Source organism: Macaca nemestrina, chromosome 6, assembly GCF_043159975.1.
Source record: "Macaca nemestrina isolate mMacNem1 chromosome 6, mMacNem.hap1, whole genome shotgun sequence".
In the NCBI taxonomy this organism is placed as follows: Eukaryota; Metazoa; Chordata; class Mammalia; order Primates; family Cercopithecidae; genus Macaca; species Macaca nemestrina.
In genome coordinates this window covers 38448140-38518363 of record NC_092130.1, presented here as the reverse complement: position 1 = coordinate 38518363, position 70224 = coordinate 38448140, and the positions used below count along the sequence as shown (strand labels likewise).

Here is a 70224-nt window from a genome sequence, read left to right as displayed (position 1 = left end):
GAGCTAGCTCAGGTCTTCTGCAGACCTGTCAGAGAAGAAACACCTTTACAAAGCTTACACCTGGAGATGTGTGTGTGCTGGGATGACTTGATTAGGGGAATGGGAGTTGGTGGAGGGAGGGGTTGTGCAAGACTGGAAAGAGAACCTAATGAGGAACTCTGACCTGTTGCTATATTTGCAACTAGGTGCCAACCTACCCCATTATCTTTTTGCCTGCCTAGTCTTTGCTTATTTAGTCACTTGATCAAGCATTTATTCAGTTTGTACTTATTAGGTCCGTACTATATTTTAGCACTGTGCTATACTTTTGCACCAGAGATACATTGGTGAGTGAAACATACATGGCCCCTGCCCATGTTGTGCTTATAGACTAACAGGAGAGACAGACCTTAGATAAATAACTGTGGAGATGATTGTTTAAATGCCGGTGTGGTCAGGGCTCCAGAGAAGTTAGGGTGTTGGGAAAGTTTGTAGTCGGGGAGCTGCGCCACCTGGATTTCCTGAGGAAGTGATGTTTCTGTGTAAGGCCGGGTCTGATGGAGTTGACTGGTGAAGGACCGTGTCCTTAATGTGCTGTCTTTCCCAGGGCACTTTGGCCGTGCTGGCCCTGCAGCTGGCAAGGCAGATCCACTTCCGGGCATCCCTGCCAGCAGGACCTCCGCGGGTAGAACACTGCTCCTGGCACAGTCCCCTGGACCGTTTCCTCTCATCTCCCTTGTGGCACCCCTGCTCCTGTGAGTTCTCAGTCCTGGGGACAGGAGGGCTGGGCTGGGAGTTTCTCTGGGCCAGGAAGCGTCTCTGGACACACCTCAGGAAAAGAGCCATCAGCAGCTCCTTGCTTTTCCTATCTGAAGTCAGAGGAAGAGGAATGTGGGGAAGTTCTATCCACCCAGGGTGTGGGCCACACCTACCCCTCAGTATCTTTCCATTTCCTCCCATCACCTCCAACCAAGGGAGCCCCGCAGGGTCCAGACTACTTTAGATTCTGGGTGTGGCTTCCTGGCCCACATTCAACCAGTTAAATTATTCTCTGGTCAGTCACTCAGTCATTCATCAATAAATGAATCTTTATTGAGCACCTATTATGTGCCATGGTGCAGAGGCAACATAGCCTAGTGTCTGAACACTGAACATAGCCTAGAATATGAACCTCTAGAGTCAGATTCTAGAGGTTCAAATCCCAAAACTGCTGCATACTAGTCTTATGTCCCTAAACAAGTCACTTTTAACTTCCTTCTGCCTCAGTTTCTTCATCTATAAATTGGGGTAATAATAAAACCCACCCCATAGGTTTCTTGGGAGGACTAAATGAGTTAGTACATGTCAAGGACTTAGGGCAGTGCCTGGCACATAGTAAGTGTGTAGTAATTATTAGTTTAAGCATTAGTTCTTATCCTTATTATGATGATAATCATTGGCAATATTGATATCAAAGAAAGTGCTAGGTACTGGGGCTACAACAGTGAGTAAGGTAGGTGCCTCCCTGCCACTGAAGAATTTAGGCAGAGGATTGATTGATGCTTAGGGTGGGAGATCAGCACAAATACAGGCCCCTCTAGACTCCTTTGGAGGGAAGCCAAGGAAACAGAGGAGGAGGAATGTGAAGGAAGTATCACAGGAGTTTCAAAATTCTTCCTATGGCCTCTAAAACCTCAGGGAGGACTCAGTCAAGCCCGAGCAGCCTGCACTGATCCTCTTCTGACCTGATCACTCTTTTTTTTTTCTTTTGAGACAGAGTTTTGCTCTCACTCAGGCTGGAGTAGTGGCGTGATCTTGGCTCACTGCACCCTCCGCCTCCTGAGTTCAAGCAATTTTCCTGCCTCAGCCTCCTGAGTAGCTGGGATTACAGGTGTGTGCTACTGCAACCCGCTAATTTTTGTATTTTTAGTACAGATGGGGTTTCACCATGTTGGCTAGGCTGGTCTTGAGCTGCTGACCTCAGGTGATCCACCCGCCTAGGCCTCCCAAAGTGCTGGGATTATAGGTGTGAGCCACTGTGCCTGGCCCAGACCTGACTACTCTTGCTGTCTCTTTCCAGCACTGCGACAACACGTCCTCCCCAGCCCTGATTGCCCAGCTCCCAGGCACACTGGCCTCAGGGAGCCCAGGCTTGGCCAGGAAGAAGCCTCAGCTCAGCCCCAGAACTTCTCACACAACTCCTTGAGAGCAGCTCGTCCTCAGGACCCCTCTGAGGAAGGTATGTCCCTGCCTCATGGAATCAGCAGAAGGCAGGGGGTGGTGGTGGCAAACTGGGCAGAGGGATGTTGGTTGCTGTGAAGGGAATTGGCATTCCTGTGAGGTCCCATGCCTTGTGAGGTGATTCAGGGTTATTTCGGTTCCTGGTGAGGGTGCTGGATGGAAAGCCTGGGTAGATTGGAAGAGTCGGAGAAAAGAAGTACAACTTTCTCCTTTGCCCTGGCCAGGTGTCGGCCTTTCCCTTGCAGGTCCCAGTGATTTTGGCTTCCTGCATGCCAGTGGCAGCATCGAGTCCAAGGCAAAACCAGCCCAGCCTCAGCCCACTGGTGAAAAGGTATTATCCAGATTTGGCCACCTGGCTCCTCATAACATTCTCTTGGGCAGGTGGCAATCCCAGTAAACCATCCCTTGGTAAGTCTTTATATTTCTTTTCCAGGAACAAGATAAATCAAAAACTCTTTCCCTTGAGGAGGCTGTGACTTCCTTTCAGCAGATCTTCCAGCTCAGTGTTTCCATCGCTTTCAACTTCCTGGGTAACCAAATGGACCCTGCCTCAAGGCAGGAGGGTGGGAAAATGGAAAGGGTATGGGGTAGGTCAGATATAGTCAGGATAGGGAGTGGCTTAAATGAGAGATTTTATTTTCTCCCAGGTAGGGAGATTTTATTTGGTCCCAGGCAGGTAGACTAAATCTGGCGTGGCAGGGACCCATTCTTACGCAGATGTGTCCTGCCATTTTAAAACTGGCTCCCAACTTGAGGCGCAGTTTGGTAGTTTCAGCTCCTGTCCTCCTGTCCGTATTCTAGCCAGCTGGAAGGGGCAAGGTCGGGACGCTAAAGGATCACTCCTTCCCTTTAATCTAGACGTTGCACAAATCCTTATCCAGAATGTAGGCACATGGCCACACCTCGCCACCGAGGAGAGTAGTTACTGTGTATGAAGGAGAAAATACATCTTGGAGGGCACACAGCATTCTCTGCCACACTTAGGAAAGAACAGGCTCCTGGGGTTTGGAGCAGACCCTCAGTGTGTGAACAGGAACCTCTTACCCTCATGTGGGGACTCCAAACACCCTTCCACCGTTTGTCCTGGTCTCTGCAATAGCTAGGCTCCTTTTAGGCCTTCTAATGTGGAGACTCAGACTCCCCACAGCATCTGCTGGGGTCTAGTGAGCAGATAGGCAAGAGGCTGCGATTCACTCACAACAAATTTATTGAGCATTTACCCTTTGCCAGTTCCTATTTTAGATAGTGGGGATACAGTGATTTACAAGACAAAGTCCTTATTCTCAGGGAGCAGAAAAACAATAATTGAAAAACAAATAAAAAGAGAATTTCAGATGTTGATAGATGTTATGAAGAAAATAAAACAAAGGAATGTGTTAGTGACTTGAACAAGGAGTAGTTTTGATTTAGAAGTCCTCACTGAGCAGAAGACCTTTGATCTAAGACCTGTCACAAGAACAGCCTTTTTTGTTTCAATCTGGAGAAGGAGCTTTCCAAGTGGTGGGAAAAGTAAGCGCAAAAATCCTGAGGCAGGATTGGATTTTGATTGCTAAGGGAACAAAAGAAAGGTGAGTGTGGCTGGAGCTTAGAGATCTTGAGAAGGGCCGAAGGAGATAAAGCCAGAAAAGCAGGCAGGGGTCAGATCAGGTGAGGTCTTCTGAGCTACAGCAAAGAGTGTGGATTTTCTAAGTGAGACAGGAAGTCTTTGGAGGGCTTTAAGCCGGAGCTGGAAAGGGGGCAGTCACATGATCTGATGTACTTTTCCAAAGATCTCTCTGGCTGCCATGTAGACAGACATGGATTGTAGGATTGCCAGAGGGGAAAAAGGAGACCAGGTAGGCGCTGTTGGTGACAGCTAAACAAAACGTGTCGGTGGCATGGTCTAGAAGAGAGAAAGGAGAGAGCAAGGAGAGTAGATGGATCTGGGTATATTAATGAGCCAGGCGGGAAACAGGAGGATGGTGGGATCCTTTGCGCTCCTGAGTCTTTTCCCCAATGGCAGAGGGCTCTGTGAACCCTGGACAGTGAGTTTGCAGGCAGCAGGGAGGCAACTTTGTTTAATTCACTGCTGGCTGAATGGAACCTGGTTTCTCCCTCATTAGTTTTATGTGATTTTGATGGGCAAAGAGTCTCTTCTCAGAATTTTCTTGCCCATCCCTTCATTCATATATTCATGTATTCAGCAAGCACTTGGAACGGTGGCAGAACACAAAAGGAGCATAAGCCATAATCATGTTTTGCATTTGTATGGTGCCTTCACTCTCGGCGAAGTTATTTCTTCTACATTCTTTTTCTGCTTCTGCCTCCAGGATTTTACAGTCTAATTGAGGAGACAGGACTTGTTCTTTTGAAATGATTTAGTTTGTAGAAAAGGCTTGGTATATTAAGTAAGTGCCAAAAAAGTGTTTAAAGCCTGAGTGTGGTCTGAAGGTTCTAGAGCAGACACAGGATGGGAGCTTTGATGGTGGAGGTGGAAAGAGAGATCCCAGGCAGGAGAGATAGTTGGAGCCAAGGCTTTGAGTTGAAAATTGGCCATGCCCTGATCCTTTCCTGTTTCCTCTTTGTTTGGGCAATAAAAAGAGCATGGGCTTTGGAGTTGGACGTGCCTGCATTCAGGTCTTGACACTGCTGTATTACCGCTCCCAATTTCTTCATAAAACAAGATTAACGGTATCACTTGTATCAGTTAGGGTTTGTTGGTTATGAGCAACCTAAACCCACGCTGGCTAACTTAAGCACAAAAGGAATCTATTGGGATCTATTGACCTGCCAAGCCTCAGAAAGGACAGGAATCAGGGAAGCTCCAGAGACCCAAGAGGCAGCAGCTGATAGACAGTATCTTCAGAGTGCTGCTGTCAGAATAAACCTACAAGGGCTGTTTTCTCTCCTTGTCCCAACCAGATCAAGGTTCAGATTCCTGAGAAGGAACCTCCGTGGTTAGGAAGAACACAAGCACATTGATTGACAGCACTAGGGGACAGGTTGTTCCCAATGGGAAATCTAGATGCTATTACCAAGAGAAGGAGGAGTGGTTTATAGCAGGGCAGAACCCACTGCTGTCTATGGCAAACCAGTGAAATATTCAGAGGATAGAAATATATGCAAAGAGCTGGACGCAGTGGCTCACGCCTGTAATCCCAACGCTGTGGGAGGCCAAGGCAGGTGGATCGCCTGAGGTCAAGAGTTTGAGACGAGCCTTGCCAACATGGTGAAATCCAATCTCTACTAGAAATACAAAAGTTAGCCAGGCATGGGGGCAGGCATCTGTAATTCCAGCTACTTGGGAGGCTGAGGCAGGAGAATCGTTTGAACCTAGAAGGTGGAGGTTGTAGTGAGTCAAGATTGTGTCACTGCATTCCAGCCTGGGCAACAGAGCAAGACTCCATCTCAAAAAAAAAAAAAAAAAAAATATATATATATATGTATGTAAAGTGTCTGGCACAAAAAAAGAAAGGGAGGAGAATCAGATGTGGAGTCTGTAGGTACCTGGCTGAGGGTGTGGGGAAGTTCACTGAGGAAGCTGTGAGTGTTTGTGCCCTGTGCCTTCTTACAGGGACGGAGAACATGAAGAGTGGCGACTACACGGCAGCCTTTTCTTACTTCCAGAAAGCTGCAGCGCGCGGCTACAGCAAAGCGCAGTACAATGCGGGCTTGTGTCATGAGCACGGCAGAGGCACCCCCAGAGACATTAGCAAGGTATTCCCCTTCCAAGCCCGCCCGCTGTGCTGGGCTGCTGAGATTGATGTCTAGAAATGAGCAGTGGGCAGGGATGGGGGAAAGTTTGGCTTCTTTTCTCCACTTGGTTCTAGCCAAGCTGCGAAGGAAAAATAAGAAAGAAGCTCCTAACTTCCAGGAATTTAGACTCAAAATTCAGGGAGGGCAGGGATTTTGCCTTTCTTCTTTGCAGCTATATCCTCAGCCTAGAATAGCATCTTGATGAATGGATGAATGAATTTTTAAAAAGTGGGATAAGAACACAAAGAGGTTATATATAAGAATGTATTTCTTAGAGTTGTATGTGAAGGCAGAAAAACCCAAAAAACCCTGAAAGTTTCTTCAATAGAAAACTGGTTAATTACATCTATTTGGGCCTTAAAATGATGTGCTAGATATGTATGTCAGGGAAAGACATTCATGGTGTACCATTAAAGTTAAAAAAAATAGGTTATAAAGTAGTATAGTATGTATGGTATGATCTAAGTCTCTCTCTCTTTGCCCCCCCGCACATACACATATGTGCGTGCAAATGCATAGATGTCTAAAATGTATATGTGTATGTCTAACACATACATGTGAGAAGATATTTACAAGGCTGTATACACTAAAATGTTAAGCAAGAATGATCTTTAGGAGGCTGAATTTCTTGGGATTTTATGTTTCTATTTTTGGTTTATATTTTAAAATTTTGGCTTATCTGAATTTTCTGACTAGTCTATATTATGTATTATTTAATTAAAATAATTTTTAAAAATTTCACTGAAAGAAAAAGATGTACAGAGTTACCAGCTGACTGACTGTTTCTCCCTTTGCCCCAGGCAGTCCTTTATTATCAATTGGCTGCCAGCCAGGGCCACAGCCTGGCTCAGTACCGCTATGCCAGGTGCCTACTACGAGACCCAGCCTCTTTGTGGAACCCTGAGCAGCAGAGGGCAGTGTCCATGGTGAAGCAGGCTGCAGACTCAGGCTTGAGAGAGGTGAGTGCCATTGGCAGGGTCTGTCCAAGGTCTCTGGGGCTTGTGGAGCCCGAAAGTGACCAAGGTGCCTTTTTTTCCTTCCTCCTTGACCACAGGCCCAAGCTTTCCTCGGGGTGCTTTTCACCAAGGAGCCCTACCTGGATGAGAAAAGAGCTGTGAAATATCTTTGGCTTGCAGCCAACAATGGGGTATGAGCTCTCTAGTGGGCAAGCATGTTGGGGATGAAGCCTGATAAGAGAAGGGATTTTGGAACTGGTACTGAGTTCTTCTGTGCTGAGGAGATTGTTTGATAGGAGCCTTGGCCTGGCTTCAAGCCTTAGCTGTCACTGACTTACTGTGTGACCCTTGGGCAGCTGCAGTAGAACGCCGGAGCTGGCTTGCACCAGGCTGTGAGAGCTGTTGGCGGCTTAAAATCTGCTATGGTGGGAATATTTTCACCACAGGAATTGCTAAATGCCACAAAGCAGAACTTTTTCCCTCCCCGAGAGCCAGTTGTTCAACATTTACCAGCACACTACTGGGCCTGCTCACTTCTTGATTCAAACCTGTTTCCTCCTCTGTAAAATCAGCATAATAATGCTTGCCTTACGTGTCCACTACTTCACAGGGTGGTTGTGAGGATCAAAATCTAACCGAGATAACTAACAGGTGTGACAGTGCTGTGTGACCTGTACACATGAAAAACGCATCATTACAAGTGATGGTAACCCAGGGAAATCAGAAGACGCATCAGGTGGAGACAGTAAACAGGGAACACTGCTCAGTTTGGGGTGGGTGGGGATGTCTGGTTGTTTGTGAACTGGGGTCATTGGCATTCAGACAATTCAGATGTGTTCCATGAAGCATTAGTTCTCTGGGATGTTTATAAGTCGTAAGAGGAAAAAAAAATGGTTAGATGGGTTTGGGAAGTACTGAGTTAAACAGTTCATGCAGGAAGTCTCAAAGCTTTATGTCACTGTAGATCACTGAAAAGGCCATCTGTAATTCGCTGTATTCCTCAAGTGTATTTGACTAGTGTATCTTTTGAGTTGCATCTTGAAGGACCAGGAGTCTTAGATTAAATCAAGCAATATATGCGTGAACTGTAATCTCCCTACATAGGGGACTGCTGCTTCCTTTGTTTTCTGGCCAACACACTGATAGCTTCATTGAACTCCTGGGCATCAGAATGCTTTTCCTTGTCTACTCTGTGTTGCCCAAAGTATCTGTAGTAGCTGTCCAAAGGGGACCAATGCCACCAAGTATCCACCAGATAATCAGACCAGCATGCTAGCAGGAGAAATGCACAAAAGGATATCTGTCACCTGCTATGTGACACTGTATTGGGACTCAGACCTGACACTCTTCCACCCCACAGGGAATTGTATCTTTCTGGGTTGGTACTGAGCAGCGATGCAGGGGTGGTGTTTTGGCCTCACATGTGTCCACTGCTATGTTGTAACCTGGTCTGTAGGCATGAGTCTGCCGTGTGTTATAGAAGTAGGGGGAGAATGTGTAGACAACTCTTCCCAGAAATTTGACTGCGGAGGGTAGAAGAGAAATGGGACCATGGTTGGGAGTCAATAATGTTTTGTTTTGTTTCGGTTTTTTTTCTTTTTTCTTTTTTCTTTTTTTTTTTTGAGACAGAGTCTCACTCCGTCGCCCAGGCTGGAGTGTAGTGGTGCGGGCTCGGCTCACTGGAAGCTCTGCCTCCTGGGTTCAGGCCATTCTCCTGTCTCAGCCTCCCAAGTAGCTGGGACTACAGGTGCCCGCCACCATGCCTGGCTAATTTTTTTGTATTTTTAGTAGAGACAAGGTTTCACCGTGTTAGCCAGGATGTTCTCGATCTCCTGACCTCGTGATCCGCCCTCCTTGGCCTCCCAAAGTGCTGGGATTACAGGCATGAGCCACCACACCTGGCCTGTTTTGTTTTTTTAATTGGGAGAGTGAATATGATTCGTATAGTGAATGTAAGCACTTTTTATATAGTGTATTTAATCCTTGCAACAACCTAATAAAGTAGGTGCTACTAGTATCCCACTTTATAGGTGAGGAAACTGAGGCACCATGAGTTAGAGTCACATGCCTGAGTTAACACAGCTGGTAAATGGTAGAGCTGTGATGGGAGCACAGACAGTCTGGCTGTGCAGCTGGACACCCAGCCTCTACCTCTACCTACCTGAGCCTATTCCTACCAGGAGCATAGTTCTCAGTGAGAGGAGAGAGAATCGAGGATCCAGAGCTGGGGCAAAGAGCATGGCTTTATTTTTTTTTATTTTTTATTTTTTGACATGGAGTCTTGCACTGTTGCCCTGGCTGGAGTGCAGTGGCGTGATCTTGGCGCACTGCAACCACCGCCTCCTGGGTTCACACGATTCTCCTGCCTCAGCCTCCTGAGTAGTTAGGATTACAGGTACATACCACCACACCTGCCTAATTTTTTTTGTATTTTTAATAGAGACGGGGTTTCACTATGTTGGGCAGCCTGGTCTCCAAATCCTGACCTCGTGATCTGACCACCTTGGCCTCCCAAAGTGCTGGGATTACAGGTGTGAGCCACTGCGCCCAGGCCGAGCATAGCTTTTTAGAGAAGAATTGCTTTTTCTGTCAGCCCTCCCAGGCAGAGATTCAGGAAGGCACAGGGCCTTTGGGAAGACAACCCTCCACCCTTGCCTCCTTGCTGTTTCAGGGCAACGTAGGAGCCCGACTCCCAGGTTTCCTGTAACTGGGCTGTTTCCTATAGTCTTCCTTGTGCATGCTTTCAGCCACCCTGTGCAAGAGAAGCCTCCACACTGCCCTGGCTGGAATCTCCCTGGGTGGAGGGATCCCCCTCTCCTTTGTGTTGGGTGAGCTCTGAGCCTCTGGCGTTTCATAGTTGAGATCCCTTGTTATGGGACGGGCCAAGGCTGGGTCTTGTTCCTGCATGGATGAAGTCCCAGCATGCCTGACTTCACTTTCCTCCTGCCTTAGCGTTTCAGTTCCTCATTCTTGCATGTGTGTATCTGTTTGTCCATTTTCTCCTTAGGACTCACAGAGCAGGTACCACCTTGGAATTTGCTATGAGAAAGGCCTTGGTGTGCAGAGGAATCTGCGAGAGGCCTTGAGATGTTACCGGCAGTCAGCAGCTCTGGGAAATGAGGCCGCCCAGGAGAGGCTGCAAGCCCTCTTTTCCATGGAGGCTGCAGGTACAGACCCAAGTCCAAGCCAACAGGTTCATTCCCTGAGCTCAGTACTCTGTGACAGAGTAGTAGATAGCAGTAGTCTCTGGTCTCCTAGTCATTTCCAACCCCAGTGGTGTCTAAGAACACAGCTTTTGGGGACGGGCACGGTGGCTCACGCCTGTAATCCCAGCACTTTGCAAGGCCAAGACTGGCGGATCACGAGGTCAGGAGATCGAGACCCTCCTGGCTAACATAGTGAAACCCCGTCTCTATTAAAAATAAAAAAAAAAATTAGTCGGGCGTGGTTAGCGGTGCCTGTGGTCCCAGCTACTCAGGAGGCTGAGGCAGGAGAATGGCGTGAACCCGGGAGGCGGACCTTGCGGTGAGCCGAGGTTGCGCCACTGCACTCCGGCCTGGGCAACAGAGCGAGACCCCGTCTCAAAAAAAAACAAACCAGGCTGGGCGCAGTGGCTCAAGCCTGTAATCCCAGCACTCTGGGAGGCCGAGACGGGAGGATCACGAGGTCAAGAGATCGAGACCATCCTGGCTAACACGGTGAAACCCCATCTCTACTAAAAAAATACAAAAAACTAGCCGGGCGAGGTGGCGGGCGCCTGTAGTCCTAGCTACTTAGGAGGCTGAGGCAGGAGAATGGCGTAAACCCGGGAGGCGGAGCTTGCAGTGAGCCGAGGTCGCGCCACTGCACTCTAGCCTGGGCGGCAGAGTGAGACTCCATCTCAAAAAAAAAAAAAAAAAAAGAATGCGGCTTTTGGAGTCAGACAAACGACAAACCTGAGTTGTTTTGTTTTTTTTTTTTAATTTTTATTCGAGATGGTGTTTCACTCTTGTTGCCCAGGCTGGAGTGCAATGGCATGATCTCAGCTCACTGCAACCTCTGCCTCCCAGGTTCAAGTGATTCTCCTGCCTCAGTATCCCGAGTAGCTGGGATTACAGGCACCCACCACAATACCCGGCTAATTTTTTGTATTTTTAGTAGAGACGGGATTTCACCATGTTGGCCAGGCTGGTTTCAAACTCCTGACCTCAGGCGATCCACTCGTCTCGGCCTCCCAAAGTGCTGGGATTACAGGTGTGAGCCACTGCGCCCAGTCAAACCTGAGTTTTAACCCCCACTGTCACTGAACTTGGACTCCATGGCTTTGTGCCTCAGTTTCTTCACCTCTAAAAATGAAGGTAATGGTAGCACCTAACTCATTAGATTGTCATAGGGTTAAATGAGATGACTCTAAGGGACTTAGCACAGCCTGACAGCACAGTAGGTATTGAACAAGTGGTAGCTGCTCTGATGATTTTGTAGGAGAGACAATATCCCAAGATTGCCTGAATTACCCTTCTAGGGCTCTGAGAGCCCTGCTCACTCATGAGTCACTGGGGTTGGGAGTTAACAATGCCTGGGGAACCAAGCCCTTGAAGAAGTGCTGGCTCCAAAGTCGGAGTCCAAGAATGTACAGCATGAGTAAGAGTTGCTCTCACCTCTTCTTGTAGCCCCAGGGCCCAGCGACCTGACAGTTACAGGACTGAAGTCTTTCTCCAGCCCCTCCCTCTGCAGCTTGAACACCCTGCTAGCAGGAACCTCACGCCTACCACATGCCTCGAGCACAGGGAACCTTGGCCTCCTCTGCAGAAGTGGGCATCTCGGAGCCAGCCTGGAATCCTCCAGCAGGGCTATCCTCCCACCCCCCTACCCACTGGAAGGGAGTGTTGTAAGACTAGGTTTTGGCTAAGGTGAGATAAAACATAGTCCGTGGTGCCTCTTAGGGGCCAGAGGGAGCAGGAGGTTGGATAACAAAAATAAAGCATCAGTAACCCTTTCCAGGTAGAAATTACAGCAGGAGTTTAGGTTCCCAAGCAATTTCACGTACATGGCTAGTAAGTGACTGATCTTCCCCCGCACTTGGTAGCCTCACAGATGAGCCTTGGATGCATCCACAGTCATTTCTGGTCTGTGCACCAAAGGATGCATTCAGTGACCTATGAAAAGCCCTACTGAAGGGTCCAGAGACCCTTGTGCGCACCTTAGCCTTTGTCTTTGAGCAAATAACTTACCTTCTCCCTTCCTATGCCTTGGTTTTCTCACACTTAATCCTGTACTGCTGTTTGCCAATGTCTGATGTGTGTATCCCTGGTTCACAAGAAGATTTTAGGTGGTATTCAAATTAATATTTTCTATTTCAGTAGTTACATATTTAATGTATAATATAAAAATATGACTAGCATATTGAGCTGTGTAGTTTGGCAGATGTTCTGTCTAGGATAAAGCTAACTGTAAAAAAAAAAGTGAATCAGTTTAAAGAAAAACAACGTAAAAGGGGGCACAGGTCCAGAGAGGGAGCAAAAATCATAGGGGCGGTTCTGTGAATGGCTGGCACTTAAAAATACTGAATTAGGCCATCCTCAAGACTAGCTCCACCATTCACCTCTATTCATCCCCCATGGGCTCGTAATCATTTTCATTTCACCTTTGATTTGGAAGGAAGACGTTTCTTGCCCAAATGCCTGGATGTGTCTGCTTGACTTTCAGAACTTCTCACCTCAGCCCTAAAGATGGAGCCTGTGGGTTCTCAGAGAGAGATCACAACTTGAGTCCCGAAGAAGAGGCCGGTTCCCCACCCACCTTCCCCCAAACCCTAAGCACCTGCGCCAGTACAATCAAGAAGAGGAAAGTATGTGAAGACCCAGGTCTGGCTCTGCCACTTGCCTGGCCATGTCACCTTGAAGCAGTGACCTGACTCTATATTGCTTCCTCAGTTGTATACCAAAGGCAATGGTGTCTGCCTTCCTACCTTACAAGACAAATGCAAGGGCATTTCACCACAGAGAGGACCTTTGTGCTCACTTTGGCCCGGGAGGCAGTGATGCTCATGGTTGCATGACTTTATGAGTTGCTGGGCCAGGATGAGGACCTGGGCCTCCTGACTCCTGGCCCAGGGTTCTTGTCCATCAGTTCAGACTGCAATTTTATGTGAAAGCATTATGACTGTCCTAGTCATGGGAGAGTAAATGTAGATTGAATGCTAGGAGTCCTAGAGCTGGAGAGTGTGATTTTGAGGTCCCCGTTTGGGAAACGTGTGCCAGAAATGTCTAGGTGTTTAATAAAACAGATACTGGATTATATCATCACTCTTGCCCTTGAGTATGTTGGGAAGAGCCAGGTAGACGGGCAGGGGGAGCTGAAAGCCGAGGCTCCGTCCTCATCTCTAAACTCTCCATTAACCAATTTAAAGGATCTTAAAAGCTTCTCTAAGAGAGAGACTTAGGGAAAAAAAAGATTTCTGAGTCAACGCTAATGAGTCCAATTACTGAGTTTGTGAATAGCTATTCCCTGGCTTCTGGATGTTCGCCCAAGTTGAATAGCATAGATGTGGTTGAGGGTGGGGGCTGGGAGGGATAGAGGGCCCACTCCTCACAATCCCGTGACTGTTTGAGTGGAGACCAACCAGCTTGGCCAATTCAAAGGCAAGAAGATTTGAGGGGGGAGAGTTGTCCACATTTCCCTCTCTGCTTCCCACCCCACCTCTCCCAACTTCTAAGTGGTCCTGCCACACTTTCCTAGCACCTCCCTTTCACCTGGGGAGCCCAAGTGTCCTCTAGCTCCAGCTCCTCACCTGCTCCCTGCCTCCTTTTCAGGGCTTCCCTGCACACTGGCTCACCGCTATTGGACCCTGCACATGGCCACCTTCCACAGATGGCACTCCTTGGGAGCAGGGATCTTATCTTTGTATTCCAGTGTCCCCAGCACTGAGTGCAAGGCCCCCCGTGCAGGGTAGGAAACCTGAGGTTTCAAACTCAGGGTTTTAAGCTGTGCGTGCACTAAGCTCTCTGCCAAAAAACAAACAAAAAAAGGTTTCTGTGGTTAAATAAGTTTGGGAAACGCTGTACCAGACGTCCCCTTTTTATAGATTCACAATATACATCAGCATATTTGAGGTTCCAAGAAGTCCTCCAGTAAAGAACTCGGTTAACCCAATGTTTTCCCTCACTGAGTTGAGCCCAGAGCCTGTTTCCCTACAGATTGCTTTTGAGCCTTCCTGGGGCACCCTCTGCATGAAGTGTCACTGTGTGCCCTCCCTGTGGAGCCACTCCCCAGCCTCCTCCCCTCTGTGGTCATTTTGGATTTTCTGACTACTGCCTTGTAGCCATAGCCGGGGCCAAGGGCTGGTTCACAGTCTGGACACTCGGGGTCCTGTGGTGAAGGCCACATGCAGCCCTCCCTGAATGGCTTTCCCTCCCACTCAGTCACTACTGAGCTAAATACTGATTCAATTTGGGGTACCAAAGGTTAGGGGTAGGATATTTTTAAGCTCTCCAATTTAAAAAGGAAGGGCCTCTCCTGTGGAAAGAGAAGGATGGCAGAGTTGTGAGAAAGGTGTTGTCAAGGGACCAAAAATCCTTGGCTGTTAGTCACTGCGGTCTTGATCCAACACCAGGGGGATGGGCTTCATTGGCAGAGCTGAGGACTGCTGTGCTTTTGCCATTAAAATTCTGTTATTAATGACTCATCATCAGTGCCCCAGAGGAAGTGTGAGAGGACGAGAGGGAGGTGGCTCCCATCAGCAGGGCCAGCCTGGGTCAGGATGCTGGGTTAAAGCCTGGCGTCCTCACCAATGAGACCTCTGTGGGAAGCTCTACTGCCTCAGTTTCCCTATCCGGAGATGCTGTTTTCAGGGAGTCCTGACACTACGATGAGAACAAGGCTATTTGGTTCACTATATCTTTAGTGCTAATATAGTGTGGGACACTCAGATGTTCAGTAAATATACATTCAACAACCCCCCGCCCCACCCAGTGCCCAGTACCAAGCCTACCCAGCACATAGTAGGCACTTTAAGTAATTTGAATAATTTTAAATAACTTGAATGAATAATTCTGTATTGCCCCCCGCTCGCCACCTACACACACACACACACGAACACACACACACGGTTCCCTGTGCTACTTCTGGCACTCAGTAATTGTTCAATAAATACAAAATGTTTGTTGCATGAGTGTTTCCGATCATGTCCTACTACTTCTCCGCCATCGTACCCAAAATGTAGTAGGAGCTAGAAAATGCTTATCTATTCTCTAGGTACACACTATGTACCAGGCCAGGCCTCTCCCTCCTCCTGTCCTCTCTTTTGCGGGATTTGGTTCTCTCCAGAGTTTCAAGGGTAGTGGTTGCCACATCACTCTTATTTCAGCCAGAGAAGAGGCAGGGTCAGTGAGTTGCCAAACTGAAGTTGGGTGACAGACAAGGCAGCTGCCTGTCAATCTCTGAGCTGCCCCCAGGCTCTGAGTGAGTACTGCATTGCACTCCTGGTGCTGGAGAACGGCTGACTATTGATTTAAAAAAAAAAAAAAAAAAAAGAAAGTCCCTCTATGCCTCTATGCTTTCCAAATTAAGACAACATTTAACTGAGTGCTTGTTGGCTCGCCTGCTCCCTCAGTCTCCCAGGGGACAGAGCCCATCTTGGTGGAAACTGTTTTGAGCATGTCCAAAGTCTCAGCTTTGACATCTTGGCTGATGTCAAGAAGTTTCTCTAACCTTCCTGTTCAGCACACCCGGTTCTGTCACCATAGACACGGTCTCACTCTGAGCCTGTTATCAGGCAAAGTGCCGGTATCAGCTCATCAGGAGGGGATACATGGTGCAGGAGAGAACACTGTCCCTCACGTACGTACACCCCCATTCTGATCAAAGTTCAGAACAGGAGCAGCTCTACCCATGAGTTCTCCAGGTTCTGCAGGGAAGGCAGGGCTGAGGGCTGACCTAGAGGATTGTAGTGCTTCCTAATCTTAATTGGACCCTAAATCTCTTTGAGAATCTGATCTAAGCACCTACTTCTTTCCATAGAAAAAATGCATATCCTTCCAATTTTGCATGCAGTTCAGCAGGTTCATAGATCCTGAAGTCCAACCAAGGACGTCAGATTAAGAATCTTTGACGTATTAAAAAGACCACCATACTAAATCCCAGATCCAAATCCTGATTTGAGCAACCACTCAGTTAAATGTCACCTTAATTTGGAAAGCTCTCCTCCACAAACCTGCCAGGTGGCCTTAGGCAAGTCATCTGCCGTTTCTTTCTATATTCTTGGCTATAAAATGAAGAGTTGAAATAGATAAAGTTCAGACTCCTTATGACAATTGCCCATGTCTGTGGATGTTTAGATAGTATCTTAAAGCAATGCTGCGTAACCTTTTAAAGGTCAAAGTTTCCTTTAGAGAATCTGATGAGAATTTTGTATCTTCTATCTAAAAAAAAAAATGCCTAGACACAAAGTTTTACCTAGTATTCAGGGAGCCCAAGGAGTACAGATTTATAGCTTTTGAACTAGAATGATGCAATGGTCCCATGTGTCTAGTGATCCAGTTGCCACCTATAATTCCAGCTTCCTCAGGTCATCTCCCCATGCTCACTGTCTTCTCTCTACCCTCCCAACATCTGCTCAGCACTGAAAATCTGCTGGTAACTGGGAGGTCACCATGGTCTACTCTAGTACTGTGGTTCTCAGACTTTGCTTTTGCATAACAATCATTTTTTCTAATGAAGTCCTACCTGGAGCTCCAATATGGATAAAAGGGGCCTCTGAAGCATTTACTGACACATTTATTCATTCATACATCCATTCAACAGGTATTTATCAAGCGTTGCTTTGTGGCAGGCACCTGGCTGTTCAGGCTGGAGACCCTGCCTGTCTGCTTGGTTTCCCCCAGCTTCTCTCACTGGCCCACAGAACCCAACAGTTCTGGGATCCAGCCTGAAAATCACAGATTCTGTAAGGAGATCGCTCTGGCCTAGAGTGAGGTGAGGAGAAACCCAGAGACTCTGCCCCGGAAACTCATAACTTTGGGGAGCCTCATTTTCTTCATCTGTAAAATGGAATAATGGAATAATGACACCACACTGTATTCCAAGTATGTATGAGGCCTATTATCCCTAGTTGGGAGTATAATTGGCCCATTTCTGTGAACAGTGAACATGAGCACTGAGCTCCAAGAAAGGACAAAAAGAGGAGCAGATAGAGGAACTTTTGCCTGCAGTGTCCAGGAGAGACCCACGCTATTTAGAAGCTAGCTGATTGGCTGCTCGGAAATTTCCAAGAAAATTATAAAGCTGAACCTTGGGAAAATATCTGCTATTTCTTCCCTCCTCCATCCCCTGGAAGGCTGGCTGCTGTCAGTGCGGATTTCATAGACCCAGTTCACACAGTGTCCTCTGGGATTCACAAGCCTAAACCTGCAATAACAGAGGAAGGTTTACCGGCAAATGGGGTCCAAAAAGATGACATCTGCACTTGAAGAGCTACTTGCTCAGAAAGAACAGGGGTCTGCAGCAGTTCAGATCCAAGTTCCTTTTGCCTTGTGCTTGGAAATGTAGAGAGGTGCGGGCCTGCATGACTTTGATTTCTGTTCCTTTCAACAGTGTTTCCCGAGGGAGCTCTGTCGGGCAAGTTCACTGCTGCCAACAGCTCACCTCCAGGGCCTTTCCTTCTCCTCTCCTTGGTTGGCAGGCTGGTGTCAAGGTTGAAGGCCTGGGTTTTGGTGTTGGGCCAGCCCGGGTCCAAATCCTGGCTCTGGCTGTACTCCCTGCTTGATCTTGGGAAAGCCATTTGACCTCTCCAAGCCCCATATCAATGTCTGTGAAATGGGGTTAATCATACCTCCCTCCCAGGACTGTTGGAAAATCAAATTAAATCCTATTGTAAAGCCTGGTGCCTGGCTCATGGAAATGCTTTATAAATAGTTGTGCTTTCTTAGCTCTAATTTTGCAGCTGAGAAGCAGATTAGTTGGTAACATAGTGGTAGGGGAGCGGGGTTAAGAGCACACATGTCTGCTATTTGTGTACCTGTCACTGTGTACCAAGGTGCCCCACGCCTGTCCAGGCCCGGTGTGACAGTCTTGCCAGGGATTGGATGACAAAGAACCCTCACTCTATTACTCTTCCCTTCTCCCTCTTGACAGGTGCAAACAGGAGAATGAATCACTGCTTTTCCTTTATTGGTAGGTCAGAGAGCATTTCCTGGCACCCCCAGGGTACAGCCCCCTGACTCCTGCTACTCAAGAAGGCCATCCTTTCCTGCTTGTGGTACTCCGTGGCATCTGTTCTGCCAGAGGACTGACCCTTTGTGCTCTACATATGTTTTGCCAGCAAACACTTGCCTCAGCCACAAACTGTCCCTGTCCTCCAAAAGACTCAGAGCCGCTTACAAGGGGCTGCTTTGGTCAGTCAGGTGTTAGTCCTGGGGCTCCTGCCTCCTCTGTGGGGGTAGCATCAGTCACCCTAAAGTTCTCAGGCCACCACTAGCTAGTGAGTTATAAGATTTTAGAAACCAGCTCATGTCCCCAGATCCTCAGGCCCCTGATTCTTGGATCCAGAGGCGTCCGAGGTATGTTCACAGGCAACTGCCACTGCTGCTGCTGCCTCTGCTCCTGCCCTCAGTCCCCGTCTTTCCACCTGGGTCCCCCTGCACTTTCATGCCTGAGGCCGCACTGGTGGCCAAGTCTAGACTGAGGGTCCTCCCGCAGACCGAGAGCCGCCGCAGTGCCTCAGAGGCGGCCTCCACGGGCATGCCGGAGCGCTGTTCCAGCAGCATCTCCAACAGTGAGCTCATCTCCGAGACAAAGGTGCTGGCCAGCCTCGTGCCTGTTGGGCTCAGCTCTGGTGCCTCTGCCTTGCCGAACGTCTGGAAGGTCCTCGGCTCCTCCGTGGCTGCAGCATCCGGGGAGATCACATTGTCACGGTAGTTGGTGGTGAGGGGCAAAGAGAGTCTCGCCATCCAGGCCGGGTCAGGGGCGCTCAGCCGGTCCAGGGCCAGACCTGTGTGGGGAGCAGGGGACACAGTGAGGGCCAGGCTCCGGGAAGGACCAGGCGGGTGAGGGTGGGGCAATGGGCAGGGCAAGGGCAGTGGACAAAGGAGGGAAGGGAAATGGCAGGGGACAGACAGAGTGGCCAGACAGGGACAGGAAGGAAGAGGCCCTGACAGGGAAGCTCCCTGGGTAGGAAGGCAGTCGACTGACACACCCTGGCGAACCGAGTGGGGAAGCAGCAGGAGGAGGAGAAGGCCTAGAAGCAGGAATTAGCCTTTTTCTAAAGAATTTCCCAATCTGGGCTGTGGTGTGTTTCCAGTCTCAGTGTCTTCTATATTTCATCCAGGATTTTTACCCCTCAGGGCGCCTTCTCCCCTCAGGGCTCCACTAGCTGAGGATGGAGGGAAAAATCCCTTTTCTTAGCCGAGGCTGGAGTTCCTGACTTGGCGCTGCCCTTTGTTCCTATCCATAATAATAGGGACCACATACTAGGTACTTATGTGATGAACAATTTACATAATTATTTAACTTCCACACAAACCTTTGAGGTCAAGAGTATTATCCCCATTTGGTGGATGAGGAAACCGAAGCTGAAAGAAGTTAAGTCACACATCTGCTAGGCAACAAACCTCAATTTGATGCCAGGTCTGATGACTTTGAAGCCTCCCTATGATGGCACCACCCTACCCTCTCTCTGAAGAGCTGGCCCTTCGTCCCTCTGGATACTCCAGGTGCCCAGCTGGGGCCTCTGGAATTCCCAGGCTACCTAAGGTCTGCACTGTTATCACCTGGCCCCCGATCCGCAAATCCTCCTCAACATCATCTCTCAAGCTGCCGGAAACCCTGGCCTAGAGTCAGGCTGGGGAGGGGCTGCCTGTCCAAGGGCTGTCCCAGGAGAGGGACTGGGGTAGTGGTGGTGGCAAGTCAGCCTGGTGGCTGGGAATTCAAAAAACTGGCCCCTACATTTGCAATGCCACAGTCACACTTCTTTTCCCATCCCTTCAACAGAAAATCCTGTTTCAAGAAACCAGTCCTAGGCCTGGTGGTAGAGACCAAGCCAGAGGAAAGAAACTGTAAGTCTTATAGTTAAGAAACAGTGTCTTAAAAAAAATTAAAAAAAAAAAAGCACAACATCTACTTAACATTTATCTAATGTTTGCCTAAAGTGAGTTACTTTAAAATCTGTGCACAGAATAAAAGACTGGAAGGAGATATGTCAAAATGTTAACTGAAATTACCTCTGGGCAAAAGCAATCCGTTCTCTTTTTGTTTATCTATGTTTTTCTGTATTAACCAAATACTACTTATGTAATTTGAAAAAGTTATTCTGAAGTACGGGTAGTCATTTTTTGTACTGATAAATGAATCTCTGTCTTGCATTCTGGACTGTGCAGGTTGTGAGACAGTGTTGGGCTCCTGCCCTACAGGATCCTTGGGTTTAGCCCCATGCCTGGGACTTAGTGAATGTTTGTTGAATGATTGAATGAACATAAATATTCACCTTCAACCTCTGGGAAATGCAAACCTTAGTTTCTTGAGACTCCGAGGCTATAAGGTTGGATGGAACTCTTGGTGGTGTAGAATCAGGCCTTTCCTTGTACACGGATCAGAGAGCTTCAGAAGGAGTGAAGCTTGGAATGAGAAAATCGCTGGGGCGTATGAGAACAGCTGAAAAGTGATGCTGAATTCACCCAGCATTACCCACCAGTTCTAGCTGCAGGTGGGCGCTGGGCCAACCCGGGTTTGATTTCCCAGCTTTGCCGCTTAGGGGCAGTGTGTGTGACCTTGGGAAGATGGCTTAACCTCTCTAAGCTCCCGTTTCCTCTTAGGAAGTGGTGAGACAGTAGTACTTATCTTGTGGAGTTGTTGTGAGGTTCAATGAGTTCATGCAACCAGTAAAACATTATCATGGTCACACTCTCAAGTGGGGCAATCTGAATCTGAAGCAGCAAATCTGAAGCAATCTGAAGCCGCAAGATCCCAGTCTCCCCATGGCAGTCCAGCCTGTGAGCGGCAAAGGCTTTTCTGCCCCTCCTCTTTCCTTACCCCCCACTCCTTACAGTGCTCCTGTGTTCAGTACCCTTTGTGCTATGGGCAAGCAGGACCGTGTGGGAACTGACCCCACAGGTTCCAGCCAGAGCTGATGAATAGAGATAGAATCCAAAGCTATATCCCCCAGCCATACGTAGCTATTGAGCACTTGAAATGTGGCCGATATGGTAGAAGAAGTGAATATTTCATTTTATTTAATTTTAATTCATTTAAAGTTAAATAGCCACATGTGGCTAGTGACTACCGCATTGAACAACACAGCTCTAAAATTTAGAGCCACACTGCCTGTGTTAATAACTATCCATGAGCTGCACAACCTTGGGCAAATTATTAAACACCCCTGACCCTCACATTTTTCCTTTATGAAGTGGGGATAATGAATAGTCCCTATCTCATAAGATTTTCTCATGAGGTACTTAGAACAGGGCCTAGCACATAGAAAGTGCCCAATAACTATTAGCAATATTTTTTTAACCAGGGAGAGAAGTCCCTGCCGTGCCTTCAATGTGTCTGCAGCCAGATGGAGCACATGAGAAACAGTGTTAACTACATAGATAGAAAACCACAGCACAGGGATGGTCCGCTGTGGGGTGTGTTACCAAAGAAGGCTGACCAATGTCCGTAGCAGGGGCAGGGGGCGCTAGCAGATTCTTGAATTCAAATTCACATTATGTATTTATTGTCAAAGCTAATTGTTTGTCTGCAAAATTCTTTTTGTTTTAATTGCAATTGTTAGCATGTTAAAGAGTTGACCTGGTTCCCAGGGCGAAAGGGTATTAAAACACACCAGACGCAAATGAGTGGTAAGAAGTCCATAGAGGACAGGCTGGCTCAGGGTTTGGCTCCCCTTCGATCACTGGTGAGCTGGGTGACTCTGGGACGGCTACTCGATTTTTTTGAGCCTCGGTTTTCTCATCTGTAAATTCAAGGTAATAATTATCTACTTGAGGAGATTGGCTGGAGGCTTAAATGAGATCATGTACATAAGATGCTTCCACTGTGCCTGGCATGTTCACTATTCTTACAGTGATTTTTAAAATGAATAATCAAAGTAGGCCGGGTGCCTACTTTGGCTTTGATTACAGGTGGCTCATGCCTCTAACGCCAGCACTTTGGGAGGCTGAGGTGGGCGGATTGCTTGAGCCCAGGAGTTGGAGACCAGCCTGGGCAACATGTGAATCCCTGTCCCTACCAAAAAAAAAAAAAAAAATCAAAACTTAGCGAGATGTGGTGGTGCTCACCTGTAGTCCCAGCTACTTGGGAGGCCAAGGTGGGAGGATCACCTGAGCCCAGGAGGTCAATGCTGCAGTGAGCTGTGATCACCCTGTGATCACGCCACTCTACTCCAGCCTGGGTGACAAAGCAAGACCCTGTCTAAAAAAGAAATCAAAGTAGAACCCAGTCTTTAAAATACTTTCTGAGGCTGCAAGGATGAAAGGGAAGTTAAATGTTGCTGATGTTCCTCCACAGAAACAGAATGGCTTTTCCCTGCAGTGGATTGGAGTACAACTCTGAAGCCTGGACACCATGGGGCAAGGTGACTCTAGGAGGTCCCTACCTGTGCAGGGGTCCAGCAGACTTGACAGCTCTTCTTCTAGCAATTGCTTCACAGAGAGGTCCTCTTCAGGATCCAAAGGCCCTTCCTCCTGTTCTGGGTCTGTCTGGCCTCCAGCCCTCGCACTCGGGCCATCTGTGTCTGTGAGTGCACTCCTACAAAAGAAACCAGCCAGTCCATGGGTAAGGACATTCCTATATAGATCCATTCATTCATGCCCATTTATGTTTGCATTCATTTACCCGTATAGGGAACTGGATTCACAGCCTGGCCTCTGCAGTCAGACCAACCTGGATCATGTGATTCCAGCCCTCCTCTTACTCTGTTTCCTCATCTGTAAAATGAGAGTAATAAATAACACCCACCTCACAGGGTATTGTGAGGGTAAAATGAGACGCTGTAGGTAAAGGGGCCTACCACAGAGCCTGGCACATTGTAAGCACTCAGCAGACAGAAGTGAAGATGAGTTCATTGATATCATTCTTGTTGCCCCTCCCATGCCTAGGTATTTCCTGGCACACAGGAGGAGTTTAGTAAACCTCAGTGGAGCCAGTGCAGCCGTCTATCCATCCATAGAAGAAGAGCTCCAGCAAGGCTGGGATTTTTGCCTGTCTCATTCCCTGCTCGCTCACTGATGCTCAGAACAGGGCGTGGCACACAGTGGGTGCTGAATCAACACTTAATGAATGACTGAACATTCCTTCCTTCCTACTTTAGGCCAAAACCTAGGCCAGAAGAACAGACCTATGGAGGGTGCAGCTGGAGTGAGGCAGCCTAAAGCTGCTCAGAATCTGCTACCTGCATCCCAGTCTCCTGCTGTCTCCATCCTGGCCCCTCTCTCCCATGGACACTTGGGGACAGGCCTGGACCCTCATCCCAGCAGGTGGAAAGGCTTCTGAGGGGTTTTAAGGCGTAGGAGTCCTTTCTGTTTGTTTGGGATTTTTTCCCCCTGTAGCCATTTCTGCTGCTGTGAAGAAATGAGCAGGGAGGTGGCAAGTGTGTGGGTGATAATGACAACTAATGTTTATTAAGCAGTGAGTCTGAGTCAGGCCTCATGTGATGCAAGGTCCATGCACCGTCTCATTCAAACCTTCCACACCTGTAAAGGGTTCTCTTCAATCACCCCATTGTACAAATGAGAAAACCAAGACTTGTGAAGATTTTGCAGGTTCCCAAGGTCCCCGTAGATTAAGAGATAAAGCAAGAATTCAAATCCAGGCCAGTGTGACTCTGGAGTGTGTGGACTCACCCCTGCCGTACACTACCTCTTGCCATCCTTGTAAAAATAAGCTATAAGTTGTCAGGGCAAGAGCACTGATGCAGGAGTCAGGAACTCTGAGAGCTGGTCCCAGCTTTGCCACTCACTTGTTACATGACCTTTAGCAAAATTGCTTCAAGGGGAAAGGAGTTAGCGTTGTGTGTGCACCTACTATGCGTCAGTCCTGGGCTATGGGCTTAGAATACAATTGATCATGAAATTCTCACCCCATTACTACAAGGGAAATGGGATGGCTTCTATTTTACAGATGGGGAAACCAAGGTCCTGAGAGATTATCTCACTTGCTCAAGTTTACATAGCTGGTTTGAATCAAACTATTCAGAGCCTCAGTTTATCCATCCATAACAAGAAGTTGGATTTGATGTTCTCTTAAGGGCTCTTCAATTCTAGGATTGCCCAAAGGGACACGCCCACATATCCATGTCTTTAGTGGGGAGCCTTCATATTACGTCTATGGGCCCAGAGAAAGAGAGGTGACAGTTACAGATATAAACGCAATTTACAGCACCTCTGTAATCAGGGGACGAATCGAGCCTCAGCGATGAAGTAATTTCCTTGGTGACTACTGTATTGATAGTATTTATTAATACATCTTGATAGTCCTATAGGACTTCTAGGTCGTGTAAATACTATCAATACAGTCACCCCATGACCAAGCCTCCCAGGGTGGGAGGATGGATGCTGTCTGCTGCACCCTCCCAGGGGACCGGTGTCTGGGATGGGCTCACCCTTCCTCACTCACAGAGGCTGCAGAGATGAGGGGCAGCCAGTAGGGGCCATGAGATGCCTGTGGGGGCTACGTGCTGCTTACCTGCTGCCTCCTGGCTTGGCCAAGTACTTATTTCCTCGGTGGTTTGGTTTCGGCTGGAATTGGCCCTGATGCAGCAAGGACAGCAGCTGGGAGATTTGCTACAAGACAGGAAAAATCTGTTGACTCCACACAATTCCGACTCAGCACACTTCCTCGCCGGATGTTTCCCTCAATGCCGGTGCTTTCTTTTTATAGTCTTTCCTCTGGCTTCAGATGTTTGTGTGATCAGATGGGGGATGGTGCCCAGTGGCAGAGACAGGGACCTGGGCAGGCAGGTCCCCTGCTCTGTCATGTCACCCCAGGACCTGAGTGTCTGAAGGAGAGCAAGAGGACCCTCTGGGCCCATCCCCTCACACTCATTCCTCCGAGTGTCCTGCGCCTGGTGGACTCTGAGAGATAGGGGTGAAAAAGGCATTTCCTGACCATCAATTTGTTGTCACTTTGATAAAGATTATCTTAAAGAGTTATGTTCCCCTTTAGCAGTATTTGGACATTTGGTCGATTTTTGTTGACCAGATGTAAGACTATGTTGTAGAAAAGGCAAAATGGTGTCATTAAATTATTCATTTATTCATCTTTTCATTCATTCATTCAACAAGTACTTAATAAGTGCCAGGCAGGATGGTTGCAATGGGAGTAAGAAGGAGAAGGAGACCCAGCTGCTGCCCTCAGCATGGTCATATCTGTCAGGAGGTGAAGGTTGCAGGCAGCCCCACAGGGAGTGGGGGAGCAGTGAAGAGTGGTTACCACAGGGGTTGCCTCTGGGCGTAGGGAAAGAGTGGGGGCTCTGTGGGAGTGAAGGAAGGCCCCTAACCCAAGTTGGAGCAGGGAGGAAGCAGGGGGGTGGTACTGGATTAAGTTCATTCATTCATTTCAACAGATGTTACTGAGTTCATACTACATGCCAGGCACCTCTGCTGAGACCCAAAGGCTCCATAGGAGTTTGGCAAGTGGAAAGAGAACGAGGGTCTGGGCAAGGGGTGATGGTGACAGGGGGGTGGTTTCAGGCAGAAGCACTGCACACTGAAAGGCTGGAAGAGAAGGCAGAGTTTCAGAAAGATTGGAGAATGGAGTAGGGGATGGGTGAGCTACCAGGGCCAGACCCTATAGGCCATTGGGAGGGAAAGGCAACAGATCAAGTCCTGGGAGGTGGAGTTCTAGTTCAAGGCCATTTGTAGCTTATTGTATAGTGTTAGACAGGCTTTTAGACCTCCTCAGACCTCAGTTTCCTCATCTCTAATGGGGGGCTAGAAATACCCATACAGCCTTCTTCTCGGTGTTGTCAAGATTAAATGGTTTGAAAAAGTTAAAAATCCTTTGCAAAAGCAAGGAGTTGGGACTGTTATTCCTAGAAACACTGCTTCAACCTCCTGGGTCCACCCCCATTCCTCCCTTAGGAGGTCCACCGTGCCCCTCGGTGCAGCTTGAGATAGGAAGTGTCAACCTCAGAGGAGAGCTGGAAGAGGAGATGGCCAGAACTGGGGTTTCACTGTGACTTGGGAGACTCAGGGTCTCATTGCCTGCCTCAGGGAAGATCCCACCTCCCAGCCCAGGCCCAGAAGCCCTCCTAAGATACCTGCCACCCTTTGCTCAAGTGACAGCTGGCATTTCATGACATGACTCCCTACATGCCAATCCCTATGCTGAGCACTGTCATTCAGGGTCACTTCACAGTTACAGCCCAGATTCAAATCAGTCAGACTCAGGTTCAAATCCCAAATATGCCCCTGCCCCATCAATGTGGCCTTGAGGAATTACTTAAGCATTCTGAGCCTCAGTTTCCTCAACAGTAAAAAAGTGAATATTAATGAGACCCAGATCATATGGTGGGTTATGAGATTTAAATGAGCTTATTAATAGATCCCATGATAAACAATGATTGTCCAGTGTCATATAATCTCCCTTAATTCTTTTTTTTTTTTTTTTTGAGACGGGGTCTCGCTCTGTCGCCCAGGCTGGAGTGCAGTGGCCGAATCTCAGCTCACTGCAAGCTCCACCTCCCGGGTTTACGCCATTCTCCTGCCTCAGCCTCCCAAGTAGCTGGGACTATAGGTGCCTGCCACCTCGCCCGGCTATTTTTTTGTATTTTTTAGTAGAGATGGGGTTTCATCGTGTTAGCCAGGATGGTCTCGATCTCTTGACCTCGTGATCCTCCCGTTTCGGCCTCCCAAAGTGCTGGGATTACAGGCTTGAGCCACCGCGCCCGGCCAATCTCCCTTAATTCTTACAACAGCCTAAGGGAAGAGATACCATTATGGCCATTTTGCAGAGGTGGAATTGGAGGCTTACAGGGGCTACATAGAAGTTAGTGGGAGGGCTGGAATTTAAACTCAGATCTGACTTTATGTGCTGCTGGAAAGATATGAGCATTGGGCAAGCAGCCTCAAGTTGATCCCAAATGGGCACCTTTCTTTCTGTCACCTCAGTGGGGCCACCCACGGTGCCTATTCTCTGTTGTCCTGTCTACCAGCAGCCAGCACAGTGCTCAGCACAGAGTTTATCCAAAAAGCACCTGATCAATGGATGGATGAATGGAAAGATAAATTAGTGGTTGGCTCTGGCAACCTCTGGGTCTGCACTGATTCCAGGGCAAGATTCCTAAGAGAACAGCTGGGCCATCTCCAGGTGGCTTCCTGAGGAGGGAGTAAGGGAAGGAAACTGTGTTTTGCTTCACAGGAAACATGAACTGATGGCCTGGCCAAATAGAGGTGTGCCTTGGGCAGGCAGCCTGGCACAGTGAAAATATCTGAGGTTCACAGAAGCAGATATGGGTGTGAGATCAGGCATCATCCCTGAAAAGGTTTCCACACTTGTGTCTAGAAAATCCCAGGTCCTTAGACATTTTGTCACTCATCATCCCATTTAGACCTCACACTCTAAGGAGGCAGACACAGGGTAAGTTTGGTCTCATAGTCCCCATTTTATAGATGAGGAAAATGAGGCTCAGATGTTGAAGGATGTGTACAAGGTTGCCCAGCTCCTAAGTGACTGTTGAAATTTGAATCCCAATCTGCCTAACTGCAAAGTTCTAAGGTTATTTCCTCTGCCGCATCCTGCAGGCCCAGCCAGAAAGCTCTGGGGTCTCAGACAAATTATTTGCTACACCTGGGTTTGGGTGCAATGATGCCTATCCTGGCCTTCTTCATAGGGAGGTTGCCCAGATGAGATGAGGGCAGGCAGAGAGTGGAGATGGAGAAGTGCTTTGAGGAAGGAATAGCAATAATTTGCTGAGTACTGACTACATGTCAGATGGACGCTGTTCTACAGGCATTAAGAGCATTCACTCATTTTATCTTCAAGCAAACTTAGAAGATGGGTGCTGTTAACACAGACATCTTTCAACAGAGAAGTTAACTTCCCCTGTGGTTCAGAGCTAGGAAGAAGTGGAGCTAGGATTTGAACTCAGGCAACCTTGCCCAAAGCTTATACTCTTAGTCACTACCTTTGCTGTGTGTCTACTTGTGAGGCACCATAAATGCCTTGTAGGAACTAATTGATCAAATCCTCTGGACAACTCTACGAGGTAGATACTCTTACTATCATTTCTAATTTACAGATAAGACAACTAAGGCCCAGAGACAGTAAGGAATTTGCCTAGGATCACACAGCTAAGTTCAGCCAGTCACAAAGCTGTGCCCTGAACCACTGCTATCCAAAGCATCAAAAAGTACCAGGTGAGCCTAAGGAAGAAACATGAGGACTGTGCAGGTTACGGGGGTGTCTGATGCTGTTTCTGGTGGTCAGGAGTGACCAGAGAAAGAGCTGCCCATGCCCCAGGTACCTGAACAGGAGGAGAATCCACAGTGAGCTCCTCCACGGGGTTCCGCTCGGCGAAGGCAGCCACAGACAGCCGGACCAGACTCCGCAGGATCTGACGGGGCCCTAATTCTTTCTCAGGGGACACTTTGCCATTGAGATGTCGCTGCCGTCTCAGGGTTGCAGAGGAGGCTGGTGGGCTCTGTGGAGCCTCCTCACTGCCCTGGTCTCCAGCCAGCCTCCCTGTGGGGCTGCCTGCAACTTTCAGAGGCCTGGAACGTGGCTGGCCTGTAGCAGGCTGGGGCTCGGGAAGGTTCAGGTTCTCCCGGGAGGCGTTCCTCTGCCTGGGATGGTTGAAAAGCAGATTGACGGTGTCTTGCAGCACCTCTCGGCTCTCCGCCGGTGCTCCCTGGTTGCCTTGATTACGTAGCGTCCTGTACAGGGTCGGGGTGAGGTGGAAGGGGGCCTGAAGGCAGGGGTCCCAGCCTGCTTCCATCATCGCCTCCTTGTCCACGTCTTTGTGGGACTGCCCGACTTCACAAGGCTCACCTGCCTGACCCCTGAGCATAGGCACGAGGTGGATGTCTGCCTTCTGAATGTGTTTCTGGGGCCTCTTGGGCTGCTGGCGGTAGGTGGACTCGGCCTCCCGACAGTTGTAGGCCCTGTTGTCCTTCTTCTCTGTCCGGCAGATGGACATGAACAAAGCCAGGATCAACCCGAAGATGCCCAGCAGTACAGTCAGGCAGATCACTGTCAGCATCGACATGCTCAAGGCCCCAGGCTTGCGGGCTGAGTCCCTCAGGTGGTCAGCACTGGTGACAAACATGATCCTCAACAGGGCTCGGGTCTGTAAAGGGGGGCTTCCCTGGTCCTCTACCACTATCTCCAGCTCCCACTCACTCCCAATGAGGCTGCTGGCATTGGTAACGTTGACGAACAGCTGCCCTGCATGGGGGCTGAGGATGAAGAGGTGGGCTTCATTTCCACTGCGGATGCTGTAGAGGGGCTCTCCATTTGCCCCCGAGTCTGCATCTCTTGCCACAATGGTTGTCAAAAGGAATGGCCGGGAGCTGTGAGTGGCCAGTGGAGGTGTGTCAGTGCCTGCTGGACCCAAGCCATTGGGAGTCTCGATGGGCACTAGCAGGTGGCCTGTGGAGGCGTTCACAAGCACGGAGAGGCTGGCTTTTCCATCGCTGAGCACAGGCTGGACCACCTCTGGGGCATTATCATTGGCATCCAAGAGGCTGACCCTCACAGAGACACTGGATGCAAGCATGGGTTGCCCGCTGTCCTCTGCGATCACCTGGAACTCAAAGCCGGCCATCTCTTCATAGTTCAGTGACCTCTGAGCAGTGACCTCTCCTGTGTTGGAGTCAATAGCTACTAAGTGAGCAACTGGGGAATCATGGATGCGGTATGAGACTTTTCCATTAATACCCAAGTCTGCATCATGAGCCTTGATGGTAATGAGGTGAAGAGAGGGTACGTTGTTTTCCCGTGTGGAGACTTCGTACCTGCTTTTCTCAAACACAGGTGCGTTGTCGTTGATGTCACTGATTTGAATGCTGAGCTGTTTCTTGGCTGATAAGGGCTGCAGTCCTTGGTCTTGGGCTAACAGAGTGAGTGTATATTTGGGCCACTGCTCTCTGTCCAGTGTGGCATTGGTTAGCAACATGTATGTGTTGCCATTAGTTCTTTTCAGCCTGAAGTGGCCCAGCTCTTGGCTCAGCCAACAGTGGACCAAACCATTGTTTCCTGAATCCAAGTCATCTGCCATGACAAGAGCAATAAAACTGTCCTTGGGAAGAGCTTCTGACACCAGTGATGGCTGGGAGGCCCATGTGACATGGATGCTTGGGATGTTGTCATTGACATCCAGAACCTTGATGAGAACTTTGCAATGGGCTGGGATGGGATTGGGACCCAGGTCCCTTGCCTGGACATCCACCTCGTAGGCAGGGTTCTTTTCATAGTCTAGAGGTCGACGCAGAATGACCTGGCCTGTCTTGGCATCAATACTGAAGGTGTCCAGCACCTCTGGAGGCATGTGCTTACTGAGGAAGAACTCCACCTCCCCATTGGGGCCTTGGTCAGGGTCCGTGGCAGTCAGTTTTATGAGAAGAGTACCAGGGGCAGCATCTTCTTGGATTTCTAGTGCCAGTGAACTCTCAGCAAATACAGGGCTATTATCATTGGAGTCCAAGACGTTGACCTTGACCAAGCTGGTGCCTGACTTGGGGGGGTTCCCATTGTCATAGGCAGTTAACACCAGATCAAAAAATGAATGGATTTCCCTGTCCAGCTCCTTCACCACTACGAGTTCTGCGTGTTTGGTCTCATCAGGGCCCACAATGACATCCAAGGCAAAGTGCTCACTGGGAGACAGAGTGTAGGTGTGCAGGGTGTTAGGGCCTGTGTCTGGGTCAAGAGCTCTGTCCAGGGGGATCCGGGTGCGCAGAGAGGCGCTCTCAGAGATTTCCAGCTCCTGCTCGCCTTTGGGAAACCGTGGCTGGTGGTCATTGATGTCCAGCACTTGGATCTCCACGTGGATCAGAGCCAAATCCCCTGTGGCAAGCACATCAAAGGAAACCAGGCAGGGATCCCACTGTCGGCATAGCTGCTCTCGATCCAGCCGCCTACCTGTGCTGAGCAAGCCTTCCTCAGAGTCCACCTGAATGGGGAGCGCCTGAGGCAGCTGCAACACCTGGAAGGCAGCCCCAGCTTGCCTCTGCCTCTGCCTCTGCCTCTCCTCCCGGCCCAGCTCCTGGGACAGCTTCCCGATCACTGTGCCAGATGGCACTTCCTCTGACACTTGGTATTTCACCGTGAGAGTGGTTACCTCCTGACCATCCCCTAAAAGAAATAAGTAGCCACCTGGCCCCAAAAGCCCCAGCAGAAGTTGCAGAAGTTGCATCATGCTTACCACCAAGTGGGCCACATTCAGAAACTGCTAGAGTTCTTTCAAGGCTGGACAAGTCCTCCAGTGTTTCCTGGATGGCTTGATCAGCCCTGTGCTCCTTCCCCCGGGCCTGCTGGCACAACCTTGTCCCATAGTTAGATGATGATGGAACAAGCAGGACCCCCAGGCAAGGCCATCTTCATCGGAAGCGATCTGAGATATCCAAACGCCGATCAAGAATTGCCAGGATAGACCCCTACAGGGGAACTAGCTGGTCCACTTCAGCAAATGATGGACAAGAGCTGGTCTAAGAGGGACCTGACCCAGTTGAGCAGGATGTGGGACTCTGACTTCCAAACAGTTGCTAGGCTGGGGAAACAGAGAAGCAGCTTTTTCCTATGGAAACCCCACCTACAGGAAAAGGGAGGGCTGTGAGTTTTCAATGCCAATTAGAGAAAGAGCATTTCCTGTGAAGCTAAGTGGCCTGCCACTGAGGAGGATGAGGCTGGGGCTCCGGGGACAGGCCAGATGGGAAGCTGCTGTCCATGCAGCAAGGCTGCTGCTGAGGGAAAGGGAGCCTCTGCATCACCAAGTGAGCAGAAAACTTGAGCCTCCACCTGCTTGCAAGCGGACTGATGCCCCTCCCGGGCAAGTCATGTTTCCTGTTTCTCTCCCCTTCCCCAACTCTCTTTGTTCCTATCTTTTCCCCCATTGTTCCCCTCTCACGCCTGTCTTTTTCCCACTCTTGTTTACCTCTCTGTCTTGACTCTGCCCTGATCACCTGTTTTTGTCTCACTGCAGCTGTGATTAACAGAGCAGCCATCAGAGCTAAACTGCCTGAGTTCAAATTCTGATTTTGCAACTTACCAGCTGTGTCATCTGGGACAAGTCACTTAACCTCTCTGGGCCTCCATTACCTCATCTGTAGAGTGGGGATGGGAGTAAGAATAGTAGCCCTTTCAGCGGGAAACTGTGAGGATTAAACGAAATGATGCATGAAGGGCTTTGGCCTGGGCCTGGCCCCGTGTCACAGGCAGTGACGTTATTGCAAGGGATGAGTGTTGTAATCTGCACAACTTGTCACACCCTATGGCTACCTCTGGATCTTGTATTGGCCCTGGGGCAGTCCCTGCCCACACTGATCTATGAGGGTGCCCATGGTCTTGATTCCAAAAGCTGCAAGAACCCGTGTGACTTGACTGTGTGGCTCTCCTCCTGCTTCCCTTCAGCCCCCGCCCCCCCCTCCAGCCTTGAAGTCCATTGTTCTCTGCATCTGGTCCAGCCTGAGTCTCTGTCTGGGGAACCCCCAGCCTCCCACTCCTCTTGGAAGCTTTTATACATTTCCCTCTCCCACACCTTCCCCTCCCTTTCATCTATGTCTTTCCCCCTTCCTCCAATTCTTCTCTCCCCAGTTCTGTTTATAAGAGTACCGTGAAGCACAACTCCTTTGCTGAACCCAACTCTCTTTTTAGATGTTTTAAGGGATGCCCTCCCTCCCACTCACCTCCTCATAAGGTAAAATTCAGTAAGGAAGGAGGTGAATGTGCAGTTTGCTTGGGTGAGCTTTGAGGTAGCCTTACTGCTTCTCATTATGCCCTTCAATTTGCTGCCCCCAGCATTCTCCCAGCCTTATACCCACTTCACGGTTGATCCCTGAGGCTTGTGAAGCATTTGAGGTGATGAGAATGAAGACCAACTTCCCTAGATGGGTATTTGCTACTAAGCCCTTGGGGCCAGAGGTGCCATGTTTGGACCCAAGTGGCACTAGTCAGGGCTTATTGGCATGGAAGCCTGTGGCTATCAGGACTGAGGTGGCTAAGGGACAGTCACCTGCACTCCTTCTCTTTCTCTCTGGCTTTTCTTTCCTTTAACTCCATATCCCACTCCTGAGGTTTCCCAACTATTTCACTGAAACCCATTAAACCATAGCAAGTGGCCTGAATCCAGGGCCATCTCCTATATCATGGTCCTGGAGACAGACAGGCCACTCACAAGCTCTGAGACACTGCACAAGGGCCTTAACCTCTCCCAGCCTCTGTTTCCTTCTCTGAGGGCTGTCATCCATCTCACAAGGTGGGGTAAGGACTCAGCGCAGGGCCTGGCTCAGAGAAAGCACTCAGCACATCGGGACTATGATTTTGCCTTTTGTTATCTTCCAGGTTTTATGCCTCATATGCAAATGGCAAAGATGGCCTTGCATTTGTCCCTTCACTTTTTTTTTTTTTTTGCCTCTTTGGCAGGAATCCCATTTCTCAGGTCTCCCTCAGCTTGGTGTGAGCAAGGTGCTGCCGAAGCTACTAGGAGCCCCTGGGAGCTCAGGGACACAAGGGTGCCCATTGCCCCCTGCTGGCAGTTAGCCCATGTGACAGCCTCACTGTTCGCCCCACATTTGTCCGCCTGTGTGCCTGACAGTGAACAAGGCAGGGGGCTGACAGTCGCAGGTGGGGGCAGGGAAAATGAAAGGCGAGAGGCCAGTGGAGTGGCTCTGGAATCAGGCCTGGGGGTCTGGGAAGCTCCTCATGGAGGGCACATGCTGAATCCTGACGGACCTGGAGGAGTGAGCCCGAGGAAGTTGAATGGGCAGGGGAGAGGCAAAGCTGGTGGTGGCAGCAAAATGGGCAAAGGCCCCGAGGTGGGTAGGCTGGCTCCCGGCTGTGCTGCAAGAGGGTTGGTGCAGTAGCGTAGGGAGGAAGGTAGGGCGGGGGACATAAGCAGGGGTCCTCAAATGATGCAGTGGCCTGGGTTCCCATGGCTAAGAATTTAGACCTTGTCCTGAAGGTCGTGGGGCGCTTTTGAAAAGCTCAACACAGGATAATGAGAACAGCGACCACATGCCAGGCTTTGTCCTGAGTGCTTTGCTTACATCCTCTCATGACACACAGCCATGCCATCACATTGAAGATGCTGAGCACAGAGCGTTAGGTAACTTGCCCAAGATCACACAGATGTACCCTCCAGAAAGGCCTTTTGGCTGCACCCTGGAAAATGACTTGGAAGGGAACAGAGAAGAGGGAGGGAGCCTAGTTGAGAGTAATGCAGGGGAGCTTTGATGCAGAAAACTCGTTTCCAGAGCGCCATCTGGTGGCCAAAGGTAGAGAAAACCGCACAGAGGCAGGGACCAGGGACAGCCACGGGGACAGCCACGAAGACAGGAAGTGGGTGCCTGGGGTTCATGATTCCTGGGGTTCATGAATATCCACAGCTCCAGCCCCGTGCTGCACAGAAGAACACAACAGGAGAAGCTACTCACGGGTGACAATAGTATCTCTTAATGGAAAACCTAACGCGGACCAAGGCCACAGAAGGAATTACGGAATTCATGATAATTTTACTTGTGTTAACATTTATATTCTTCGGAGGACGTTGTTTTATGTATATATATCTTACATGCAGTTATATATCTGGTGTGTGTGTGTGTGCGTGTGTGTGTGTGTGTGTGTGTGTGTGTGTGTGTGTGTGTTGACGGGGAATGTGAATGCCAAAAAATGATGCATAGGTCACAAGAAAGTTTGAATGTAGATTTCATAGGTAACCACCTATGAAGATAACCACCAGGAAGATCTTACTGAAGTTTGTTTGTTTTTTTCACACTGGGGGCATGAAGCTAAGATAACCCTTTGAAATTTCAAAGCTGGCAAACAAGGCCCCAGACTTTTTTAAGGTGATCACCTCTGGGAACGAGGTCCCTGTTTAGTAAGTTTCTCTCCTCCTTCTGGCTACAGGGGTCAGCTGATCTTTAGCAGTCAAATGCCAAGGGGTGAATGGAGCTGTCACTAGAGTTCGTCTGGAAAGGCGACGTTTTCCTGAGTTTTGAAAATAGGTTTGAAGGAGTGGAGGTACTCTGAAATAGGTTTGAAACAATTGAGGACAGCCTCTCTCAAGTCCAAAATATTTTTTTAAAAAGGGCAGGATTAGAGTTTGTGCTTGAATGCCTCACTAACCACCACCTTTGGGGTTGTTCACACTTGAGTTCTTAACCACAGGGAGGGCTGAGGGGTGAAGTGGGAAGGGTGGGGAGTCAGAGAATTTTCTTAAAACACCCGGAGTCCTAAGGAACCTTGAGGGGTCAGACGAGTTGGGTATGACTCTGGCCCTTGGAGGACTCCCAGGTCAGCTGAATGAAGGCTGAGATCACACTTCGCCCCATCGAATGTCCTGCTGGGCTGGCTGCCCACTTCCAGGGCTCAGGTCTTCCAGGCTGGCTCCTCCTGAATCTCCCTGTGGCTGCCACAGCATCACCACCAAGGCAGCTTTGGGGAAGCCAAGAAGTATCCTCCAGCTCATCCCAGATAGAAAGGTGGTTGGACCATCCAAGCTCAGCATCTTTTTTCAGGAAGATCTTATTGAAGTTAGATTCCTAGTCAGACCAGGAATCTTGACTGGGAGACTCAGGTAGATGTTTTGGGTTATCTGCTCCTAGCAGGGCAATTTGTGGACTTTGTTGAGACAGATGACAGTATTTTCTCCCACACAATGGCACCTCTTTCTGGGGTCAGTGCAGAAAAAAGAATGCACTTTGCAGGGAGAAATTTGTCAAGAAATAGGACCTTTCAAGAAATGAAAAAGATTTATGTCTTGGTTAAGAGCAGCAGTTCTCAAAGGGGTCCAGATATCAAAGTCACTTGGAAAGCTTTACAAAATACCAGGGACAGGGCAAGAAAATTCGTACTTTTCCCTTTCCCAGAATACTGCCAAAGAATAGTCTGTAATTGCCAGCTCAGTTCCGCACCCTTCATTTGGGACAGGGTTGGGGAAGTTGATTGGACCTTTTTGCTGGAAAGAGAGGCTAAGTTGATTTATGTGATAAAAATAAATAGACGGGAGGAGGGGGATTTCTGCAATCTGAGAAAATTATGGAGAGCAGTACAGCAGACAACAGCAGAGGCTGTGAAGGAGGTAAAATGAAGATGAGAAGGACTTTTGAATTCATTATTGCAAATTATAGACCTCCTTCGTGATTTTCAACAAAAATACAAGAAAAGATTTATATGCTCTTTTCCAAATTTATTTTGTGTGTTAGTAACCATAACATGGACCCAAAACTTGACCACTTGAGTTCTGGGTTGATAAAAGTTACACACACATGTCTTTCTCCCCACCCCTCGAGAGGAAGGGCACTACTTCTGGTACATAGATTTCAATTTTGATATATTCCGACTGATTCCAACATGCATCCTTATCTCCACCCCAACTTCATCAAGAACCACTCATTAGAACTTCTCAGAAGCACCATCCCCCCTTGCAAAGGCCAAACTCTATAGCGATCAGGCCTTTCTTAACCCAGCATCCTCATGGTCCCCACCTCTCCCCGACATGTGTGTCACTATTCAATAGAGCTCCATGCTCACCTGGTTCTCTCTCCATAGTTCTGCAGACTCCTCTATCTGCCTCTCTGGCTCCTTCTTTTGTTTTCCTTCCTTCTAACTCCCAGATGCAGGCATGTCCCCTAGAAGCTATCATCTGTTCTCTTCTCTGCGTAGGGTTATTGGTCCAGAAAGGGGTTGCCAGATTTAGTAAATAAAAATACAGAGTGCCCGCTTAAATTAGAATTTCAGATAAACAATGAATAATTTTTAGTATAAAGATTTTAATCTGACAACTCTGCCCAGAAATAATGTATGCTTTCAACACAAGTTCTTTATTTATTTATTTATTTTTAAGAATTTTGGTTTACACAGTGAATTTGAAAATCTATTAGTAAACAGAAAAAAAATCAAACATATTGACTGGGAGCATCATCTGTGCATGAATATTCAGAAGCAAACTCTGTTGATTGGCCTTGTTATGTATTCAGCATTTCTGGGTGACTCCAAGATCGAACTGTTTTACACAGAAAGAACCACCCTGGAGGAAGCCTAGATTACAATCATTTATTAAATCATTTGGTCATCCAGTCACTCATTTATTTGGAGGAATTCAGCATTTTCCTCTCTATTTACAAGGTCTGATCTGGTATCGTTTGGTCTGGTTTGGTCTGGTCTGGTCTGGTTTGGTCTAGTCTGATCTGGTCTCGTCTGGTCTGGTTTGGTCTAGTCTGATCTGGTCTCGTTTTGTCTGGTTTGGTCTGGTCTGATCTGGTCTCGTCTGGTCTGGTTTTGTCTGGTCTGGTCTTGTCTGGTCTAGTCTGATCTGGTCTGGTTTCTGGTCTGGTTTGGTCTGGTCTGGTCTCGTCTGGTCTAGTCTGATCTGGTCTTGTCTGGTCTCGTTTGGTCCAGTCTGATCTGGTCTCGTTTGGTCTCGTTTGGTCCAGTCTGATCTGGTCTCGTTTGGTCTGGTTTGGTCTAGTCTGATCTGGTCTCGACCAGACCGGACCAAACCGGATGAAACCAGACCAAACCGGATGAAACCAGACCAAACCAGATCAGACCAGACCAAACCGGACCAAACCGGACCAGACCAGACGAGACCAGATCAGACCAAACCGGACCAGACCAGACCAGACTAAACCGGACCAGACCAGACCAGACCAAACCGGACCAGAGTAGACCAAACCAGATCAGACTAGACTAGACCATATCAGACTAGACTAGACCATATCAGACTAGACTGGACCAGACCAGACGAGACCAGATCAGACTAGATCAGACTAGACCAAACTGGACCAGACCAGACCAAACCGGACCAGACCAGACCAAACCAGACCAGACCAGACCAAACCAGATCAGAATAGACCGGACCAGACCAGACGAGACCAGATCAGACTAGATCAGACCAGACCAGACCAAACCGGACCAGACCAGACCAAACCAGATCAGAATAGACCGGACCAGACCAGACGAGACCAGATCAGACTAGATCAGACTAGACCAAACCGGACCAGACCAGACCAAACCAGATCAGACTAGAGTAGACCATATCACACTAGACCGGAGACCAGATCAGACTAGACCAAACCGGACCAGACCAGACGAAACCGGACCAGACCGGACCACACCGGATCAAACCAGATAAAACCGTACCAGACCGGATCGGACCAGACCGGATCAAACCACACCAGACCGGACCAGACCGGATCACACAAATTGAACTGGATGGAACCGGATGAAACCGGATCAAACCGGATGAGACCGGATCAAACCGGATCAAACCGGATGAGACCGGATCAAACCGGATCAGACTGGATGAAACCGGATCAAACCGGATGGAACCGGATCAAACCGGCTCAAACTGGTTCTAACCGGATCAAACCGGCTCCAGCCGGTTCAAACCGGATCAGACCGGATGAAACGGGTCCAGATCGGATCAAACCGGATGGAACCGGATCAAACCAGCTCAAACTGGTTCAAACCGGATCAAACCGGCTCAAACCAGATCAAACCGGATGGAACCGGATCGAACCGGTTCAGACCGGATCACACCGGATAGGACCGGATCAAACCGGTTCAGACCGGATCAAACCGGCTCCAACAAGTTCAAACCAGAACAGACCGGATGAAACCGGTTCAGACCGGATCAAACCGGCTCCAGCCGGATCAAACCGGTTCAAACCGGATCAGACCAGATGAAACCGGTTCAGACCGGATCAAACCGGCTCAAACCCGCTCTAACCGGTTCAAACCGGATCAGACCAGAAGAAAACGGTTCTGACCGGATCAAACCGGATGGAACCGGATCAAACCAGCTGGTTTGATCCGGATCGAACTGGTTCAAACCGGATCGAACCGGCTCAAGCCAGTTCAAACCGGTTCAGACCGGATCAAACCGGATGGGGCCGGATCAAACCGGTTCAAACCGGATCAAACCGCCTCAAACCGGATCAGACCGGATGAAACTGGTTCAAACAGGATCAAACTGGCTTCAGCCAGATCAAACCGGTTCAAACCGGATGAAACTGGTTCAGACCGGATGAAACCGGATCAAACCGGTTCAAACCAGATGAAACTGGTTCAGACCGGATGGAACCGGTTCAAACCAGCTCAAACTGTTTCAAACCGGGTCAAACCGGCTCAAACCGGTTGAAACCAGATCAAACTGGTTCAGACCGGATCAAACCGGATGGAACCGGATCAAACCAGCTCAAACCGGTTCAAACCGGCTCGAACCGGTTCAAACCGGATCAAACCTGATGAGAGCGGATGAAACCGGTTCAGACCGCATCAAACCGGATGGAACTGGATCAAACCAGCTCGAACCGGTTCAAACCGGATCAAACCTGATGAGAGCGGATGAAACCGGTTCAGACCAGATCAAACCGGATGGAACTGGATCAAACCAGCTCGAACTGGTTCAAACCGGATGAAACCGGCTCCAACAGGTTCAAACCGGAGCAGACCAGGTGAAACCGGTTCAGACCGGATCAAACCGGATGGAACCGGATCAAACCAGTTCAAACTAGTTCAAACCGGATCAAACCGGCTCGAACTGGTTCTAACCGGATCAAACGGGCTCCAACCGGTTGAAACCGGATCAAACTGGCTCAAGCCGGTTCAAACCGTATCAGATCGGTTCAGACCGGATCAAACCGTCTCCAACCGGTTCAAACCGGATCAAACCATCTCCAACCGGTTTAGACCGGATCAAACCGGATGAAACCGGATCAAACTGGCTCAAACTGGTTCAAACCCGATCAAACCGTTTCAAACCGGATCAAACCAGATGAAACCGGATCACACCAGATCAAGCCGGGTGGAACCGGATCAAACCATCTCAAACAGGTTCAAACCGGATAAAACCGGCTCAAACCGGTTCAAACCGGATCAGACCACATGAAACCGGTTCAGACCGGAAGAAACCGGATGGAACCGGATCAAACCAGCTCAAACTGTGTCAAACCGGTTCAAACCGGATCAAACCGGCTCAAACCGGTTCAAACCGGATTAAACTGGTTCAGACCGGATCAAACCGGATGGAACCGGATAAAACCAGCTCAAGCTGGTTCAAACCGGATGAAACCGGCACAAATCGGTTCAAACCGGATCAGACCGGATGAAACTGGTTCAAACCGGGTCAAACCGGCTCCAGCCGGATCAAACCGGTTCAAACCGGATCAGACCGGATGAAACTGCTTCAGACCGGATCAAACCGGATGGAACCGGATCAAATCGGCTCAAACTCGTTCAGACCGGATCAAACCGGATCAAACCGGTTCAAACCGGTTCAGTCCGGATGAAACTGGTTCAAACCGGATGAAACTGGTTCAAACCGGATCAAACCGGCTCCAACCAGATCAAACCAGTTCAAACCGGATCAGTCCGGATGAAACTGGTTCAGACCGGATCAAACCAGATGGAACCAGATCAAAACCAGCTGAAAATGTTTCAAACCGGATCAAACCGGTTGAAACCGGATCAGACCGGCTCGAACCGGTTCAAACCGGATCGAACCGGATGAGACCAGATGAAACCGGTTCAGACCGGATCAAACAGGATGGGACCGGATCAAACCAGCTCAAACTGGTTCAAACCGGATCAATCCGGCTCAAACCGGTTCAAACCGGATCAAATCGGCTGCAACCGGTTCAAACCGGATCAGACCGGATGAAACCGGTTCAGACTGGATCCTACCGAATGGGACCGGATCAAACCGACTCAAACTGGTTCAAACTGGATCGAACAGGCTCAAACCGGTTCAAACCGGATCAAACCGGTTCAGACCGGATCATACCGGAGGGGACCGGATCAAACCGGATCAAACCGGTTCAAACCGGTTCAAACCGGATCAGACCGGATGAAACTGGTTCGAACCGGATCAAACCGGCTCCAACCGGTTCAAACCGGATCAGACCGGATGAAACAGGTCAAACCGGATCAAACCGGCTCAATGCGGTTCAAACCGGTTCAAACCGTATCATACTGGTTCAGACCGGATCAAACCGGATGGAACCGGATCGAACCAGCTCAAACTGGTTCAAACCGGATCAAACCAGTTAAGACCGGATCAAACCGGATGTGGCCGGATCAAACCGGGTCAAACTGGTTCAAACCGGTTCAAACCGGATCAGACCGGATGAAACCGGTTCGAACCGGATCAAACCGGATCAGACCGGATGAAACCGGTTCAGACCGGATCAAACCGGATGGGACCGGATCAAACCAGATCAAACCGGTTCAAACAGGATGGAACCGGATTGAAACAGTTCAGACAGGATCAAACCGGATGGACCCGGATCAAACCGGCTTAAACTGGTTCTAACCGGATCAAACCGGCTCCAACCTGTTCAAACCGGATCAGACCGGATGAAACCGGTTCACACCGGATGAAACCGGATGGGACCGGATCAAACCGGCTCAAACTGGTTCAAACCGGATCAAACCGGTTCAGACCGGATCAAACCGGATGGGACCGGATCAAACCGGTTCAAACTGAATCAAACCGGATCAAACCATCTCAAACTGTTTCAAACCGGATCAATCCGGCTCAAACCGGTTCAAACCAGTTCAGACCGGATAAAACCGGTTCAAACCGGATGGAACCGGATCAAACCAGTTCAAACTGTTTCAAACCGGATGGAACCGGATCAAGCCGGCTCAAAGTGGTTCAAACCGGTTCAAACTGGATGGAACCAGATCAAACCGGATCAGACCGGATGAAACTGGATCAAACCAGATGAAACCGGATCAGACCGGATGGAACCAGATCCGACCGGATCAAACCAGATGAAACTGGATGGAACCGGATGAAACCGGATCAGACCGGATCAGACCGGATGAGACCGGATCAGACCGTGTAAAACCGGATTAGACCGGATGAAACCGGATGAAACCGGATCAGACCGGATCAGACCGGATGAAACCGGATCGGACCGGATCAGACCGGATGAAACCGGATCAGACCGGATCGGACCGGATGAAACCGGATCAAACCGGATGAAACCGGATCAGTCCGGATTTGACTGGATGAAACCGGATCAAACCGGATGAAACCCGATCAGACCGGATAAGACCGGATGAAACCGGATGGAACCGGATCAAACCGGATGGAACCGGATGGAACCTGATCCCACCGGATAAAACCGGATCAGACCGGATCAGACCGGATGAAACCAGATGGAACCGTATTAAACCGGATCAAACCAGATGGAACCGGATGGAACCTGATCAGACCGGATCAGATCAGATGAAACCGGATGGAACCGGATAAGACCGGAAGACCGGATGAAACCGGATCAGACCGGATCAGACTGGATGAAACCAGATCAAACCGGATGGAACCGGATGGAACCGGAAGAAACCGGATCAAACCGGATGAAACCGGATCAGACCGGATAAGACCAGATGAAACCGGATGGAACCGGATAAGACCGGATGAAACCGGATGGAACCGGATGGAAGCTGATCAGACCGGATCAAGCCGGATCAGACCGGATGAAACCGGATCAAACCGGATCAGACCGGATAAGACCGGATGAAACCGGATGGAACCGGATAAGACCGGATGAAACCGGATGGAACCGGATGGAAGCTGATCAGACCGGATCAAGCCGGATCAGACCGGATGAAACCGGATCAAACCGGATCAGACCGGATGAAACCGGATCAAACTGGATGGAACCGGATCAGACCGGATCAATCCGGATGGAACCGGATGAAGCCGGATGGAACCGGATCAGACCGGATGAAACCAGATCAGACCGGATGAAACCGGATTAGACCGGGTCAAACTGGACCAGACCGGATCAGACCGGATCAAACCAGATCAGACCAGACTGAACCGGACCAGACCGGACCAGACCAAAACCGGACCAGACCAAACCAGACCAGACCAGACCAGACCAGACCAGAGCAAAACAGACCAGATTAGATCAGAACAGACTGGACTAAACCAGATCAGACCAGAGCAGACTAGACCAGACCAGATCATGCCAGACTAGACTAGACCAGACCAGACCAGGCTAGATCAGACCAGACCATACTAAATCATATTAGACCAGACTAGAGTCCCTTCTACTTAGCTCTTAGGGCCTGTGATAAGGTGCAGGACCCAGGGCAAAATCAGACCCTACAAACAGCCTACTCAAGAGGTCAGTTCTCCATAACATGATTGTTACACATTGCATGCCTGTATCAAAACATCTCAGGAACTCCATAAATACGTACACCTACATTGTACCCACAAACATGAAAACTAAAAAATTCTTTTAAAAATTAAAATAAATTAAATAAAACAAGAGATTGGTAGAACACCAACAAATAAGAGGTCAGAACCCCTAGTCCAAAGCCACAAATGGATTCCTCCCATAATGTGTTTCATTTGGCCCACATAATGTTGTCATCATCATCATCACCATTATTGAACTATTGCTAATATTTACAAATTAGATTTTACCCCCAAATCTAATTTTCTAACTTCTCTAGAAATAGGAAGCCCTGGAAAAACTGAGCCCACATTTCCCCATGACAAGCATCGGCCTCAGCTGGGCAGCTGCTGCCCCTCGGTAGGCCACACTCTCCATTTCAGCCTAGCCCCCGCTGTTCCCTGCTGTCCAGAACCAGCTTGCTTCACTGGTCCCCACCAGCCCCTGTGGGCATGTGACGGGGGGCTTCCTGCTGAAGTCAAAAGATGGATGAGAGACCCAGTAGTTCTGCAACTTCCCACTCATCATTTCAACTGCCTCTGGAAACACTCACATGTGGACCAATCCAGGTGGAACATGAGGCACCTGTGAAAATGCGAGTTGCAGGAGAAGGTGTGAACCCAGAATCCAGCCTCAAAGGCATTGGGAAAAAGCCCAGGAGCCAGGGATGGCCCAGGGTCTCCACTCCACTTGCCTCTGCTTGGGCGCACCTCTTGTGGACACATTCACCTGCCTCAAAGGCACAAAGCCAGGTCATCTCCCTGCAGGGAACCCCTTCCTCTCCTGTCACTGTCCAGAGTCATCCTTTCTCCACCTCTGGCTGAGCAGGCCTGGGAGGTAGGAGTGCATGGGGTGGCATGGGGCTTTCTCCACCCAGTGCACTCTGTGCAGAAGGCCCACAGACAACTGTCACTTCATCAAAAGCCTCACACCTCTCCTTCCATGGACCCAGCCCCATTTTCTCCCACAAACAGCCTTTGCTAACCTGAGACCCTAGGCAGGCAGTGGCACAGGACCCTCCCCTCCTGGAAGGTGGAGGCTGCTGTTATTAGTGTGCCAGGGACTCTTCTGCTGGAAAGGGTGCCAGGTCCTGTTGGCTCGAGCCCAAGCCTCCTGACCCCAGACCCCTCCCAAATGAAGTCCCCTCACCCACCAGCTGACAGTCTGTGGGTCAACAGAAGGTTTGAGAATTATCCCCTGACAGCACTTCAGCTTCATAGCCACCATTACAGAGCAATGGGGAGAGCCTCCCTGTGCACGGATTTCATAACCAGTCATTGGGTTAGAGCAAATCAGTGGTTTAAATATTTGGCCCTGCTGGCACTGGGAAGTGTCTGTGTCCATGGAAAGCTCCATGGTAAACCCACAAAGGCTGTGGGGACCACGCAGAGAATGCTTTGCCGCTGAGGGCTGCTAACTGGGGAGCGGAAAAGCCTGACCTGCCTGAGGAGGGCCCTAGCATTTTCTGACCTGCACCTGAACCCACAAATGACCACCCAGCATGGGTGAGAGGCCACCTGGCACAGTACCCTCACGTGTGGCCAGTGTCTGAGGGTTCAGGGCAAAGCGGGCACAGGACTGTGGGTGGGATGGCTGGGCAGCAGCCACCTACATAAGAAAAAAAGCGAAAGAAAGTTCATCATTTCCATCAGGCAGTGGTCAGGCCAGTTGAGTTTAGTGAATAAAAGAAGATTTTTACCTTAAGCATCAATGTTTGTGTTTCTTTCAACACTTTCCTATATTGTGGTTTAAATTACATTGCTTTTTCAAAAGCTGTAATGATTGAATTAGTCAGTGTCATTTTGTTTGCATGTGACAGAATCCCCACTTGAACTTGCTCAGGAAAGAGGATGGCTGTTAGACTGAGGACATTATGCTGAGTGCAATGAGGCAGCCTCCAAAGGACAAACAATGCCCAGCTCCACCGTACGAAGCACTAGCGTAGCCAAACTCACAGGGACACACAGTGGAAGAGTGGGTGCCAGGGGCTGGGAAGAGGGCATGGGGAGTTTAATGGGGACAGAATTTCAGGTCTGCAAGATGAAAAGTGTTATGGAGCTAAACGGTATGATGTTTGCACAACAGTGTGAGTGCACTGAGTGCCACTGAACTGCGCACTTAAAAATTAAGATGGTGAATTTTATGTTATATGTATTTTGTGATACATTTTTTTTTGAGACGAAGTCTTGCTCTATTTGAAAAATTGTCTTTTTGTTATTGAGTTGCAGGAGTTATTTATATATTTTGGATAAGTAGACTTTTGTCAGATATATACGATTTGCAAATATTTTATTCTATTATGTGGGTTGTCTTTTCATTTTCTTGATAGTGTCCTTTTGTTACAGGAAAGAGGTCCCAATCCAGACCCCAAGAGAGGGTTCTTGGATCTCACACAAGAAAGAATTCAGGGCGAGTCCGTAAAGTGAAAGCAAGTTTATGAAGAAAGTAAAGGAATGAAAGAATGGCTACCCCATAGACAGAGCAGTGCCAAGGGCTGCTGGTTGCCCATTTTTATGGTTATTTCTTCATGATATGCTAAACAAGTGGTGGATTATTCATGCCTCCCCTTTTTAGACGATATAGGGTAACTTACTGACGTTGCCATGGCATTCGTAAACTGTCATGGCACTGGTGGGAGTGTAGCAGTGAGGACAACCAGAGTTCACTCTCGTGGCCATCTTGGTTTTGGTGGGTTTTAGCCCACTTCTTTACGGCAAGCTGTTTTATCAGTAAGATCTTTATAACCTGTATCTTGTGCTAATCTCCTATCTCATCCTGTGACTTGGAATGCCTAACTGTCTAAGAATGTAGCCCAGTAGGTTGCTCAGCCTTATTTTACCCAGCCCCTACTCCAGATGAAGTTGCTCTGGTTCGAATGCCTCTGACATTTTGAAGTACAAAAGTTTTTAGCTTTGGTGAATGCAATTTATGTGTTTTTTTTCCTTTGTTGCTTGTGCCTTTAGTTTCATGTCTAAGAAACTATTACCTAATTCAAGTTCACAAATATTTACTCCTACATTTTCTTCTAAGGGTTTTTTGGTTTTTTTTTTTTTTTTTTTTTTTTTTTGAGAGGGAGTCTCGCTCTGTCGCCCAGGCTGGAGTGCAGTGGTGCAATCTCGGTTCACTGCAAGCTCCGCCTCCCGGGTTCATGCCGTTCTCCTGCCTCAGCCTCCCGAGTAGCTGGGACTACAGGCACCCACCACCACGCCCTGCTAATCTTTTGTATTTTTGGTAGAGACGGGGCTTCACCATGTTGGTCAGGCTGGTCTCTATCACCTGACCTCATGATCCGCCCTCCTCGGCCTCCCAAAGTGCTGAGATTACAGGCGTGAGCCACTGTGCCTGGCCTTCTAAAGATTTTATAGTTTTAGGCCGGGCGCGGTGGCTCAAGCCTGTAATCCCAGCACTTTGGGAGGCCGAGGCGGGTGGATCACCAGGTCAGGAGATCGAGACTATCCTGGCTAACATGGTGAAACCCCGTCTCTACTAAAAATACAAAAAACTAGCCGGGTGTGGTGGCAGGCGCCTGTAGTCTCAGCTACTTGGGAGGCTGAGGCGGGAGAATGGCGTGAACCCGGGAGGCGGAGCTTGCAGTGAGCCGAGATCACGCCACTGCACTCCAGCCTGGGAGACACAGCGAGACTCCGTCTCAAAAAAAAAAAAAAAAAAAAAAAAAGATTTTATAGTTTTAGTTCTTACATTTAGGTCGTTGATCCCTATTTAGTTAATTTTTGCATATGGTGTGAGGTAGGAAGCATATAATTTTAATTTCTGCTTAGCCTGATGATAATCATGTGACCCTTTGTAAGTTTTTGCACCTAAGTCTCAATTTCCTTATTTGTAAAGTGAGAATAACAAATGGTAGCTAAATCATAAGGTTACAGTGAAGATAGAAAATTTACGTAGAGCATTTATCACAGTGCTTGAAGCATCCTAACTGCTCAATAAATGCGGTCGGTGTTGCAGTTATAACATGAGCGATGAATGCGTGCTTCTGCAGTGGAGCTCCAGAGAGACGGGCAGCATTTCTGAGAAGGTAAACGGGAGGAAGCAGGCTAGCTTAGTCCACTTAGAGAAGCAGGTCTGGGATTGTTGTGAGAGTCTCTGCCCTAGGTAGACCACTGCCTCGTGATCACCTCTAGGGATTGGTAAAAATTGGAATTCTCGGGCCCCATCAGAACTACTGAAAACAGCCTCCTGTGAGCACTGGGCTCGCAGTGGTTGGAGTGACGACGGTCGCGCCGGCAGCGCCGCCTTGGGCCTGCGGGAGGCGCCCGAGAGACAGGGGCGACCACGGCGGCTGCGCAGAGTCCTCTCTAGGCCGACTACCCCACCAGCGGGATCCGCTTGGCTCCGCTGACAGCTCCCGAGAACGGAAGAGGCGGTGCGCCGGTTGAGCAGGGAATTGCTAGGCCTGGTCGGCTGGCGGCGGTGAGTGGGCCCCGGGCAAGGGCGGAGGGCGGAACTTTGGAGCTTGGCACTGCCGGGTGGCCGGAAGGTACGGTGGGGACAGCTCTCTGGGCGCGCGAGGCAGAAAAGGGGACCGGGCCAGGACTGTACAGTGGGCCTCAGTCGCTCAAACCCGGGACCGGGCGTCCGCAGCCCAGCTGGCCGGGACTCCCTTCCGGACGCTCCTGAGGAGGAAGAGAAAGGTGTGGGCCCTGCTTCTTTGGGAGGCCCCAGGCTGGCCAGCAGCTCACACGCCCGGATAGCGCCCTCTGATCCCAGCGCTGGGGCGGATAGCTAGCCTTGGACTTGCCCCTGTTTTGGGGTAGTCGCCCAAACGACTCCGCACGCCGGGTGGCGAGCTGAACCCAGACCAGGACACCCGAAGACCAAATGGATTGAATGAGAAGGAAATGGGGGTAGCAACCAGAATTGAGGTACTGGATTCCAAGTGACAGCTTCACAAGCTGAAATCTAGTAGGGTAGGTCATGAGGAACTGTTGAAACACTGCTTGGAGTAGAAGTTGCTAGCCCTGACTGCATATTGGAATCACCTGGAGAACTTGGACAACTACTGAGGCCTGAATTAATTGTTCTGGGTGTGGCCTGGGTATTCAGATTTTAAAAAACAGCTCCTTAGAAGATTCTAATGTGCAGTCAGATGGAGAACACTAACCTAAAACCATAAACTGCATGAATGAATCTCTCATCCCATTTGCAAATGTTTTAACAGGAAGAAACAAAAAGCTTAATTAGCACCATATATTCCCACCTAGTAAAATTGTTTAAGATTAAATAAGACAATGTGAAAGGACCTAATACTGTAGGTAGTAGGTGCTCAATAAATGTAAATTGATTCTGAATCTCATTCTTATTGGGGAGTTACACATCCGAGAATCTGTAACTTTTTAATTATGGTTTTGTATATGGTATTTTTGCATATAATTTTAGGGTGTTGATAGGATTCTCCATAACCCATCTGAGACCATACTCCCTTTTCCCCTCACCCCAGTGAAGAAGCCTAGCTCTAAAGCGTTTAGAATAAAACTTAAAAGTTTCTGTTTGTGTATTCTTGTTTTGTTTAAGTATTTTTCTGTTATCAAAATTAACCATGAGTGCCACTGGTGGTATTAATTCATGAACAAGAGAGGAAAAACTGGAGGGGGATGGCAAATGAAGGAATACAAAAAGCAGAAGAGGAAAGGAGAAAAAACAAAACAAGAAACTGAAGAGGCTGTTTGTTATGGGGCATGGTGTCCTGTCCTCTCATATGACCTTGGTGTTCCTCCTTACCTCCTCCCATGGCTGAGGGCAGACAGATAAAAAGTCCTCAGTCATTGCTGGGCACATGCAAATACTCCTTTAACCACATGGCTCAGTCAGTCTGCCCTAGGAGAGTAACATGCACCTGTAGATTAGGATTGGCTGTATGTTAGGATATGTTTGACTTAAGTGGTGATCATGGAAATTCAGAATTTTAATTTGGAGAGGGTCCTAACACCATCTTTTGTATTTCTTTTCTGCAGATGGCAGGATTTTCATAGTATATGTAGTATGAGTTCCACATCTTGGCCTCTTATCCAGCTTCAGCAGTCTCAGCTCCACCAGTTAGAGAATAAATGGGATTTGCACGAACTCCACTCTGAGCTGAAATACAGACTGTGGTGTTAATATTCTTTTCTTCTGGTTGTTATTAACAGGTACTAACTGACCTCAAGTAGAACATGTAATTGTGTCTTTTAGGGAGGCAACTTAAGCAGAGCCATGAACTAACGTCTCCTAGAAAAAGTGTTTTTTGAAATGAAATCATTTTAAATTTCACAGTATGACCTTTTAGAATGTAAAAAAATCCTAACTTTTAAATTATGTACATTTTAATTAAAAATATTTTAGTTGTGAGGGAGGATATTTGCAAATGCAATTGTTGTTCAGTATTTTAATTGACAGAATGGTAGTTTTGTTTTATTATAATGATTTTTGTAAATTCTCATTGCTTATTTTTTCCACATTTAAATTATCTGAAATTGCTGTATCTTTCAGTTGACGCTATTTTAAAAAACATTGATTCATACTTTATTTATTTTTATTTATTTATTTATTTTTTTGAGACGGAGTCTCACTCTATAGCCCAGGCTGGAGTGCAGTGGCCGGATCTCAGCTCACTACAAGCTCCGCCTCCCAGGTTCACGCCATTCTCCTGCCTCAGCCTCCCGAGTAGCTGGGACTACAGGCGCCTGCCACCTCGCCCGGCTAGTTTTTTTTGTATTTTTTAGTAGAAACGGGGTTTCACCGTGTTAGCCAGGATGATCTCGATCTCCTGACCTCGTGATCCACCCGTCTTGGCCTCCCAAAGTGCTGGGATTACAGGCTTGAGCCACCGCGGCCGGCCCCATACTTTATTTTTTGAGACAAGGTCTTGCTCTGTCACCCAGGCTGGAGTGCAGTGATGCAGACATGGCTCACTGCAGCCTCAGCATCCAAGGCTCAAGCGATCCTCCTACCACAGTCTCCTAAGTAGCTGGGACTACAAGCACACACCACCATACCTGGCTAATTTTTTATAGAGACAGGATCTTGTATGTTGCCATGGCTGATCTCAAACTGCTGGCCTCAAGTGATCCTCCTGCCTTGGCCTCTCAAAGTGCTGGGATTACAGGCATGAACCTCCACACCCAGCCAGTTCATACTTTAATAGTAGCTAATTTCTTTCTTTCTTTCTCTTTCTTTTTCTTTCTTCCCTCCCTCCCTCCCTCCCTCCCTCCCTCCCTCCCTCCCTCCCTCCCTCCCTCCCTCCCTCCCTCCCTCCCTCCCTCCCTCCCTTCCTTCCTTCCTTCCTTCCTTCCTTCCTTCCTTCCTTCCTGTCTCTGTCACCCAGGCTGGAATGCAGTGGCGCAGTCTCAGCTCACTGCAGCCTCCGCCTGCTGAGTTCTAGTGATTCTCAGTTCTCGTGCCTCAGCTACCAAGTGGTTGGGAATGCGTGCACCACCACGCCCAGCTAATTTTTGTATTTTTAGTAGAGATGGAGTTTTGCTGTGTTGGCCAGGCTAGTCTTGAACTCCTGGCCTCAAGTGATCTGCCTGCCTTGCTCTCCCAAAGTGCTGGGATTAAACGCTTGAGCCACTGTGCCTGGGCCTTGCAGCTAAATTCTTAGTATTACCTAAAATAATGGTAAATCTTTCTTAAAATTATTATCTTTTAAATATTCTTAAGTCATAATGGTAAATCTTAAAATTGATGACTGCTTGGATTTGACAAAATCTGTTATTTCAAAAATTTAATATGGTTTTGCTGCTTGCTCAGTTATCTAATTTTCTTGTATAGTATCTATGCCTGTAACATCCTCAAGCACAGTTTTCTCAACTGGAAGCAATTTTGCCTCCAACCCCCATCCTGTCCCAGGACTTTCGGTGCTACTTGGAGATTTTTTTTTTTTTTTTTTGAGACAGGGTCTCACTTTGTCACCCAGGCTGGAGTACAGTGGTGCTATCATGGCTCACTGCAGCCTTGACCTCCCAGGGGTGATTTGCCTGCCTCGGCCTACCAAAGTGTTGGGATTACAGGCGTGAGCCACTGCACCTGGCAAATTAACTTATTTTAAGAAAGCAGTGTAATACACTTTGACTACTTTTGCGAGCCAGGCACTTTGCTAGGTTCAGTGGACAAGTCAAAGTAAACTTGTGATTTGTCCTTTTCAAAGAAAATTTTCAAATTGTGCTTTCTTCCCTCTAATTCAATCATAAAATATCTAACTGATAAGGTCAGAAATTAGAAGTACCACAACCATCCTTTTTGAAAAAGACTGTTAATATTACAAAATGAATGGAATGCCAGATATGGCTGTCATTTTTGGTTTGGGAGGAAAGTGAGAATATCGAGTAATTCTTTGCAGTTATTGGTGAGGAACTTTTTTTAAAGTGCCATTAAACTTTTCCCACCTCTGTGCATTTTCTTTTCTTTTTTTTTTTTTTTTTTTGAGACGGAGTTTCATTCTTGTCACCCAGGCTAGAGTACAGTGGTACTATGTTGGCTCACTGCAGTCTCCACCTCCCGGTTCAAGCCATTCTCCTGCCTCAGCCTCCCAAGCAGCTGGGATTACAGGCACCTGCCACCATGCCCGGCAAAGTTTTGTATTTTTAGTAGAGATGGGGGGTCGCCACGTTGGCCAGGCTAGTCTCGAACTCCTGAGCTCAGGTGATCTGCCCGCCTTGGCCTCCCAAAGTGTTGGGATTACAGGCGTGAGCCACTGTACCTGGCCACCCTCTGTGCATTTTCTGTTCTTAACTGATTTTAATGTTTTCAGGTCCTCAGAAAATTAAATGTCGTCAGAAGACCGAGAAGCTCAGGAGGATGAATTGCTGGCCCTGGCTAGTATTTATGATGGAGATGAATTTAGAAAAGCAGAGTCTGTCCAAGGTGGAGAAACCAGGATCTATTTGGATTTGCCACAGAATTTCAAGATATTTGTGAGCGGTTAGTTAATAATATTTTCTTAAACAGATTTTTCTAAATATTATTCTTTATTTCTTAGTGTACCTTAAACTATTTGTCATTTCGTGTTTATAGGCATTAGTGATAGGTGGTAGTATTACAGATTTAATGCATATTTCTGTTTTAAATGAAAATTGCAATGAGGGGCAAACAGTTTTCAATTTGATTCTACCTTTTTGATCACTGAAGAGGGATATTATCCTGCGTATTTCATATATCCTAGTCTGCTGACTAGCAGTTTATCAGCCATGAGTCATTGGCTATTACATAGTGATAATCAAAGAGAAAATTAATGTATGTGAAAACACTTAGAAATTTTCAAGTACAGTGGTGGTTGCTAATACTATTTGGTTTCCAGAATCATTTCAACTGCTATAAACATATGACACATGCTGTTACTCTGTGACCTTTTGCTTCAGAAAAAACAATACTGCTGGTTTTGATACAGACATTACAGAAGACCTTGATGCACACTTTCTCAAAATGTTTCTGCTATAAAGGGATTGAGTAAGGAACGTAAGTGTGGTAATTTAAATGCAGCTTTGGTTGTGAGAGTGTTGTATGCTATATCATATCCTCAAACCTGAGATCATTGTGTTGGCACAAATTTTCCCAACTGATTCATGGATAGTTGGGACATGCTGGTCTAAGTAGGTCATGTTGTTTAATGGAAATGAACATCCTTTCTCTAGATCATGTCTTTAATCATCTACTATAAACCAAACCACAACAAATCAAACATTGTGTGTTCCTTGGTCATTAGTGTTAGGAATTGTACCCAGAATTGTATACAAGAATAAGTTGTAGTATTTTCATTATACATTTCATGGTGCTGAGTAGATTTTTCAAGGGCTTACAAGATTTTTTTTAAGGTGGTGGCTACCAAGTTAAAGTTAGGAAATAGAAAGTGCTTTGGGGGAGGGTTTTTCCCTCAACTAAAGCATTAAGTCTTTCTTGAGCACTGCTCAATGGTAATGGACACTCAAGTGTTGACCAACTGATCCTTTCTAATCTTTGTTTTTGGTTCAGGCAATTCAAATGAGTGTCTCCAGAATAGTGGCTTTGAATACACCATTTGCTTTCTGCCTCCACTTGTGCTGAACTTTGAACTGCCACCAGATTATCCATCCTCTTCCCCACCTTCATTCACACTTAGTGGCAAATGGCTGTCACCAACTCAGGTTAGACTTGAAACTTAATTTTTCCTATCCATTTTTAGAAACTTAAAAATCATCTTTAATTGAAGACTATCTTAATGATCTTGAATTCAATGCATGAAAAACAAATGGCTTTGGTTTTGTAATTTTTTTCCCTTGCCTTGGTGAATCCTGATGTTAAGAAATTGAAAATGTTTGGTGTTTTAAAAAGGAATGGCAGTAATTGAAACAATCATGAATTGTAGTAGGAGTAATTTTTAAGCAAGTATATTATTTCTTTTCTTGTTTTGCTATTTTCCCGTTTAATCTGTATTATAATGGAGACTATGAGGTTTTCCTCATTTTCCTTAGATATTGATACTACTTTTTTCTCAGTTTCTTATCCATTCCTTAAATGAAAGATTCCATTGTAATTAGGACTAAAAATTGAGCTAATGTAGTTATAATAAGCAAATTTTCTGAGTAAATACAATAACTGATTTTCTTTGTAAAATCTGTATTAATAACAAATAACAGTCAACTGGTATCACATAGACATAAATGCATACAAGTAGAAATGTGTATAGTTCCTGTAGATACCTCAGTAAAGCTTGAGGCCTTATGTTAAGAGCCTCATTATATAGCCCTGGGTTATATATACTTTTCTAGTAACAACTTCAACTCTTGATTGAGAAATAAATATGACTCGAAGCTAAATATAAATAATAGAAAGCATTATAGGATAGATAATGAATCAGTAGCAGCTGCTTTTCTAGAAGTCATAATGAAGATTGATAGACTGATGCGTATTAAGACAAAAACTCAGCCTGTGCAACATGGCGAAACCCAATTTCTACAAAAAATACAAAAATTAGCCAAGTGTGGTGGTGCATCCCTGTAGTCCCAGCTACTTGGGAGGCTGAGGTGGGAGGATCACTTGAGCCTGGGTGGCAAAGATTGCAGTGAGCTGAGATTGACCCACTGCACTCCAGCCTGGGTGACAGAGAGAGACCCTGTCTCAGAAAAGAAAAAAGACAAAAGCTGTCAGAATTGCTGACCTCAAGCAATAGCTCATTAGTTTTTATCTTTGGATCATACAGTTTTCATTCCCCCATCCACCAATCTAATCTTTTCATTGAGAGTACTTTTGCAAACTTGAGCTTATGGCTTAAAAGCAAAATTAAACCTTAAAAAGGATAATATAGGTAGAATAAAAAGGCGTATTACTTTACATTCTAATATCTGTGCCAGAGGCAACAGTTGCAAGACAGTTGATTTGTTCAGGAATATCAAGACTGTTTGGCATTTAGGCCACTGATAGTTGGCTGAATTATTTAGATCTTCATAGTCCTATTTCAGCAGAGAGCTTTTCATACTTTACATCCATGCATGTGCATGCATGCACACACATATGCGCACACACGCACAAAACAGGACAGATTAACTGGATGTGTGGTTGCAGTTTCAGATTCCAGCTAACCAGCATCTACTTAATGCTGGATTTGGGGGTGGGGGTGTGTGCTGGGGAAGAGAGTTGTTCTATGTGTTGCAGCTAAAATTACAGAATCTTTATCAAATAAATGTTTATGCATATAATTAACATTTTAATTAGTCTCTTATATTCCTTCTTGGTTCAGTTCTTGTTTGTTGCTGTACCCTGATTCCTTGGCATTATGACTCTCACCTGTTAATAGTGAATTTGACACATAGAGCTGTCATTCCCTGAATTGGGGTGGATAGACAGAAGTGGTTTTAGTTTTCTAAAACCTTGTTCCTTATTCCTCCCCAAATATACTTACACAGTCTCTTGCTCTTTTCCCTGAATTCCCATCCCCCTTCCATTTACATGCATTCCAGCTGCCTTTCTCTCTCTCTCTGTCTCTCTCTCTCTTTTTTTTTTTGTTTTTTTTTTTCTGAGATGGAGTCTTGCTCTGTCGCCCAGGCTGGAACACAGGGGCGCAATCTCAGCTCACTGCAACCTCTGCCTAGTGGGTTCAAGTGGTTGTCCTGCCTCAGCCTCCCAAATAGCTGGGAATACAGGCGCCCACCACCACACCCTGCTAATTTTTTGTATTTTTTAGTAGAGACAGGGTTTCACCACGTTGGCTAAGCTGGTTATGAACCCCTGACCTCAGGTGATCCACCCGCCTCGGCCTCCCAGAGTTCTGGGATTACAGGCATGAGCCACCACGCCCGGCCCCAGCTGCCTCTCTTGAGAAGGGACTGGAGAAGAAAAGAGGTTGGAGAATGGCTTCTTCATAGGACTTGGTAGTTCACACAGCACTCAGAGCTTCCCTTTTAGTATTTATCACATTTTACGGATTTTAGCAGATTTCTCAAAAGCATGGTTGATTTATAAGGATATTTATGTAAATGTGAAAAATTATTAGTTGTTCAATCTTAACTCATCAATAAGTATTTAAGGTAGTACCTGTGCAGGGTTTAGTCAGTGGCACTACACAGAGCATAAGAAACAGAAAATCTGGTCCCTTTTCATTTGTCATTTAAATTTACAAAATTTGTTTGCCATCTGGAAGGCCTATTTTTGGATGTTTACCTAAAAAAGAAAAGCTGCTTATAATTCCTGTGCTCTAGTTACAAATATTTTATATTTCTAATGGAAAATCCTCTTATATTTGCCTTTCAAATTGAACAGACCATTTTTAAAGAGGAAAATTCCAAATAATTTAACTTTGGTTGCTTAGCTTAGGAAGTGTAAGCTTTCTCTATGGCTGCCAAACCTTGCTGAGGGCTTGTGATTAGGACTAGGGTCAATGTCAGTCAACTTCCCTCCATTAACCAGGATCTGATATAAGCCCAGATTGCTTAGTTAAAAGCAGCTTGTAAATCTGAACAAGGACTCTGAGGTTGAATTCTGTGAGTGATTGTTTCAGATGAGTTGACATTTTGATAAAACTGAAAGAATTGGCCGGGCGCGGTGGCTCAAGCCTGTAATCCCAGCACTTTGGGAGGCCGAGGCGGGTGGATCACGAGGTCAGGAGATCGAGACCATCCTGGCTAACATGGTGAAACCCCGTCTCTACTAAAAATACAAAAAACTAGCCGGGCGTGGTGGCGGGCGCCTGTAGTCCCAGCTACTCGGAGGCTGAGGCGGGAGAATGGCGTGAACCCGGGAGGCGGAGCTTGCAGTGAGCCGAGATCGCGCCACTGCACTCCAGCCTGGGCGACACAGCGAGACTCCGTCTCAAAAAAAAAAAAAAACAAACAAAAACAAAAACTGAAAGAATTAATTTTAAAACTTGAGTAGTATTTTTAAACAATTCTTTTTCCAACCATTATTCTAGGATACCAACAGGGCTAGGACTCCTAAAGGAAGAAAAATAGTTTAGTTTTAGAACTAGATCTCTTTCTCCTACATGAGATATATGGCAGTACTAAAAGATTAAAGAACAGAAAAAAGTCTTCCATTTCAGTGGCTAAAACGTACAGCTATTTCTCTACCTTGTGGAGTCTTGCTATTTCTCTTGTTCTCATGGTACTTCTTGCTTCTGACTTTGTGTTCTACTTTGGCTCATGTTGCTGAATAGTTTAAGAAGTGCTCCAGTAAGAATGTTTATACTGTTTTGTAGCACAGTGTATCACAGCAGTAAAAAAATAGTGTTAGAATAAGGCCCTAACTTGCAAGTGGAAAAGATTTCTCGGGAAACCAGGAGTTGGCTGCAGCATCATTTTTCCGAACTCACCAACATCTTCATGTGTTTTCTCCTAGCTATCTGCTCTATGCAAGCACTTAGACAACCTATGGGAAGAACACCGTGGCAGTGTGGTCCTGTTTGCCTGGATGCAATTTCTTAAGGAAGAGACCCTAGCATACTTGAATATTGTCTCTCCTTTTGAGCTCAAGATTGGTTCTCAGAAAAAAGTGCAGAGAAGGACAGCTCAAGCCTCTCCCAACACAGAGCTAGATTTTGGAGGAGCTGCTGGATCTGATGTAGACCAAGAGGAAATTGTGGATGAGAGAGCTGTGCAGGATGTGGAATCATTGTCAAATCTGATCCAGGAAATCTTGGACTTTGATCAAGCTCAGCAGATAAAATGCTTTAATAGTAAATTGTTCCTGTGCAATATCTGTTTCTGTGAGAAGCTGGGTAGTGAATGCATGTACTTCTTGGAGTGCAGGCATGTGTACTGCAAAGCCTGTCTGAAGGACTACTTTGAAATCCAGATCAGAGATGGCCAGGTTCAATGCCTCAACTGTCCAGAACCAAAGTGCCCTTCGGTGGCCACTCCTGGTCAGGTAACTGTTTACCCTGCTGATGGTTGCCTCCTAATTCTCTTCCATAAATGGAGATATCATCTCAAGAACTTCCTTGATAGGGCTCATGGGGCAGTCTGAGGCCTTGGAGCCAGCCCACAAGTTGTTTTGCTGTATCCATTAAGAATGCTATGGTCTTAGTCTACTGCTTAAGCAAATGGAATGCTTCCTTTGGCCTTGCAATGGGCAAGGATGAGTGTTAGTTATTAAGTAATTGTGATAATTTACTTTGTATATCTGCTAGGATCCCATAAACCTTGGGGAATCACTAGCTTATCCTTGTGTGAGGTTGGGATCTGAAGGGGATATCTCTTGGAATGATTAACCAACTTTTATAGACTTCAGCATAAGTACAGCCTACTTAGGTTTTGTTGTTGTTGTTGTTGTTGTTGTTTTGTTTGAGACGGAGTCTTGCTGTGTCACCCAGGCTGGAGTGCAGGGCCACGATCTCAGCTCACGGCAGCATCTGCCTCCCGGGTTCAAGTGATTTCCTGCCTCCGCCTCCCAAGTAGCTGGAATGGTTAATTTTTTTTGTATTTTTAGTAGAGACAGGGTTTCACCATGTTGGGCAGGCTGGTCTTGAACTCCTGACCTCAAGTGATCCTCCCACTTCAGTCTCCCAAAGTGTTGGGATTACAGGTGTGAGCCACTGCGCCCAGCCAGTTTTTTGTTTTCTTATTAAAGCATAATTTTACTTAAAATAAACTACACATTTAAAGCATACAAGGCTAGCATGGTAGCTTATACCTATAATCCCAGCACTTTGGGAGGCCAAGATAGGAGGATCACTTGAGGCTAGGGGTTTAAAACCAGCCTGTGCAAAATAGCATGACTCCATGTCTGAAAAAAAAAAAAAATCAGTCAGGCATGATAGCAAGTGCCTGTTGTCCTAGCTACTAGGGAAGCTGAGGCGGAGAATCACTTGAGCCCAGGAGTTCAAGGCTGCAGTGAGCTGTGATTGCACCACTGCACTCCAGTCTGGACGACAGAGTAAGACCCTATCTCTAAAGAAATAAAACTAAAATATAAAATGAATTGTACACTTTGCTTAGTTTTAACAAATATGTAGACCATAATTGCCATCTGAGTCAAAATATACTTGGTTTGATTTTAAAGTGAAAGAGAGATTTTAATTTATGTGCCCATCTGGTTTACACTAGCATCCTAAGAATCTCCTCAGGTTCAGAACTGGTTGTGGAATCATCAAACCTATGGTGTTTTGTATTTCCCTCCAGGTCAAAGAGCTAGTGGAAGCAGAGTTATTTGCCCGTTATGACCGCCTTCTCCTCCAGTCCACCTTGGACCTGATGGCAGATGTAGTGTACTGCCCCCGGCCATGCTGCCAGCTGCCTGTGATGCAGGAGCCTGGCTGCACCATGGGTATCTGCTCCAGCTGCAATTTTGCCTTCTGTACTTTGTGCAGGTTGACCTACCATGGGGTCTCTCCATGTAAGGTGACTGCAGGTATGTTTTAACTGTGAACCCAAATCCTCTATCCCCAATCTCTCCCTCACATTTCACTTTCCTACCAGTGCCTTATGACTTCATTCTTCAATTTTAGAAGTATTCCTTTAGACGATATTTCTGTGTCAGTGACTATCCCAGGCCCTGGGGCTGTAGTAGTGACCAGAAGAGACAAAATCTCTGCCCTCATGGAACTTACATTCTACTAGGGGAGACAGGAAAACAAAATAAGGATATTAGGTGATGGTAAGTGCTGAAGAGGCAGAAGAAATAAAGCAAGGACAGGATATGAAATGTTCTGAAGGGGAGGGGACTTGGGATTTTAGTTAGGGAAACCAGGGGAGGCCTCACTGGCAAAATGGTTTAAGTAAAGACTTGAAGGAGGTAGGAAAAACCATGCAGATACCAGGGAAGAACATTCCAGGAGAAGAAATGGCATGGCAAATTCTATCTACGAACATGGAATAATGTAGATCCTGGATAGCAAATGCAGGGCATCTAAGCTGCCATTCTTGTCTCCATGGCACATGTGTTTGACCATTTATCAAATGCTTTCTCCTTGAGCCCAGAGAGGCCTCAGAAACTTCCTCAGCATGGCACTTCGGACAACTACCCTCTGATAAAGTAGACACAGGAGTGAAATATGTTTGCCATTTCCAGTCTAGATAAGGAGTCATAAATCAGGCCCTTAATGTCGATTTAACTGGACTTTGGTGGCTTAGTCTTTCTCAGACTAACAGTGATAATGATAACAGCTACTTCACAAAATTGCAGCTCGAGCAGACAACAGTAATTTCACCGGGTTATTCTAAGGATGAAGGGAACTAATATTGTGCTATTCAAAATTGTTATATTTGTTACAGTGGTCTATAATGAGATATAGAAATTGAGAGGGTTAGAAACTTTTATAGTGATTTCACATAATTTTATGTCAGTCAAACCTAATAAAAATTTAGACTTTTTTTCATTTTTCTAATAAATTGTTAGCTGACTGGTGGTGCACACTTGTAGTTGTAGCTATTCAGAAGGCTACAGCAGGAGAATCTTTTGAGCCTTGGTTAAGACTAGTTTGGGCAACATAGTGAGACTCTGCCTTTAAAAAAATTAAATCAAGCAAACCTGATTATATCTTATAAAAGTGTTGATCCTTGACATATTAGAGAAAAAACTAGGCCTTTACCATAAATAGTTTGAGAAACAGTGAGCTAATCCATGTAAAATGCAGAATGGGGTTGGGCATAGTAGCTCACCTCTGTAATCTTAGCACTTTGGGAGGCCAAGGTAGGTGGATTGCTTGAGTCCAGGAGTTTGACACCATGGCAAAACCCCGTGTCTACAAAAAAATACAAAAACTAACGGGATGTGGTGGTGCACACCTGTAGTCTCAGCCACTCAGGTTGCTGAGGCTGGAGGATCGCTTGACCCCGGGAGGTAGAGGCTGCAGTGAGCCAGATTGCACCACTGCACTCCAGCCTGGGGGACAGAATGGGACCCTATCTCAAAAAAAAAAAAAAAAGGAAAAAGAAAAATGGTAATTATTAATGCTATTATTATTGTAGTTATTGCTTGCTAATGTTAGCAGACTGTCATTATTTCCAAGAAAGTATCCTGAGAGGAAAGAGTGAGTAGATAATTTCAGTTGCCTCAGGCAGCATCTTGTAGAAGGTAAGGCCAAATGGGATGGAGAAGTTAGCAAAGTATAATATAAGCCTTTACTTTAGACTTCTGTAACCTTTTCATTAAAAGTCGACAGTACATTTCAGGTGTTTCACAGCATTCAGGGATTTAGTAAAATTAGGAATCTCTCCCTCTCTTTGTATGTATATATTATATAAAATATGAAATACCAACAATTTTATTATTTTGAGAAGACTAAAGCAGTATAACCTTTGTCCTTAAGATGCCTAGGAACACAAAAATGCATTGAATGATTAGAGGAATGAGATTTATATTACTTCACTGCTACATTGAAGTAGAGGTGATGGAGCCGTGGGAATGCACTACACAGGAAGAATTCACAGGTGAAAGCAAAGAGTGGAGATAGGATATAGGATTCGGTATCAGAAGATGTCTTTTGCTTTAAAAGGGAGATAGACTTCCGAATAATGTGAGGAAAGTAAACTGATAAAATAAACAGAACATTGTTGGGAAAACTCTTTAATTGTGTTGAAAAATTAAGTAATAGAATTGTGAACAAAAGCCTCTTGTCTGCAAGTAAAGCCTTTGGGATTAGTTACCTGTTCCATTTCAGTTAAATGATAGAGCAGTAGAAGCCAGACTGAAGAGTATCAAGGGAAAACTTTTCAGCACCTATAGCAAAGCATAGTACAGGGTGAGACTTGAGTGGTAAGTTTTATTCACTGATTTTTTTTTTTTTTTAACACAGAATTGAAGAGGTAGTCTTTGCTCTTAAGCCAAAGGTGCCTTTGTATTTGGTAGGCCTCTTCATTATCAAACGGTGAATGGTGCCAACTTAGTGGAAAAGTCAATGTCTGTTTCAACCTTTGTATCTTCTAGATAAGTCAGTCTTTAACTGCATACTTCTAGTTGCATAAACATACCAACATTAAGAAATCAAAACAAAGGAAAAAAATAACCTATCTTATTCTACCACTTTTAGCAGATACATCTTTTCTAGTTGGGGGATTCCTTTCCATTCATTATCATTTGTGCATGTATAATTTTTACTGGGTTGTAACATAAATATACTTTTTTTCTGGATTCTGTGATGAGTGTTTTAATTGGGTTGTAGCGAACGTAATTATGTTTTTAATAATTGAATATTGCGACATTAAATGGCTCTTTCAAACATAATTATTTCCTTAGAAATTTAATTTTTTTGCCACTGTTATATGCATCTCCATGCATATGACTTTGGATTACTTCCTTATGATAAAGTTCTAGGAATAACATTATTGAATAGTCAAAGATTATAGCCATTTTTAATGATTTTTAGTTAGCATTACAAAGTTATATAAAAGTTAATTTTCCATTTCACTTTCTAGAGAAATTAATGGACTTACGAAATGAATACCTGCAAGCAGATGAGGCTAATAAAAGACTTTTGGATCAAAGGTATGGTAAGAGAGTGATTCAGAAGGCACTGGAAGAGATGGAAAGTAAGGAGTGGCTAGAGAAGAACTCAAAGAGCTGCCCATGTTGTGGAACTCCCATAGAGGTAAATGATTTGGGACAGACTTGGAGGCCATCAGACTTGCAAGCATGCTATGATTACCTTAAGAAGCCTTATTAGTCAATTTTATGACTTACAAAACACATGCTGGTATTATTACACCTTCCTTACTTGGAAGGTGGAAATTTCACTACTAAATCTTGTTATCGACCTTAAATGTTTGTAGACTTCCCTTTTCAAAGTCTTTTCTTTGTGTCTTTCTTACAGTGACCATTGTTCTTACATTGTATCCATCTCAAAATTGAATGGGTTGTAAGGAGGGCATACTAGAGCTATGGTCACTTCTTACCTCATCTATGTGATTAAAAAAAATCAAATCTGACCTCTCAGAACTATTTATCCTGGAATGCTGCACACCTGTTTAAGATACACTCAGGAATTAATCTGAGTCAAAATAATTACACAACTCTATTGCTTCTTGACAAAAATCTTAATATGTTTTAAAATCAAAATACATCTTTGCATTTGATTCTATTGTTCTAATCTATTATGTCTGAACTGAACATAGTAGTGATACTCCAGTTAAGGAAACTGGCACTATATATAATCACTTTTTTGTTTTTTTGATACTGAGTCTCTCTCTGTTGCCCAGGCTGGAGTGTGGTAGTGCAATATAGGCTAACTACAATCTCCGCCTCCCAGGTTCAAGGAATTTTCATGCCTCAGCCTCCCGAGTAGCTGGGATTACAGGTGCCAGCCACCACACCTGGCTAATGTTTGTGTTTTTAGTAGAGATGGGGTTTTACCATGTTGGCCAGGCTGGTCTCCAACTCCTGACCTCAAATGACCCACCCACCTTGGCCTCCCAAAGTGCTGGGATTACAGGCATGAGCCACCACACCTGACCATATAATCACTTTTGACATACCTTAGCCCTATGACAGAGTGGAGGACTTGGTACCAAATATTTACTTGGATTTATGTAAAAATTAAAAACCCACACGTTACATCCAAGTATTTTAATATTAATCTACATGTTCCAGTTATATGTGTGTGATTTTTATCTACTGCTTATCAGAAGAGATTGTGCCAAGTAACTAGTTGTAGTAACACTAGCTATTTTCTGTATTTTAGAGTGCAAAATAGAATTACATAGTCATCAGTGTGTTACATTGATATCTCAACCCTGCATAAGAAAAAGGAGAAGACCAGGACAATGTTGTACTGAATCACTTTGGCATGTGCATGTCTCTTCTGCTCTTACAGCCTTGATATTTTTCTCTTTCTATCCTTCCCACCAGAAATTAGATGGATGTAACAAGATGACATGTACTGGCTGTAAGCAATATTTCTGTTGGATTTGCATGGGTTCTCTCTCTAGAGCAAACCCTTACAAACATTTCAATGACCCTGCTTCACCATGTTTTAACCGGTATGTATACACAGAATTCCTTAGGCTCTCCAGCAATTTTTGGTACTTGATTTGCAGACCACACATCCAGTGTTTTATTTAAGTACTTGGACTTATTTAGAGAATTCTCTTACATGTTTTCCCCCATGAAGGAATTTTTATATTATTTTCTCAAAAATGAGCTTTATAATGAGAATATACACTATCTGGAAGTTTTTATAGTGAAAGTTTTCAAACATACAGAAAATTTGAAAGGATAGGACTATGAATAGTAGAATACCTTCCACCCAAATTAACAATTGATAAGACTTTGCCATATTTGTTCCCTTAATATTTTTGCTAAACTACATGAAGTTGGAGTTATGATAATGCTTCAACTAAATATTTCCACGTTTCTCCTAAGATAAGGAAATGCTTCTACATCATGACAGTACTTTTAAAAAATTTAATGGCCGGGCGCGGTGGCTCAAGCCTGTAATCCCAGCACTTTGGGAGGCCGAGACGGGTGGATCACGAGGTCAGGAGATCGAGACCATCCTGGCTAACACGGTGAAACCCCGTCTCTACTAAAAAATACAAAAAAAACTAGCCGGGCGAGGTGGCGGGCACCTGTAGTCCCAGCTACTCGGGAGGCTGAGGCAGGAGAATGGCCTGAACCCGGGAGGCGGAGCTTGCAGTGAGCTGAGATCCGGCCACTGCACTCCAGCCAGGGGGACAGTGAGACTCCGTCTCAAAAAAAAAAAAAAAAAAAAAAAAAAAATTAATGATAGTGGCATACTGTTATCTAGTAAACAAACATTTGAAACTTCCTAATTATTTCTGAAAATATATTTTAAAGCTATTTGATTGAACCAGAATCTAAACAAGTTCAGTCACTGTATTTGGTTCTATCTCTTTAGTTTCTTAATGCAGAAAAGCTTTGGCCCACCTTTTTTGTGTGTGTGTTTTGTGAACATTCACTTTTTTTTTTTTTTTTTGAGACGGAGTCTCACTCTGTCGCCCAGGCTGGAGTGCAGTGGTGCAATCTCGGCTCACTGCAAGCTCCGCCACCCAGGTTCATGCCATTCTCCTGCCTTAGCCTCCCAAGTAGCTGGGACTACAGGCACCCGCTACCACGCCTGGCTAAGTTTTTTGTATTTTTAGTAGAGACGGGGTTTCACCGTGTTAGGATGATCTCGATCTCCTGACCTTGTGATCCGCCCGTCTTGGCCTCCCAAAGTGCTGGGATTATAAGCGTGAGCCACCACACCCTGCTGAACATTCACTTTTTGAAGAGTCCAGGCCAGTTGTCTTATATAACGTCTTACCTTCCAGAGTTTTGTTTGTCCATGGTGTCCTTTAGCTAGTTTCTCTATCTTATTTGCTATAAACTGGAAGTTAGGTCTAGACTGAAGTTTGATTAGATTTAGAATAATATTTTTTATGCTGATACTTCATGAGGAGTGATGTGTATTCTGTATTGGATCACATCAAGAGGTCCATGATGTCCCTCATTAGTATGGTGCTCAGTTCTACAGTTTGCTTTATTGTAAAGGCAAGTTTTCCATTTTGTTATTAGGAAGTAATCTGTGGGGTGATTCCTTGGCACAGTGTGAATATCTTGTTCTCCAAGAGCTCTCCACTTTCAGCATCAGTTGATGATCTTTGTTAAGAGGTGTCTGTTAAGTAAACACATTGGTATTGTGAAACTGTAAGAGAAATTGAAGAAATAAGCCCTGCCATGAACTGTTGGAAATCTAGTGTTGGAAATTGCATAAATTGTACATAACATAAGGAAAGGAAGACAAATTGACAGCTACAAAACATTCTATAAATGGAGGGTGCAAGGACTGTGAAGATAGAATGGAGTGATGAGCATGTAATAGTAATAATAGTGTCTTGAAAGAGTTCAGTTTAAATTGCCTGACTTCCCCAGTCTTAGCTTATTCCATGTATTGTATACGCTGGTGTCTTGAAAGAGTTCAGTTTAAATTGCCTGACTTCCCCAGTCTTAGCTTATTCCATCTATTATATACGCTGAGTATCAGTTTTGTGATACCCATCCTCCCTTATTGTTTATCCTTGGTCCTGGAGAGTTTGTCTGGATTCTAACAGGACTGTTTTGTTTGCTTGTTTTAATTTGGAAAGGAGAGCTTTATTTCTCATAAAGAGTTGAAGCCGGCAAGGTGGCCATTCTGACAGGTTGGGAAGCATAGCCTTCAGCCGGAAGCTGAAAACAGACACTTTAAGGGTGGGAAGAGGAAGACAGGGATTTATGCTCTACAAGATAGCCAGATACACATATTCAGTAAGCTATAGGAGGAGTCATGAATATTTATGAAAGGAGAAATATGCTGCATGTGCAGTTGAGCTTCATTACCCTTCAGGGGACCCATGTTCAAAAAATGGCACGATCTCTGGGGGAGGTCTCTGATATCAAAAGGTGAAGCAGAGAATACGAAAACCTCAGTACACATCCTCCATAGACTGGCTAGAACCACTCCATGGTCAGTGGTCCATTGACAGGAAGAAATGCTGGTCGGTTTTTGTGCCAAAACTGCAGAAGGGAGGGGCAGCGTTAGGCGGTTGGTTGATATCAGCAGTGGAGCAAGTCTTCCCAGAGGGTTGGTTTGAACCCTTAGGGAAAGAAAGCCTAATGGTGGTCAATGAGGGAGGGGGGTATGACCAGGTGTGTCTGGCCTCCCATCCCGTCATGGCCGGGAACTGTTTTCAAGGTTTCTTTGGGATTCCCTTGGCCAGGAGAGGGTCTGTTCAGTTGGTTGTGGGCTTAGGGTATCATTTTTATTTCTCATTTTCCCCCTTTTGACTGAGATTTGCCAGAGGCACCATTGATGGTCAAACTTATTTTGTCCCATATCATTGCTGGAGTGTTGTGGCTAACCTGCCTTGCCTCCATCTAGGCCCTCAGTGGGACCCGTATGGCCAAGGGACATAAGGCTATAAGACAGCCAATTAAATCTTCTAGGCCAGATGGGAATGGAGCTGGACAGGCACTCATCCACCTTAAACGGGCCGTTCTTTTATTTTTTATTTTTTTGAGATGGAGTCTCGCTCTGTTGCCCAGGCTGGAGTGCAGTGGCGCAATCTCGGCTTACTGCAAGCTCCGCCTCCCGGGTTCACGCCATTCTCCTGCCTCAGCCTCCCATGTAGCTGGGACTACAGGCACCCACCACCGCACCCAGCTAATTTTTTGTATTTTTAGTAGAGTCGGGGTTTCACCGTGTTAGCCAGGATGGTCTCAATCTCCTCACCTCGTGATCCGCCCGTCTCGGCCTCCCAAAGTGCTGGAATTACAGGCGTGAGCCACCATGCCCAGCCCAAACGGGCCGTTCCTCACCAACTTTAGGGTAGATTGTTCAAAGGGACCCATATTTCAGCCCTCCTCAGTGGAATGATTAAAGGAGAAGAAAAGATATACAAAAATGTTATCATAAGAGTACAGAAAATATTTTTCAGTGAAGGAGAGGCAATTTACATTGTTTCATTCAAGTGTATAGAAATGTACCTTTTTTAATGCTTCCAGGCTGTTTTATGCTGTGGATGTTGACGACGATATTTGGGAAGATGAGGTTGAAGACTAATTAACTACTGCTCAAGATATGGAAGTGGATTGTTTTTCCCTAATCTTTCGTCAAGTACACAAAGTAACTTTGCGGGATATTTAGGGTACTACTCGTTCACTCTTCCTGTGTAGAAGATATGGAAGAACAAAGTTTATATTTTCATGTGGTACTACTGAAGAAGGTGCATTCATACATTTTAAAATGTAAGTTGAGAAAAATAAGCCAAAGGTTCAGAAAATGAAACTACAGAATATTAAATATTATAATGTGATAATGTGCCCAAAGCTCTGAATAGTAAAAAATTAAATATTTATTTTCTTCCCCAAGCTTTAGGTAAGGAGAAGAGGGGTCAAGAGTTAAACTTAGAGACCCTTTGTCTCTGAGAAGCATCCCTCTAAGACATTCTGTTGGAGCTCCCTCAGTACTACTATTCCTTACAACTGGAGTGGGTAGAAGCCTTTTGAAAATTATACTGAGAACCTGATCTCATTTACTCCATGTTAATCATATTCCTACCAACCTAAATTTCTGCCAACTCAGTTCTCTTTGGAGGAAGCCCTTTACTCTATAACTGACTGGATGGTCCAGTGTCATTTTGATCTGCTTTTCAGAATGGAAATTTATAATAATTTAAATATATGTTTTAATACCACAAACACTGTGGGGCACTTGATATTTATTAGTGGTGTATATGATCCACTGGTTGCAGGCCAAATCTAGAATTTAGTGATACTGGCTCAGAAGAATTTAAGTTCTATTCAACTTTCCTAGGAGTTAGAACCTAGATTCAAAATGACTTGTCTTTGCTACTTTTGTTCCACATTCTCTCTCTTTACCTTTGCCCTACCTTCTGTTTGTAAGGACGATTTTAGTATTAATTCCAGGAACACATGTTTTTATTTCCTCTGCTGGAATAGGAGAAAGCTTAATATATTCCCAAGCTGAATGTTCTTGAATTATCTGCATTCACCACTGTATATGCATATAGTGACAGTATAACCTGTCTATACCACGGTAGTTCCAGTCCTAACTTTCTGAATTATTCTTAAAGATCTTCTCTAACAAGCTATGGGAATTTGGCTTCATACTCTTTTTTTTGCAACAGCATTGTTCTGGGTGATAATTTTGAATTGATACCTGTTCTTTTTTTCGGGTTTTGTTGGCTTTTTGAAAAATTGTCTTTTCTTATCATTGGTGGGTGGCTTGGTAGCAAAATAACATTTTTTTGGAAAAGAGGACAGAAAAATTGAACTGCAGCTTGAGAACATATTCTTTTTTTCCTACTTCGTCATTGAAAATTGAGGAATCACTTTTAACTGTTTTAGGTGTGTGTGTCCAGAGTGAGCAAGGACTATGTTTTTGGATTGTCAAAGAGGATGCTTAATCTTAAAATAAAAATAAATTTAAAAATCATCTTATAATTAGAACAGAGTTGCTGCTATTTGTTCTGTCACCAAGGCAACTAATCACATTTTAAAACTGTTCGGCATATAACATATTCTTAAAGTAAGAAGAAAAAGGTCACAGAATAGCATCTCTTTTACCTGGGCTTATGACTGAGCTTAGGTTTTAGGGCCCATATTTTGTTTAAACCAGATAGTTTCATGGTCTTCGATTCAGGACATTTTGTGTAAAAATTGAGGTTAATTTAAAGAATAAATTAAAGATAAGAAATGGAAATTAAAATGATTTGTTCTATAATATATACCCGAGAAGAGTGATTTCTGTGATCAAAAGGAGTTAAATTCAGATTTATTTAGAAAGAACTACTCAGAAGCTCTGTAGTTCATGAGCTACTTGATATTTTCTAGAGATCATTTTATGTTAAGCTGTTGTACATTGTTGATGATGTCATGGAAGTAGGAAAGAAGCCTTTATAATAGAGTTTTATGAAAGAAATGGGAGCCTTTTTTTCCCATTTATGATATTAAAAACAACACAGGTATTTGGTGTTTAGTCTTAAAAATTTGGTCACCTTAGTGATTCTTACGTGCAAAGTCTTCATCACTCAATTTTAACAAAGAAAATAGGGCTTATAAAGTTACACTTTTGAAGCATGAGTTATGAGCTAATTTTAAGATGGTATAGTTTTGGTAGAGTACTTTTGTCTCAGTAAAATGAAAGATTTGGGTAACTCCCCAAATGCCCTGTAAAACAAATAGGTTTATGGAAGGTTGCAGTGTCAGCAAAATATATGACAGAATAAAGAGTTTTGTACCTGCGTTAATTTCATGAAAGCCTTTTTTACGAGTGGGTTGAGATTTGCCATAAATTAGTATGAAGCTCATGGGTCTTTTTTCTTTTTGAGACAAGGTCTCACTCTGTCACCCAGGCTGGAGTGCAGTGGTGCGATCATAGCTCACTGTAGCCTTGATCTCCTGGTCTCAAGCAATCCTCCCACCTCAGCCTCCTGAGTAGCTGGGACTACAGGCACATACTACCATAGGCAGCTTTTTTTTTTTTTTTTTTTTGGTAGTAGAAATGAGGTCTTGCTATATAGCCCAGGCTGTGAACTCCTGAGCTCAAGTGATCCTCCTGCCTCAGCCTTCCAAAGTGTTGGGATTACAGGCATGAGCCACAGTGCCTGGCCTCCTGGGTGTTTTTTGGGGAGTTTGAATAGTCAGTGTCTCTTCATTTTTATATAAAAGGTTTGGGTCTAGAGCTGATAAACGAAAATAAGCTATCAAATAACTTATTTATTTATTTATTTATTTGAGATGGAGTCTCATTCTGTTGCCCAGGCTGGAGTGCAGTGTCACGATCTCAGCTCACCTCTACCTCTACCTCCCAGGTTCAAGTGATTCTCCTGCCTCAGCCTCCCAAGTAGCTGGGACTACAGGCGTGCGCCACCATGCCCCACTATTTTTTTTGTATTTTTAGTAGAGATGGGGTTTCACCATGTTGGCCAGGCTGGTCTTCAACTCCTGACCTAATGATCCACCCACCTCGGCCTCCCAAAGTGCTGGGGTTACAGGTGTGAACCACCGTGCCTGGCCATAACTTTTTTTTTTTAAATCACAATAGAAGCTCTGTGACATTTTAAGCTTGTGATCAAACTAACTTAAGGGCCTGCCTTTGTCAATTGAGATGCATCTTG

The 70224-nt window shown here is 46.3% G+C and overlaps 3 protein-coding genes across 10 annotated transcripts in view; 2 read left to right on the top strand and 1 right to left on the bottom strand.

Moving 5' to 3' along the window:
* DELE1 (DAP3 binding cell death enhancer 1) overlaps positions 1 to 13168 on the top strand; it is a 16889-nt gene extending 3721 nt beyond the window's left edge. The window contains exons 4-13 of one of the 2 annotated variants that reach the window (XM_011716220.2): positions 587 to 734; positions 2039 to 2197; positions 2424 to 2530; positions 2633 to 2729; positions 5753 to 5895; positions 6735 to 6893; positions 6989 to 7081; positions 9898 to 10057; positions 11540 to 11779; positions 12576 to 13168. In XM_011716220.2, coding sequence (XP_011714522.1) covers positions 587 to 734; positions 2039 to 2197; positions 2424 to 2530; positions 2633 to 2729; positions 5753 to 5895; positions 6735 to 6893; positions 6989 to 7081; positions 9898 to 10057; positions 11540 to 11778 — 1305 coding nt within the window. In that variant the 3' untranslated portion in view covers position 11779; positions 12576 to 13168. The remainder of the gene's footprint in view (positions 1 to 586; positions 735 to 2038; positions 2198 to 2423; positions 2531 to 2632; positions 2730 to 5752; positions 5896 to 6734; positions 6894 to 6988; positions 7082 to 9897; positions 10058 to 11539; positions 11780 to 12575) is intronic. The other variant, XM_011716222.2, reaches the window with a different exon arrangement.
* A 3457-nt stretch (positions 13169 to 16625) lies between these two features.
* Positions 16626 to 31550, bottom strand: LOC105466969 (protocadherin 12). Of its 2 annotated transcripts, XM_011716219.3 has the most exons (5): positions 31222 to 31392; positions 28324 to 30863; positions 24543 to 24640; positions 22456 to 22607; positions 16626 to 18855 (listed from the first exon to the last, which is right to left on the bottom strand). In XM_011716219.3, exons 2-5 carry the CDS (start codon positions 30343 to 30345, stop codon positions 18431 to 18433), a joined length of 2697 nt encoding a protein of 898 aa, XP_011714521.2. In that variant the 5' UTR covers positions 30346 to 30863; positions 31222 to 31392; the 3' UTR covers positions 16626 to 18430. The 2 variants fall into 2 exon arrangements, with proteins under 2 accessions (XP_011714521.2, XP_011714520.2); XM_011716218.2 differs by having other exon boundaries at positions 28324 to 31550.
* A 15956-nt stretch (positions 31551 to 47506) lies between these two features.
* Positions 47507 to 68832, top strand: LOC105466968 (ring finger protein 14). 6 transcript variants are annotated; one of them, XM_011716211.3, is made up of 9 exons: positions 47507 to 47641; positions 49183 to 49356; positions 51957 to 52126; positions 53174 to 53325; positions 57011 to 57538; positions 58792 to 59020; positions 62026 to 62198; positions 63455 to 63585; positions 67088 to 68832. In XM_011716211.3, the coding sequence occupies exons 3-9, from the start codon at positions 51973 to 51975 to the stop codon at positions 67143 to 67145; spliced, it is 1425 nt and encodes a 474-aa protein (XP_011714513.1). In that variant the 5' UTR covers positions 47507 to 47641; positions 49183 to 49356; positions 51957 to 51972; the 3' UTR covers positions 67146 to 68832. The 6 variants fall into 6 exon arrangements, with proteins under 6 accessions (XP_011714513.1, XP_011714517.1, XP_011714516.1 ...); XM_011716212.3 differs by lacking the exon at positions 47507 to 47641 and adding an exon at positions 47677 to 48093; XM_011716213.3 differs by lacking the exon at positions 47507 to 47641 and adding an exon at positions 47677 to 48138.
* Positions 68833 to 70224: the final 1392 nt, after the last annotated feature.

Excerpts from the sequence above, each read along its gene's own strand:
- LOC105466969 (XM_011716218.2), bottom strand. The coding sequence starts at position 31,215 with ATGATGCAACTTCTGCAACTTCTGCTGGGGCTTTTGGGGCCAGGTGGC. Across the intron at positions 24,641-28,323 it reads TGGATTCTCCTCCTGTTCAG|CAAATCTCCCAGCTGCTGTC; the intron begins GTACCTGGGGCA and ends CCTGTCTTGTAG. Across the intron at positions 22,608-24,542 it reads GCCAAGCCAGGAGGCAGCAG|GAGTGCACTCACAGACACAG; the intron begins GTAAGCAGCACG and ends TTTCTTTTGTAG.
- LOC105466968 (XM_011716211.3), top strand. The coding sequence starts at position 51,973 with ATGTCGTCAGAAGACCGAGAAGCTCAGGAGGATGAATTGCTGGCCCTG. Across the intron at positions 59,021-62,025 it reads TCCATGTAAGGTGACTGCAG|AGAAATTAATGGACTTACGA; the intron begins GTATGTTTTAAC and ends TTCACTTTCTAG. Across the intron at positions 62,199-63,454 it reads GTTGTGGAACTCCCATAGAG|AAATTAGATGGATGTAACAA; the intron begins GTAAATGATTTG and ends CCTTCCCACCAG.